This window comes from Argiope bruennichi, chromosome 8 (assembly GCF_947563725.1).
Source record: "Argiope bruennichi chromosome 8, qqArgBrue1.1, whole genome shotgun sequence".
Classification (NCBI taxonomy): Eukaryota; Metazoa; Arthropoda; class Arachnida; order Araneae; family Araneidae; genus Argiope; species Argiope bruennichi.
This window is the reverse complement of record NC_079158.1, coordinates 65662446-65734534: the sequence shown is the minus strand read 5'-3', so window position 1 is coordinate 65734534 and position 72089 is coordinate 65662446. Positions and strand designations below refer to the sequence as shown.

The 72089-nt window shown below is 28.0% G+C and overlaps 2 protein-coding genes across 2 annotated transcripts; one reads left to right on the top strand and one right to left on the bottom strand.

Annotated features, from left to right (window-relative positions):
* Positions 1–14336: 14336 nt before the first annotated feature.
* On the top strand, positions 14337–16098 carry LOC129981176 (uncharacterized). The gene has a single exon (XM_056091893.1). The coding sequence runs from the start codon at positions 14453–14455 to the stop codon at positions 15350–15352; it is 900 nt and encodes a 299-aa protein (XP_055947868.1). The 5' UTR covers positions 14337–14452; the 3' UTR covers positions 15353–16098.
* An 8923-nt stretch (positions 16099–25021) lies between these two features.
* LOC129981881 (formimidoyltransferase-cyclodeaminase-like) lies at positions 25022–42872 on the bottom strand. The gene is made up of 13 exons (XM_056092920.1): positions 42361–42872; positions 41294–41477; positions 39908–40036; positions 39735–39823; positions 36803–36982; positions 35984–36103; positions 35213–35362; positions 34920–35108; positions 32523–32684; positions 31969–32012; positions 31715–31853; positions 29884–29979; positions 25022–27311 (listed from the first exon to the last, which is right to left on the bottom strand). The coding sequence occupies exons 1-13, from the start codon at positions 42415–42417 to the stop codon at positions 27225–27227; spliced, it is 1626 nt and encodes a 541-aa protein (XP_055948895.1). The 5' UTR covers positions 42418–42872; the 3' UTR covers positions 25022–27224.
* Positions 42873–72089: the final 29217 nt, after the last annotated feature.

The following is a 72089-nucleotide window of genomic DNA, read 5'->3' as shown; positions in this document are numbered from 1 at the left end:
ATATATTATATTCTAGTGCAAGTGTGCAAATATTAATATAAGGTAAGCAGATTTACAGTCACTTATTTCACTTACTAGGTAATAGCGTATAGTATAGCATATATTAATTTGATAATTCATTTTATAAACTGCTTAACACTGTTAGATATAGCCATGTTCAGGCCAATAAAAGATCGCCCTGGGTGTCAAAAAAAGAAAAGTTTGAGAAAAGAAAAAAGAAGAAAAGCTTAACTTTACAAGAAGTCACAAGTAGATCAGTTTTCTTGGCTTCGAAGTAATTCTGGAAAAGAAATATTGCTTCAATTTCAGACATTACAATTGAAACTTCAAATGGGGAAGAAATTTCTACCCCAACTACACAATCTTGAAATGAAAATATTGAAACGGTGAAATTTGTTGAAGAACCGTGTGTTTATACAAATATGACCGAATCAGAAAATAGTGACGGAAATAACAAAAACAAATACGATCAAGAGAGTATAAATGATCCTGGTTTGTGGCCAAGTATTATAACTGATAAATTTAGAATTTTTTTGTATTAAAACAGACCTGTACAACACAAGGGCTTTTTTGCTAAAAATGCTAAAGGTAAATCTACTTCCTACTTAAAAAAAATGCCAAATGCCAACTTCGCATATGGTCAAAAACGCAAGACTCCGTGTTTTGTTTTTGTTGTATACTGTTTTCCAAACGAAGAGATGACCAAACTGCACGATTTATAGGTGGCTATAATAATGGAGAAAGCTGTCAATTGTAATCCAAGATCATGAGCGTTCTAGTTGTCATTTTAATTCGTTTATTGCTTGGGAAGAATTACTAAAACGACTAAATTTACTTTCAACTATTGGTAAAACAAATCAAGTTAAATTATTCTAATTTTCTACTTCGAGGAAATCGCGAAATAAAAAAATAGCCTAATAATGGATTTTTTTTTTTTTTTTTTTTTTTTTTTAATGTTTGATCGAATTATTAAGTAAATCTGACCCGGTGCTAACGGATCATAAAAACAAAATCATAAATTCGAAAAATAGAATTGTGCATCATTTAGCACATAGTTCAAAAGAACAAATTATCTCTGCATTAGGAAATGAAGTTCTCAACAAAATTAAAAATGATATAACAGCAGCTCTATTCAAAGGGATTGTACTCCTGATATTTCTCATAAGGAATAAACTTCAATCATTATTAGGTATGTAAAATTTGAAGAGAAAAGGTAAACTATAAAGGAGTCATTTAGAGGATTTATTGAAGTAACTGATGTGACTGGAGAAGGACTAACAAAAACTCTATTGGAAAGATTTACTGAGCTTGATTTAGATATTATGAATTGTAGAGGGCAAGCATGTGACAACGGTAGTAATATGAAAGGGAAATATAAAGGAGTGCAATTTAGAATACTTTCTGTAATTCGCATGCGATTTATGTTTCTTGCCTAACACATTCCTTTAATTTATTAATTTGTGATGCCGCTTCCAGCAGTATATATAGTAAAAAAAAACTTTTTAGGATATTACGATGTTTATATTGCTTATTTTCTGCAATGGGAAAAAGATGGGAAATTCTGCAAAGCATTTAAACATTACTCTTAAACCATTATGTGACACTCGTTGGGATGCCAAAATAGATTAGGTGAAAGCAGTGCATAACACAGTTTGAAGGAACTTGTAATGCCCTAGAAGAATTTATTGATGTTTAAATGATGTAAGTAACAATACAGCGGTATCCAAACCTAAAAGTTTATTACGTGCAAGAAATGTCATTTATTTTATATTTAATATTTTCTAAAATAACATTACCAATAAACTATTTGAAGCGGAAGCAATTGTTCTTGACTAAATTTTCAATTTAGTCAATAAAATTAAAATTGAAATCCAAAATTTAAGAAAAAACACATTTTTTGACGAAGCAAAAGTGCTAGCACATAATTTGAACATTTTTCTGAAAAACGAATTCGAAAAAGGAAAAGATTATGTTCCGAAGCTATATATATATATATAAACTTTGTAAAGCTTTATAACACAGATGTAAATGAAAACCTAATCCAAGAAACTTCTTCGTTACTGGATTTGATTTTGAATGAAAGAGATGTAAATAACGCACGACATATTGCAATGCATGCTAAATAATAATTATAATGAGTTATTTCTAGATGTATTAACTGTGTTAAAACGTTTCTCTACGTTGCCAGTTACTACGGCAAGTGCTGTTCGCTCTTTCAGCAAATTAAAATTAATAATTATCTTCGCTCAAGAATGTGTTCAGGACGCTTATACAGTGTTTCACAAAAGTGATGGGACACTTGTACTTTACAAAAGGAAACTGTAATAAAATAAATTAAAAAAACAATTACAAATTTTTTGTGGGTGTGTTTCATACTTAAATTTAGTAACAATTATTATATAACATACATTTTGTCAAAAAATTAAAATATTAATTTAATAAAAATACAGTTGTTTAGAACGGAGCAAAAAATAGCTCACATAAGTGATGGGACACCATTAGATATGCAACAAAAATCGTCTGAAATAAGCAATAAAAATATTTTTGGTGGTTTTATTTTTACTCAAAAGCAATTGGTAATAATTTATAAAATCGTCTGCAGTATTTCTCTCCAGTTTGTTTTGGAATTTTTGTGTTTTTTTAGCTCTGTGCAGCCATGAATCCTAAACGAAAAGAAACTTCGCCTGAAATTCGAAAATTAGTTATTAATTTGCATATTGAACGTGGAAAATCTATTAGAAAAACTGCTGAAACAGTTAACTTGAGTCATTCAACAGTTTTCAATATCATTAAACGATATAAAAAGAATCATATTATTCAGGATAAAAGAAGACCTGGCCGACCATCAAAGCTATCCAATGGAATAAAGCGAATAATCGTTCGAAATATTAAAAAAAAATCCACGAAAGAGTGCTCCTAAAGTTCCTGCTGATTTACAAGCATTATATAGAATAATTGTTAATCCTAAGACTATTAAAAGGGTAATTCGATCTGCTGGATATCACGGTAGAGAAGCCAGGAAAAAATTCTTCGTAAGTGAAAAGAATAGAAAACTCAGACTAGCTTTCGCAAAATCTAACATAAATAAGAATTCTGATTACTGAAATAAAGTTATATTTGATGATGAGAGCAAATTTAATAGTATATTTGGTTCTGACGGTAGAATCTTGGTGTGGAGAAACCCAGGGAAGAATTTCGCAAACAGAGCTTGGTGCCAACAGTAAAACATGGTGGTGGAGGAGTTATGGTATGGGGGTGTATGTCGTCCGCTGAAGTTGGTAATCTTGTTTTTATTGACAGTATAATGGATCAGTACAAGTATATTGACATTTTAAAGCAAAATTTGAAATCTTCAGCACGAAAATTGAACCTTCATAACGATTTTAAATTCTACCAGGACAATGACCCCAAGCACACTGCTTTGAACGTTAGATTCTGGCTGCTGTATAACTGTCCTGAAATAATAAAAACACCACCACAATCTCCAGACTTAAATCCCATAGAGAATATTTGGCAAGAATTGGAATCAAGAATTCGCAAACACACCATTTCTTTAAAACAACAAATAAAATCTGTGCTTCAAGAAGAATGGAGTAAAATCACTCCAGAAATCACAAAAAAATTAGTCGAATCCATCCCAAGAAGATTAAATCATGTTTTAAAAGTAAAAGGAAATCCGACAAAATATTAAAGCCTTTTAAAAAGTAAAATTTTTGGATAAATATTTGATGGAAAAGTAAGTGTCCCATCACTTATGTGAGCTATTTTTTGCTCCGTTCTGAACAATTGTATTTTTTATTAAATTAATATTTTAATATTTTGACAAAATGTATGTTATGTAATAATTGTTACTAACTTTAAATATGAAACACACCCAAAAAAATTTTATACATGTTTATTTATTTATTTTATTACAGTTTCCTTTTGTAAAGCACAAGTGCCCCATCACTTTTGTGAGACACTGTATGTACTTGCTGTATTAAGCATCGAAAAAGAAATTGCAAAAAATTTTAAATTTTCTGAAGTAATTGATTCATTAACAAAAAAAATAATCACACATTAAATAAATATGCATTATTAATATGCGCTCAGATTGGATTTCTTTTTTTTATTTTTATTTATTTATTTATTTTTTCCCCTTTACAAAAAATTAGAGCCCCAAATGGCTTCTTGCACCCAGGCCCCTTTGAAGAGAAGGCCGATTCTGACCATAAGGCCTTTAATCTACTTTGTCATAACCGGCTATAAATATATGGCGATGAATTATGTTATGAATTTGTAAATTTTTGTCGCTATAATTTTTCAAATTCAAGTCATTATAAGATTCCTCCATCAGATTTATGATTGTTAACGCTACTGATTTTCTGTAAATGTGAGCTCTACAACAATTCTTTTCCAAATACATATTTTAAATTCTTTTTTGTTTTTTAGGATAAAAAATATGTAATTCTTACGTGTATCTAAAAAACATTGCAGCTGTTGCTACCGTAAATACACGTTCTGCATGTTCTTATTTGATGCTTGTAATGAAATTTTGGGGCATTAGTACGCAAAATCAAAAATTAAGTGTGTAGTTTTGTCAAATTAAATAAAAAGTTCATTATTTGTTTCATACTTGAGTAGCCTCTTAGCCGCTGCAGTTCCAAAGAACTGCACCGTTGCCCAGGGAACACCACGTGGAGGTGGGCTACTTTTGTTCCCCGCCCACCCACCCTCCATTTCTGCATCCGAAGACAGTTCTGGTCTGAAAACTGCATCGGGCAGCCGACGACAGTTTTGATGTTAAACTGCGTCCTTCTGCGATCGGTATCTCACTGGAATATCCAAGGCTAAGCAGAACTGGTAGATCGCAAAGGATTCTACAACTGGCACTCCGACAGGAGCCATCCGTGCAGGCAAACCCAGAGCAGAACACAGCTTGTAGACCGTATAGGATTCTACAACAGGGATATCTAACTTCTGGGTTGCAGATGGAGCCAGTTTCGCTGGAAGTTCTAAAGCCTGGCAAATCCTAAATACCGTGTAGGAGCGAACCGCTGGGACGGATTCTACTCTAGTCGCAGGTGGATCAGATGGTGTTTCAACATCTTGATCCATATCGGGATCGAAAAACAGATCTCCGATTGAGGGTAAGTGAGGGAACATGTAATATTTCAACAGTTCCAAGATCGTCCATAGGACGATCCATCCAATGATGGCCGTAGCCTCATTGAAATGTTCACAAAACACACCAAGCATAGCTCAGCAAAAAAAAAAGTCACACAACGATCAGTTGCAAAAAGAGAAATGATTCTTAACAGAGTAGCAAAAGGTCGATTCATTGTTTCACCTATTATATTGTTTATATTTTATGCGTTTGTTTAACATTAAACAGTAATATTTCTGCTAACAACAACAAATAAGAGTGATTGTTGAAACCTTCTGCATCCAGTAACAATTGAAGTTTAACCAATGATTATTACTAAGTTAACAATGGAATAAATCTAGTAATCAAGCATAGAATACTAGAGGGGGGTAAAGAAGGGATTTAATATTTAATTAAATTATTTGGGTTTTAATTTATATATTTTTTCGAATATTAATTAGATTTTTTCATTAGGGACTTAAAACGAACACTATCGATCAAGATTAAAATTTGTAAAAAAGGTGTTGAGTAAAATTTGAGAACAAATTTCCTTTTCACTTAATATGTTAAGAAATAAGTTTCTGCCCTGTGCTGTATTTGAGGCAAATTGCCATGTCATATTAGTGTAGTAATTAGTTAAACAAAGGAGGTGGAAAGTAGATGAAAAAGAGAAGAAACGAGCAAAAATGTGCTGAAAGATAAAATTCACGCAATACTAATGCAGAAAAAAAACATCAAGTCAAGTAGTACGAAGTTCTACTTAACGAAGCAAAAAGCCTGGCAACGAAGGGTGCCTGGTTCGACGAAGCAAAAAGGCAAGCACTTAATTTTAACATTTTCCTGAAAAACGAATTCGAAAAAGGAAAAGATTATGTTCCGAAGCTATAAAAAAAACCAGTAGAGGAATTTAGCTGTTATTTTTTTAAAACTGTAATTGGTACCGTTATTATACAAATAGAAGATGAGTTTAAAAGTACACCAAATAGTATTCCTGATTTCAAATTAATCACTGAAAAAACAACTTTAGAAAAATATGAATTAGAGAAATGTTCCAAAAACTTTTTAAAGTTTCATAGCAGAGATGTAGATGAAAACCTAATCCAAGAAATTTGTTTGTTACGGGATTTGATTTTGAATGAAAGAGATGTAAATAACGCACAAGACCTATTGCAATGCCTACTAAATAATAATTATAATGAGTTAAACTTTTCTTTACGTTGTCAGTTACTGCATCAAGGGCTGAGCGCTCTTTCAGCAGATTAAAATTAACAAAGAATTATCTTCGGTCAAGCATGTTTTCAGAACGCTTAAATGCACTTGCTGTATTAAGCATCGAAAAAGAAATTGTAATTTTTCTAAAGTAATTGATGTATTAGCAAAAAAAAAAAAGTCACGCATTAAATAAATATGCATTAATTTCTAGCTTACGGCCAGTACAACAGTTGTACCAGATTTTTTTTTACCTTTCCTTACGACTCGGTACAAATGCTGTACCATTAACGAGTTTGAATTTCGTTCCCCCACTTGAACTTTCCAGCTGAACCCTAATTGCCTCATAAAATCGCTTCTCTTTTGTGTCGCACCCCTTAGGGTCAGGAGATTTCGTCCAGCAGTTGTTATTATCATTTGTTGGCGCTAGTGAGTCTTGAGAACCCTGCTTTGGCAGCATTTGTTTAAGTAACATTCCTATGGTGTATGGAATGTGTTTGCCTAATTTCATTTGTGGGAAATACTCGTTATAAACTTTCGTCTTTCCCCCTGTTTCTTAATTTTTTAACTTTATAAATTCCTTAATATTTTAACTTAATATAATTTTGTAACTTTATAATAATATATGGTTATAGTTGGGCCCATCTATTTGTCTAAATATTTGAACCAAGAATTTACTTGAAAGAATTCACTATCATTTGAAAAAAAAGTATTTCTGACGGAATGGTATTCTGAAGGTAATCGGCACGCTCGACAAATTGTTACTTCTTTGCTCCCATTCGTCACAAATGATACAGAAAAACTAAATGGAACCACGGTTTTTTTTATCACTCTGTTATTATATTTTACATTGAAAAGTGACAAAACGCTGTTTTGTCTTCATGCTTACCCTTCCCCCTCTTACTTGGCATATATACTTCCCAGTCACTAATGTATAAGTCTAAGTATTAAGTCACAGTATTAAAACGACTTACAGTTTTTTCCAGCTTTAAATTTTAATACTTGAACTGGATATATTCCTGCTAAAAATACATTTTGGTTATGATTTTTAAGTAAGCTGTCGGTTTTACCATTAATTTTCATAATTTATGAAATCGATTGATTTAATAATTTATAATTAATCATTCATTAAAAGTTATAATTCTACTTTTAAAATATTGAAGGTGGTTGTTAAAATCCATCAAAAATAGTCGTTCTCCCATATCAGAAAAGAGATATTAAAATCTTTATACCTTCATTTCAATCCACTGAGAAGTTACTAGGCACTTAAATTATTTCAGGCATATTTGTATCAAAATAAAATAATGTAGCTGCATAGAAAAGTCAGGAATTCTAGATTTAATTTTAAGCATTTCTGAAAGATAATCTAAATCAGCTACCAGTAAAACTCGTATTTAATATAGTAGGACTTGTGCGGATTCGATTTGTACCCAAAATATTATTCAAATGTCTAAATAGATGTGAATCAAAATTTTTACCTTGATCTGTAGTTATAGTTACTGGACAACCGAAACGAGATATCCAATTATGAATTAGGGCTTTACATGTTGTTTCAGCAGTTATATCTGAAGTAGGAATAGCTTCCAGCCATCTGGTAAATCGGTCAACTATTGTCATACAATATTTATAACATCACATAGTGGGAGTGATCCTATGAAATCGATATTTATATGGGCAAATCGAGCATCTGGCAAAGCGAAAGTGCCTATAGGAGATTTTGTGTCTTTGAATTTTAGAACGTTGGCAATTATGACAAGATTGAACAGAATTTTTAATAAGTGAATTCATGTTTGGCCAAAAATAACGTTTAGTAATCAGCTTTCTTGTTGCTCGAACGCCAGGATGAGAAAGATTGTGAATATTTTCAAAAACTATTGAATGAAAAGAATTTGGAATGTACGGATGAAGTGAATTAGTAGATAAGTCACAATACAAGGCTACATCCTCTAAGGGAAAATATTGCTTTTCTATTTTACAATTTGAAGACATCAGATATTCTTTAAGTTCAAAATCATTTAACTGTGCAAGTGAGATGTCATGAAAATTTAAATTCTTTTTTGAAATTGAATTGATTTCAATGCGAGACAATGCATCTGCAACAATGTTCTGTGTTACCTTGACATAACGAATATCGGTAGAAAATTGGGATATGAAGTCTAAATGTCTCAGTTGACGAGGTGAGCATTTATCCGGCTTTTGCTTAAGGGCTTCAGTAAGGGGTCTTTTATCAGTATAGATTGAAAATTCCCTACTTTCAAGCATGTGTCGAAATTTTTTTTATGGAAGCATAAATAGCAAGAAGTTCTCTGTCGCATGTTAACCAATTAGTTTGACTTTTAGAAAGTTTTATTGAGAAAAATGCAATGGGTTCCCAAATTCCATTTGAAAGTTGATTTAAAGAGCTTCCAATATCAAATAAGGATGCATCAGTCCACAAACTTAAAGGAGCTCCAGGAATCGAATGTTTCAGTAGGGTAGCTTCGGCAAGAGCTTTTTTACCATTAGAAAATATCTTGTCAGCTTCCTCAGACCATTGCAGAGTAGTTTCAGATTTTTTTGCTGGCCGTTGTGATTTCTTTTTGTTAGTATGGCCTTCAAGAAATTTAATCAAAGGTGATAATATGTGAGCTGTCTTGGAAAGAAATCTGCGGTAAAAATTAAACATACCCAAACATCTACGAAGTTGAGTAAGGGTAGTGGGTCGTGGGAATTGCACTAACTCGATCAGGAATGGAGAAATACCTTCTTTGGAAACTTTAAATCCTAAAAAATCTAGGGTAGGAACACCAAATGTACACTTAGAAGATATAATTGTACGTCCATAATAGTCTAATTTTGAAAAGAGAGCTCTGAGATGTTGTCTATGCTCTTGGATTGATTTTGAAGCAATTAACTAATCGTCAATAAAAGCATACACACCATCTAAATCTCTAGTAACTTCATCAATAAATCTCTGAAAGGTACTTGATGCATTGCACAAACCAAACTGCATCCGAGTGCTCTCGAAGAGTCCGAACGGCGTACAAATAGCTGTTTTATGAACGTCCTCGGGAGCAATTGAAATTTGATGAAAAGCTTTAACTAAATCAATGAGAAAAATTTGTGGTTCCATGAAGTTCGCAAGTAAAATACAAAACACTGAGAATAGGATATTTGTCCTTTTTGGTCTGAGCATTAAGAGCTCTAAAATCACCAACAGGATGCCAGTCGCCACTTCCTTTTTTCGGAACCATATGTAGAGGAGAGGCATAATTGCTGTTGGATGGCCGCATATGGCCTAAATCCAACATATGTTGAAATTCCATTTTAGCGATTTTTAAGTGATCGGGTGCTTGCCTACGAGGTTTTGCATAAACAGGAGAATTAAAAGTTTCAATATGATGCATAACAGAATGTTTTACAGTTTGGTTTGCATATGGAGCAATATTAGGAAAATCATTCAATATCTTTGAAAAATCATCATTACAAAATACAGATTTTACAGAATGAACATGAGTATTATTAAGAATAGCATGAGCATTTATATGTGTACACATATAATTTAAACGACGATTTCTGAAATCAGGTTGCAAGTTAAAATGATGTAGAAAATCTGCGTCAGTAATTGCAGTTTTAATATCACAAGCATAAAAAGGATAAACAAATTGTTTTCTTAAACCTAAATCTAAAGATAATAACTTTTGTTTATAAACATTTATGATAGAACCATTTGAAGCAAAGAATTTTTGAATCGGAATACATAGTTTATCATTTCTAGTCGCAAGAATCAAACTACAATCACTGCGAGTGTCAACGAGAAAATTTACATTTGATTTTCTATCGCGAACAAAAAGGCGACGAGAACTACTGGGCGAGGCTTATGTCGCCGCTACTCCTTGCCATTGTGGTTTGGCTGATAATTGCAAGGCGGAATGCATTTATGCGCTTTGGAGTCGTACTTCTGATGATACCAACAAACACCATTCGACTGAGAGGAGCTACGCTGTCGAAAGCGAAAGTCAGTTCGTTTACGAGAATTATTTCTCGGTCTAAGACTGGCACTTCTTGATCGGCGTAAAGAAGCAACTTCTTCGCGAAGTGCTTTAATTTATCCAAGAAGTTCTGACTGAGAGGTATTATTTACATTTGCACAGGAATTAGAGCTTGAAATGTTGCTTACCTCGGGTGGCGTAACTTCCATGATTCTATCCGCAATTTCCGCAGCTTTAGTGGCATTTAGAGGAATAATTGCTAGAAGTATAGACTGGACGGTTTTGGGCAGTTGTAAAAATAACTCCAGAAGAAGAGTATCCGAAATTTGATGATTTTAGGCACGCCTTTCTATGGAAGACGGATATTTTACGAGCGGTTATTACGTAACCAATATCAAAAAGTCACAAATACAAGTAATCAATACTTTTCAAAGAGGGGTGTGATTCAAATCCTTGATACGATCTTACTGGTGATATTTCGATTACAGGTTTTGGATCACGATAGAAACTAACAATCGATACGATATTACTGAAATTTGCCGGAGCGGTGACTTCACTGGAAAGTAACAATCGATACGATCTGTCCAATGGAAGCTCTCGAACATAACAGAAAAGGAGAAATCTGTGAACGGATTGAAAATTGAACTGACCGGTTATTGGAATCATCGTGTCACTGAATTGCATATCACTGAAATTTATCGGAGCGGTGACTTCACTGGAAAGTGAGAAGTCGCCGCTCCACTTCATGAGAGTAACCGGTCTCTCATGAAGTTGTGTATGTGTGGATGCACTGTTCCATACAAATCGTTCTTAATTGCTTCTGATTTGACTTTGCATATATTCCATTTACTGCTGGCGCCATCTATTGGTAGAATATAGAACTAAAGTAAACAATTTAAAGAAATGACATATATGTTTAATTCAAATTTTTCAGAAAATGGTTTACTCCGTTAAAGAAATTAAATAAATAGTTTTGAAAAAAAAATCAAATTTAAGAAGTAAGCTGAAATAGATAAATTAATTCAATCACACGTTACTTAAATTAATTACAGTTACTTAAATATTAATTACAATTAATAAATTTTATATTTAATATTAAATAATAATTTTAAATTAATAATATGATTGAAATAACAGATATTTGGAACAAATATTTAAAAATAACAATAGCAAAATTATTTGTTATTCAAAAAATCGTGGATTATGCGTCTTTACGCCTTTGCATTACTCGTAGTAAATCAGTCGGCTTTCGGTCACCTAACTGTTCGCCGGCAAGAAGACATCTAATTTCTTGTGATTTCGATTCACCGCATCTTTTTACAAATTCCTCTTTCAATTGTTTGTAAGAATCGTCTTTGTCAGGACAAGTGATGACATCTCGAACTATAGCTGCTGCTTCAGGAGAAAGGTTAGCTACACAATAGTTGTACTTGGTTGCACTGGCAGTTATCGGTTTCGGAACTGCAAGCTGAAATGTTGCCTCTGCCATTTTAAACCAAAGTTCAGGGTCTCCAAAATTAAATGGAGGCATCTTCACGGCAGAATTCTTTTCTATGTTGGAGAACTTGAAACAGAAACAGCTCAGAACAGCAATGGCAGGCGTTGAAAGTTTTAAAGTTTACTTATACGTGATCTCTTTTCCGGGTCACCATTGTGGTGATGTTCATGTAGAGTGTTGTATAAAGCACTTCATCGCTATTAGAAAAATAAACTCTTTATTTCACTAACAACTATCGGAACATCACTGCTTAGCGCACGTATACATAGAACGGGGATTCTCTGAGGATATTAACATAGATTGTATTTGGGGAAGTAGATAGGTAGCGCTTTAGAATAACATGAATGAAAGATGGCTCTACGATCACTAAAATAGATTAAGTAAAAATGCTAAATTCATGCGAAAGAATATTTCGTCACTATTTTACATCAAGACTATTCAAGTCATCCTCAGGAAAAACTTCTTTATTTCAGAGTATGCGACAATGTTTTGAAAAAACCACTCCCGCTGGTTAAGTATATTTAACAACAACGTTTTCTTTATTATGAGTGAAACAGAAATCTTTTCCCAGTTTTATCAAAGATTTGATCATTTCCATTATTGAAAACTAAAGGATCTTGTTTACTATCTATGTAGTTTACAGAATGAAAGAGGAAGAATGAAAAGGTAAAGTTACAATACTGCTAAATTTAAAAGGCAGATGAACCTAACCTAATAGCACTATATGATATCATGGAACTGGTCTCTATTAGAAAAGTTCGTAAATACAACGAAAAGAACATATGTAATCTTTTGTGACTGACGGTTGACGGAATCATGAGCCATTATCTAAACGATTTATTTGAAAAAGAGATGCACAATCCACGATTTTTTGAATAACAAATAATATTGCTATTGTTATTTTTAAATATGCGCTCCAAATAAATATGCGCTCCAATCATGTCACGAGCAATTAAAAATTATCTGTATGGAATAGTGCATCATCAAATACGAATATCGGTCACTCCCGTAAAGTGGAGCGGTGACTTCGCACTTTCCAGTGAAGCCTCGCCCTTTCCGGTGAAATCACCGCTCCGATAAATTTCAGTGATATGCAATTCAATGATACGATACAATAATTCCAATAACCGGTCCGTTCACTTTTCAATCCAATCACAGATTTCTTTCAAGAGCTTCCATTGGACAGATCGTATCGATGGTTACTTTCCAGTAAAGTCACCACTCCGGCAAATTTCAGTGATATCGTATCGATTGTTACTTTCTATCGTGATCCAAAACCTGTAACCGAAATATCATCAGTAAGATCGTATCAAGGATTTGAATCACACCCCTCTTTGAAAAGTATTGATCACTTGTATTTGTGACTTTTTGATATTGGTTACGTAATAACCGCTCTGAAAATATTCGTCATCCCTAATTTGAAATTCAATGTGACCAATATTTGCAGCTAACCAGTTGGTCGCCAAAGTCGACTAGTAAAAAATAAAAGTATGGAATATATAACAGTAATCTGTGAATGTTTTTTAGAATATGATTTCGATGTGATTTTTCGTTGGTCTTTTCTTTCATTTTAAAACTGTCCAATCTACAATGTCTTAAAATTCACGTCATGCCGGAACTAGGGATGAAGATACGATATCACTGAAATTTGCCGGAGCGGTGACTTCACTGGAAAGTAACCATCGATACGATCTGTCCAATGGAAGCTCTCGAAAGAAATCTGTGATTGGATTGAAAAGTGAACGGACAGGTTATTGGAATTATCGTATCGTATCATTGAATTGCATATCACTGAAATTTATCGGAGCAGTGATTTCACCGGAAAGTGCGAGGCTTCACTGGAAAGTGCGAAGTCACCGCTCCACCTTACGGGAGTGACTGATATTCGTATTTGATGATGCATTATTCCATACAGATCATTTTTAATTGCTCGTAACGTGATTGACTTTGATTACATGTACTCTGTTTACTGCTGGCGACGTCTATTGGTAGAATATAGGACTAAAGTAAACATTTTAAAGAAATGACATACATTTTTAACTCATCTTTTCCAGAAAATGGTTCCCTCTAATAAATAAATTAAATAAATAGTTTTGAGAAAAAAAAAATTTAAGAAGTAAACTGAAACAGATAAATTAATTCAATCACACGTTAATTAAATTAGTAAATTAAGTATTAATTACAATTAATAAATTTTATATTTAATATTAAGTAATAATTTTTAATTAATAATATGATTGAAATAACAGATATTTGAAGCGCATATTTAAAAATAACAATAGCAATATTATTTGTTATTCAAAAAATCGTGGATTATGCTTCTCTAGCCGGAACTCCTTACCATCCACAAATTTACAACATTTCAAGTGAAAATTACATATATCCAACGTTATCTCCTATTTTCTACGGTTTGATTCTCTTGAATATAAATATTTAGGTAAAATATGTTTCGTTATAAAATTTCATTAAATTTTTTGCTTTAAAAAATGTATCAACTCAATTGTCGTCGCATCTAGTTTAATCGTATCGCAATTGTTATCACGCCGGTCGAAACCGAAAACGTAAACAATATTCTCAATAAAAGACGTGTGCGAGAAATTTTATATATTTAACAGGTGTGCTGTTAAACTTGTAGCATTGTTGGGAATAATGCGGTTATTTACCACGCTGCTTTATTTCTGCATTTTTGGAACTGGAATAATTCTTAGTGAAGAAACAGTTGATGAAGTTAAGGAGTTCAACAAAATATTAGCAGAAGAGGATGGTATCGTAGTGTTGTTTACACAGCCATGTTGTGCTTGCACCGATTGTGTGGAAGCTGAAGTATTAACTGGAGGAATGAGTCAACAATTAGAAGACCACTTAGGCCTCACTGTTGTAAGAATAAAAGATCCAAAATTGAAGGCTCGCTATGGAATTAAAAAGGTACCAGCTTTAGCATACATTCGGAATAACAAAACAGCTTTATATGATGGTGAATTTGAATATGATACTCTGTATTTATGGCTCCAAGAGAACAGACAACCATCCACTGTTGATTTGGATGACACATCTTTTGAGCATTTAACACAAGCTGCTACTGGGGCTACAACTGGAGATTGGCTCGTTATTTTTCACAATGGAGTTTGTTGCAAAAAGAGAGAATTGATACATCTAGAAAATGTTGGTATAAAGCTCAGAAACAAGGTAAATGTAGCGAGTGTAAATACAGATAAAGCTCCTGAAACTGCAGACCGTTTCAAAATAACAACCTGCCCTGAAATAATATTTTTTCGACATCAAAAAATGTATCACTTTACTTTACCTGAGGTTAATGTCAAAACTTTGAGGAATTTTGCTGAAGGTTTTTACAAAAATTCAAAAGTGGAACGTGTTCCTCAGCCTCTTTCAGCTTTTGATAAGTATGTTGAGAGAACACGTGATTTTTTTTCTGCAGATTCATATCGGCTAATAATATCACTGTATGTCATATTTATTTCAATTGCTATATTGACAATTATTGTTGTATTGAAGATGTTTGCAGCTCCAACCAAACCAAAATCGCAGTAAAAAAGCAAAGCAGCTGTTGAGAACTGTTTTTATGGATTCTTGATCATAAAATGATCAAAATCATTATGAACTTTTATATATGTACAATATTGCTATTATCTTTACTGAAACATTCCTTTCATGATTTTGTACTTAATATTTTTTAGATTAATGGTGCTGAATTTATTTTATAAATATGTTTACATATTTTTATGTAAATTTATCTTATGGTTATCTTATATAGAAAAAAAAATGTCTTAATGATTTTGATTTATTAGAGAAATATAGTTGAAGCCTGTTTGGTTAATTTATATATAATTATCTTTTCTAAAATGTATTCTGGTTTAAGATTTATAAGTCGTTAGCAGGACTTTTGTCATTTTGATATGATTTATTGAAATTGATCGAATTATTGAAAATTTGACAGTCCCTTTCTCTTTTATTTTGATGGACAAAAAAATTTTGCATCAGTAATAACTAATTTGATCATGCCTTTATATATGACTTGCAAGTTACATAAAAATTAAAAACTATAAAACTTTTGTATATTGGACTTTTTTTGTTATATTTTTAAATTGAAAGCAAATACCCGTTGTTAACAAGAATAATAATAATAATAAAATTGCCTAACTAATTTTTGATAAATATCTAAGATATTTATCAAATGTTAGGTCTGTTATAAAAAAAAAAGGTTAAAATAAAAGATTCTTATAATTGGATACAGTTTGTATTGATTATCATGATTTCTAGCATATTTATTAAATTTCCTAATATGTTAAAAAGATAATTTTTCAGCGAGTTTTTATCCCTTGTATGAATATTAAAAATATTTTTTTTTTTTTTTTTTTTTATCATTTACAGCTTTTTTTAAATGTAATTATTCAAAATAAAAACTTCATTGTGTGTTGGTGGTCATTGTTTTTGTCATTTATTAGTCTTATAAATATATCAAGATTTGGGACTAAGTTTATTTAATTTGCACATCTTTAATTATGCTGTTTAAAAATAAGATAATTTGTATTTCTCATGTATTTTTTTTTTTTTTATCACCATAATCAATATTTTCAATAAACATCTTAGAGCAGTTTTACCATTTTAAGTTGAATATAAAAATTTTACTGTTTATTTTATTTTTATTCTTTTATGGTAGCAATAAATTATTTGACATCAATTTTATATCTAATAAATATATAAAATGTATCTTTTAAATTCAGCAATTAAAAATTAGTATATTTTTTTTTTCCTTAAAGTTTGAAGAATAAATGTATCTGTCCGCAATATATAAAAAATCTTTTATATGCTAATAATTCATTTTTTTAAAATAATTATTAATTAAAAGAGCAATCAACAACAAATGGGAAATTTTGCAATCGTATTGTATTGTACCATTATTTATTTCCAAATTTTTGAAAATATGAATAATTATCTTGTTTTTAATTAATTAATTATCTTGTTATAATTTAAGCTTTCATGTAAACTGAACGAAAAAATTACTTTCAAATGTGGAATGAATATCCCACATTTATGAAACTATATACAAAAGTATTAAATAATGAAAAACAAAAACTTCATATTTGTATATTAACTGCCTTTTATAAGCTAACATAATCAAATTTTAGCTATGACTATTTTAATATTTGGTAATTAATCACTAGTTGCAATAAACTTTTTAGCTACTAATCATTGGCATAGAATTAAAACATAAGTTAAAAAAAAAGGCCATGTTTTTTTGTTTTTTTTTAATGTTAGTTACTTATGAAAATACTTGAATAATTTAAAAAATATTTACCAACATTTTAAATTTAATGAAAAGTGTAAAACTTTAAATGCACAAATGAAATAGACAAAATATATATTCACAGATGGCAAATATCATATGCATGAATGGTTTATTTTTTACTTCACCAGTAATTTTTTGAAATTTCTAAAATGTCTTTAATCACTGCAATACTAAGAAAAATAATATATTTTAGAAACCTAAACTTTTAAGCGTTATTTTAAAGAAAATGTAATGAGCCATGAGTTATATATATATTTGTGCAGATACATGATAATTTGTATCATGTTTTTTTTTGGGGGGGGGGGCTAAAATAAGTTATGCAATTAAAAGCAAAACATATGTAACATTCATTTTCAATTTAAAGAACAACTCTTTTGTTTAAACAGGCTTAAAATGAAAATTTTCCTGTTCAGAAAATATTTCTTGCAGTTACAAAAAAAAAAAAAAAAAAAAAGACATTTGGTAGATATTTATTACAAAAAATTGTAATTTGGGAATTTCTTGGCTAGTATATATAATGTTATGGAAAATTCTCGAAGCAAAATTAATAAGTTCGGCATAGCGGATGTATGGTAAAATAATCCGTCTTAAAAAAATGTTTACTTGACATGAGCACACAAGAACAGCGCTTTCAATATAAAGCCGTACACAAACACCAAATCAATCAATATAAAGAAAGAATCCACAGGAAGAGAGACAACACGATTATTTACATCCCTCAAACGTCTCCAGTCTCCGCTGTCTACTCGCTTTAGCTGATCTTTACTGCCGTCTCATTAATGATTCGATTATACGACTGTTCAATACTTCACTACAAGATTCTATCATACGACTCATTAATCACTTGAGCTCAATTCAACTGACTCATCCCGGTATTTTATAGTTTCTGAATCAGGAAACAAAAACTTTTTGAAGGATCGGCGTAGTTCGCGTCCTAATGGTCATATCGCCAAAATTTCGGTTTATCCTGGAATCATCCATTTTGTAGACAGTATCGGGATTCATTGATTCAGCATGCAGAACGACTAACTATAAGACTTCTTTTATTATTAAAAGACTTACTGCGTTGAGTAGCAACATAATAAATTCTTAACAATGCAGCCCTGATTGACATTCCGTTAGTCTCGCAAGATAAAATTATAATCAATGGCCGGTATGGGTTAATCTATCAACTGCCGGTTAATCGATGTAAACAACTTTGATCGACTTCTGCAGATGACATCGTTCACTTTCCTGACAGCAGTAAACTTGTTGCAAATTTGGGCTTCGACGTTTCCAGGTCCATCCAGATTTGATCACTCTTTAAAATATATGGAGTCCAAGGAGCCAAATATCGAATCGCGACAATCCCATCAAGTTGGTAGATAGGCCGCTTTTAACTTCTTCCACCTTAATATCAAGACCCTCCAACAGTACCTTCTGAACTTCACTTGAAAAACATGGAATCTACCGCTACCGTCGCCAAAGCTTTCAAGAAAATATAACGGTCCATTCCTGGCTGCTTCTCGGTACTCGGTTCGTATAAAAAGCCTTTGCATGAAAGGTTCGCTGGCGACGGTGTGAACTCTTTGGAAACATAGAATGTTTTTCATCTATTGTTCTCATCACATTCTTCTTTAGATCCACAGCAAGGCCAAGGCAATTCAAGCTGACAACTCGGGAATAAGCGATTCAAGTCGCGCAGATTCCACCAGTAATAATCTGCAAGAAAATATCAAGCGACTTATAAACAGGCTTTCCCTTCAACTTCTGGACCAAATCACGATGCATTAGTTCCGGTGTCTACCTCATCGAATACGGGATGCCACAATCAGAAACAGACAAATAGCGTCAATTTTTTCCATCATTAAGTGCAGTTGATGATCTTGCACTTAGTTCTCACATCTCAATCCTTCATCAATCGGAAAGCACAGCCTTTGCACAACAAGATGGCTGTAAGTTGACTTTTATACAAACGACACTCTCTCGGTACATGTCTCTCTTTATTGCATTCTAGTTCACTAACTCCCTTTTCGATGATGGTGATCACTCTTTGAACTTCGTTTTTACTTCTTGGACTTGGCTCTTATCGTTTACTTCCTCAATCTCTCCTGCCGTAACTTGACCGCATTTTTTCACTCTTCAGACATCTTTATCTCTTACATCTGTTATTTCCTCTAGTCCAAACAGAATTATCTCGAGCATTTTTTCTTGTTCAACCCGAATTTCCTACAGCATTTTCTCTTGTCCTTTCTTTAAGTCAAGTAGAAACAAAATCAGATCAACGTTCTCAGATATCTTCGCCTGAAATCTTGTCAACACTATACACTTCAAAACCACTATCCTACATCTGACAACAAATGCTACAGTAAATTCCGGAAATCCGTAAAATCGACGGGTTGGTGCAGTGGGTGTATGGCGAAATAATCCAATAGTCTCAATAACAAAGAAAAACGTTTATTCACCATGTAAACATAGCACATGAATAGAAAAACACATCCGAATGTGCACAAAAACTGCACTTACAATATACAGCAGCACACACACAGCATATCGATCAGCACAAAGAACTCCACTGGAGGAGAGATCTCATACGATTATCTGTCTCCCAAATGTCTGCGAATCTCCACCGTCTACTCGCTTTAGCTGATCTTGACTTTCGTCAATTCATTCATTTATATGTATGTATTCAATCATTTTATTAAAATTAATAATTAGCTGATCAAATGTTATCACATAATAAAAACAACATAAAACTGAATTTTAACAAACTCTTGAGGGGGAAAAAAAAAAACAACAATTAATTGCAATATACATAAAATTGTTTCTTAATGTTAAAGAATTTTTTTTGTGTGTGTGAACAATATCTAAATTTATTTGGATAAAACAAAATATCTTTATTATATCCTTAAAAAATGATTCAGAAAATTTTTTATTATACATTTTCCATTTTTTTCCTCCTTTGTCACAAAAATAGAATACACAAATATTCATGATTCATATACATTATATATATCATGATTCATGAATATATCAAATATATATCTGCAGTTATAAATGATTGTCAATGATTCAAAAGAAGCATTTCATCATAATATTTTTTAAATATAGATTTTTGATAAGGATCACAATTTGTAATTTTAGACTATTTCAAACAGTTATCTCTTAATGTTTTTTTTTAATGGAATGTAATATTTTCATTTAATCATATAAAAAACAATATCTTCCAATAATCTATATAATATACATTTAAACTTGAATCATAAAGTTAGGGCCTCATCTCCACTATTTAGAATCATATTAAAATTAATACAATACCGAATATTTTTTAAAAATTTTTAGAGCAGTCATTATAGGAAAATTATTGTTTTATTTCATTATAATATTTTTTTAAATTAATTTTGATATAGATCATTGATTTATATGAAAGTGCATACACATAAAATGAGAATTTAATATGGTTTTCTTTCAAACTATATTCAAACAAAATATGAAATTGAATAAAAAGTTTTTTTAAAGCTAAATATGGATATTACATGTATCGAATTTCAGCATTAAAAATATGTAAAAAAAAAAATCGGAATTGACTTTTTAAAAATTTTTTCAAGAATTTGGTTTAAATAATTAGCATATACAGTTTGAAATTTCAGTAATTTTATTAATAAAATCACAGGTAATTATAAATGATGACTAGCAATAACAAATGTTACCTGCAAAAATACATTTAAAAATGCTTTTAATGTTGTTCAAAATTATTGTCAAGAAAAGTTAATTCCATTTGATTCAATTCACAATAAATTCAATCTAATACATTTATTTTCATATTGTTTATTTAGTTTCATTACATATTTAAACAAAAACATTAAACACTAAGTAAAATTATAGTTCAGAGTAATTTCAATCAATGATTTACAGATAAATGCAGAAATTATTATTGCTTTTATTCTACATAATTCCAATATTGCATATAAACAGTTTCTCAAGTTAAAAAAAAAAATCATGGTAGTATAAAAGAACAATAAATTTATATGTGCAAATAATTAGCTCTAATATAAGATTCAACAGCTGCCTACAAAAAGAGCCCACTGACCTATTAAGAGTTCAGTAAAAACTATTGCTATTATGCACAACGGAATAAATTACAATGGTATGGGAGTCTGCTTAAAATAGGCACAATACTTGAAATTTGAAAGAAATATCATGGAAGACTATTCACATACAAGTTAATGGAGTCAATTCAATTGAGAAATAAAGCTATTTTAAAATATTCACAACTGTCATCTAACATTTTACAAAATGCTTTGTCTCTGCTTTAACACTTTTAGTGAAAAAATTGTTTGGTTCTTGCAACGTAAATGCAAACTTGATTGTTATACAATGATAGTTTATAAGTTTTTATCAAATAATCTTGCATTATAATGTATTCTTTTAAAAATGAACAGGTTGTTCTAAAAAAAAAGAAAAAAACAGATTGTGTACCTGTTTATTAAGTTAAAAAAAATCTTTAAAACTGAAGTATAACTAACTAAATATACTATGCATTCAGTAAATATCATGAAGATTTGGATTAGAATAATAATTCATATAATATTAACACATATAAAAACATTAAAATTAATTATTAATTAATAAAACAACAACAAAAAGAAATCAATTCTCAGGGCAGAGGTTTCCAAACTATGGTTTACATACACTGAGAGTGCATGACAGACCAATTTGAGGTGCAAATAAAGAGACAGAAGAACCTGGTATTGAAGAAGAAAACATTCAATACCTTTCAGGAACACAGAACTCGTCGAATGAATATTTTTATCTTTTCTATATATTCAAAAGAAATAATTTTTTTGTTTGAACAAATTGATACATAGGATTGGTGGACGATATTCAAAAAGACTAATCAAGAGATAAAAGAGGAAATAATGGTGGGAAGTGACTACCCTAAGAAATAATATAATTCTTGTTCTTATAATAAGAAAACACAAAGAAAAAGATTTTTTTAATTATTATTATTAAGATTTCAAGCTGCAGCTACATTATAAAATTCAGTTGGCAATGTGAACAATGTATATCACACAAACTTGAATTGACTCCACTCCATTTATAAAGACTAAATATGGAACTACGAATTTTTTTCACTTGTGTGATTTGGAATATTTTTAAGTAAAACATTAAAGAAAGCTTTAATGCTATCTCTATAAAACCTGAAAATTCTTATATTTGGGAAGGGAAGGCACTTATACACATATTCTATGTAATGGACCTGTTCTAAGTTGAGCACATACAACATTGTGACTATCAAGTTAAAATTCTATGGAAAGCGACAGCCATTACTCATGATTGACAAGCGATATTATATATTTTGATTCTTAAGTGAATGTCGAGATAATGGCAGTCCTAGAAATAAAAACGGTTTCACTGAACTATAAAACATATACAGTATAAAAATTAGAACAAAATAAGTCACATAGATTAGGAATCATATTGAAATTCCTAAAATTTCTTTTCTAATGTTAAAATCTAATAATTGAGATTAAGAAGTTTGTGCAGTGTACTTAATGTGTTCAATGTGAACTTAATATTTAAATGGGAAATGAGCTGTGATTGGCAGGATGTCATTATACTAAACAGCATAGTAAAACTTAGAACAGATTGTGCTTCCAATAAAGAATGAATGAGCATTTCCAAACAGGTGGAAATGAGTAACAAACAAAAAATGATATAGAAACATATTTATACATATTATTAAAATAACTAATTGACAAATCAGTGCATTGTTGAGATTGAAGATTATCTGAAATTCCGATAAATTACAGATACTATACCATTTTTCTAAACACATTTTTTTTAACAAAACTTGATATAAATTTCAACAGTTTCAATATTTCTCCTATTGGAATAAAGAAAGTAGTTATTTGAACTCCCTATCATCAGCTATTGTTACTTACAAAAAATTATTAAAGAAAACTTCAATCACAAATTAGAAAAGAATTGTTTTAAAATAATTAGTGGATATTTTTTTTTTGGAAAAAAACATCAATCTATTGCTTATTATGTCATACCTGTATGTGTAGTCCTATTATATACTCACAGTCCTACTATAAAATAAAAATGGCCAAAAATAATTTTGTATCTGCCTGTATTTTTTTCTTTTGGCCATATTGCTGAGTATTTACAGTTGGCATGCGAATAAATACTGCATATAACAGTGAGTTTACTGTAGTTAGAATACTGTTTCTGCCGGAAAACATAATTCTATATACAGAATTACATTTGAAAAGTATATTTCATAATCTCCAATTCTCTTGTTAATAAGTTGCCACTAAAAAAATAAATTAATAAGAAAACCTAAATTTTTGATTGTCAAAAAATGAAAAAAAAAGAAAAGAAAAGAGAGAAATATTGGCCACTGTTTTTGTTAACTTCAGATTTAAATAAACATCAAATACACATCAGATTTAAATAAAAATCAAAATTTTATGTTTTTATTGCTAAAAAAAAGATGCAGTAAAACACAAATTATTTTATAACACTTTTTATCAATGCTAAATTTCCAATCATATAAGTGGATTAAAAAATATAATTATTGGAATTTCTTTTATTTTCGACAATGAAATTAAAGCACACAAGATTTTTTGAAACTAGCTCAAAACGTCCTTCATTTCAGCTTAAGTTTTGAATAAACTAATTTTTGAGTTAAAGAATAACAATTAAACAAATTTCTTTCAAGAAAATGAATTAATTTTCATCTTAACTTTTATGTTCGACTATTTTTACAAATTGCTCTAAAAATTTGTAAATGGTAATTTATTTATAGGCAAAAAAATACAAATTTTTTTTTCTTTTCTTTTCTTCTTTTTTGCATAAAAGATTTGCTCTGGTAAATTGTACATTTGATACTACTTATTACCTTTCATAAAATAATCAATAATTTATAAGAAAAAGGTATAAGTTTCAATACCAGATATAGAAAAGTTTCAATATTTATAGATCAGAGTCAACCTAATACCAGTATCTCAAAAAAATTGTTAATCATTAGAAATTTATTGTAAACACATATAAGCTAGCTGATTTCTATTATAATTAATTTTATCACATAATAACTACTATTTTATGATTTATAACTGAATATTTTAAAAATCTTGTTCGCATAAAGAAACGGTTAAAACTTTAATTGATAACTGAGCACTGCAATCTACAGTAAAGCATCATTTATACATCAATTATATTTTTCAAAGCTCCAACTCATCCTAATACATAACCATTGTACAAGTAAAGTACATCATTGTTGGCATTGAAGAAGACATGAGTGGCCTGAAAGCAAAAGTCATTTTCAATGATTTGATACCACTTCTGAATTATTTACAATCGATAAATTAAAAGAGATAAATTAATCGATGCTAACTTAAGTGATAATAAAGAATTTCTTCCACTTTTCTTTAATGATTCTATGGACTTCTTCAAAAACAACAAACTTTGTTTGCTAAAATTTTCATGAATTTAAAAAAATTTAATGAAATTAATTCAATTTACTGTTTTGTATTTAATTCTCACTGACAAACACAATATCAGATAATGATTGATAATTCTTTATAATTAACTGCTTATCTGCATGCATATAAATTGAATAATATATATATAATTAATACTTATTACATACAATGACTGTATGATCTGTTATGATAAATGTTTAATTACTATTTCCAATAATAGTACTAAAATATAATAATAATATACTAGAACTAAAAAACTTTAAAATTATTGTTTTTAAATGAATTGATACTATAATAGAATTAGATTTAAAATTATCAACATTATTTATTAAAATTTCGATTATATGTCCCATGATATATATATAAACATTGCTTTATTATATATCATAAGAATATTTTCTGAATAAATGTAGTACAAATCTACATACTGTAAACCATTTATTTAAAATTTTACAAATTGTATTTATATCTGTGATGTAACCTAGAAATATCTTAATAATTAAGTAGTGAGAACTATATCTATAATTGTTGAGATAGATCAACTATATCTGAGAAAAAAGCTAAGATAATTACTTCTACAGCTAATTTGTAGCTCAAATTTTCCAAAGCAAACTGTTTTTTTCCCTCATTCTTTCTTTTCCCTCAAATTGTTAAAAATATAATGTTATAAATCATAAATGAATTCTGAGAATGAGAATGCAAGGAAGAAGTTATAAAAATGATAATTTGTAAAAATAAGCAAGTATTTAAGGCTTATTTTAGCAAAATATATAAAAACTATAAAGCATTTTTAAAACAAACCATATGCTTTAAAAATGAAAATCGATATAAATAATATTAATATTTTAAAAAGATTATTATTTCTAAAAATTCATGCCATATTCATAAAACAATAAAGTAATTTAAAACAGTTTTCAAAACTACCATTAATACTTGTTGTTGAAGTGAATAATCTCAGATATAAAAAGTTTGAGTATCACACATGGTGAAATTTTCTGCTTGAATAGCATAACAAATTTTTGAGCATCAATGTGAAATAAATTGAGCGTAGTGTGTGATTATTATTTTGCAAAAATGTTGCAGTTAGGTTGTTTTCAGTGCCACTAGATGGATACTCTTCTTCTTATAAATTGTATAGAACATACAAAACATAAAGCAAATGATGCTATACCTAAAAAAATTATGAATGAAATAAGCTCTCTTATCAGAAAGGTTTTCAAATAATATTGTTACCTTTCTGATATTTCTATATAAAAAAAAAGTACTTTGTCTAGGCAAATCACAAAACATTCCCAAAAGAGATCATTCCTTTATATTCTACAGTGATTAAGGAACTATTACATTCAATCTTTATTAAAAATTTTAATTAATAAATACAGAACTTTTAATCAAAAAATAAAGAAAATATTTGATTGAATGAATAATATATAACATCATTTTTTACATTCTTGTAAAAAAATTCATTAATATAATGGAAAATCATAAAAAAAAGTATTACTTTTAGAAAATTAGTGAAATAATTTTTTGTACTTATGATAATTTTTTAATCCCCTAAATAGTTGCTTTACACTGATTTTATTTCATTCATTACTTGCCGTTTGCTATAAATAAAAATTTTCCTTACATTTTATTCTTTTTTCTTCATGAAAGCAAGGTAAATTATAATTGAAAAGTTTAACTGATTTAATGATTAAATAAAAGGAAACACTCACAATGTAGAAAATGATGTTGAAAAGCTAATTAAAAAATATTTAATAAAAAATCCATCTAAAGTTAAATGGGCTGAAATAATTTAGGCTTTAGTTCAAAATATAAACACAATTTTGTAAATAACAGTATATATAAAAATCTGGTATTTTTTTAATGATATTATTTCATCTCATAACTTAAAAGACAATTGAAAAAAAAAAAAATAGTCTTTCCAATAAAATTCAAAATGCAGCATTTTAGAAATGAGTTGCTTTAATATTGCATTGTTAGACATATGATTCTCATGAAAATTCCCCAAACTGTTTTATTATGAAAACTCAGAAATTTTTCAACAAAAAAAAAATTATTTTACGAAAATAAATTTACTTCTTCTGTTCAACATTAGTAACATTATTTCTCTATTCACATAGAGGAAAAACAATTCATATAGTTAAAATAAATGCATAATTTTTTCTAGCAAAAATTGTCTGAGTTGACATTGGGAGAATTATGCATCATCTAAGTCAAAACAGAAAAATAAAAATTTTTTACAATGGTATTGGAAGCATTCAGGGATTATATTACTCAATATAAACCCTTCAGATATATTATTGGCACATGAACACTTTCTTGTGCTAGTTTAACCGAAGCAAGGCATTTGATTTTAATTACAAAATTATATTTATGTAAAAAAAAAAAAAAAGAGGTAATTAATTTCAAATTTTGAAATTTTAAAAGATCAATATTGATATTAAAATATAAAATTAATGACGATATATTTACAATGATAAAATAATTATAAGAGCAAAAAAAAAAAAAAAAAAGTAAAATATTTAAAATTACAACCTTAGATTACAAAACATTTTAAAATATAAACATGAAAACAAAATATATACTCTTAAAATATAACTTCAATATAAATGATGTGCATGGTTATTTGAATAATCAGTCATATTCATGCTCTTCTTTCTTGTAAAATCAACAAAGTTTCTTGACAGCCTTTTTCAGCCAAAGTGCGATACTCTTCTATTTCATTTAAAATCTGTAAAAAATATAAGAAAGGCATGATGTTATAATTCTATAGTTTTCTTAATTAATTTGAAATTAAATCATAAAAAAACAAATTTTAGAAATTTTTAAATAAGCCATAATACAGAAAATTTGCAATAAGTTTTTAGCTGAAATATACATTCTGATTGATTCATTGAGATTATTTAAAAATATACATTTAGGTGATAATTCTTAACAATATTTTTACATATAATTTAAAGCAGAAATAAGGAATTAATTAAAAAAATAAACAAAGCATGCAGGCTAATAGAGATTTTTTTTGTAAAAACAGATTCTTATAAATAATTATTTTCAAAAATATTATGAATAATTTTAACTACTATGATAAACTTTCTAAAAAACAGCACTGTAAATTTTTAGCATTGAAAATCCTTTTTTCCCAATTGAAAAATTTTCAAAATCCCAAAAGCAAAAAATAACTAAAAAAATTAAATATTATTTAATAATTAAAAGAAAACAGAAGTTAAAATAACCATTAATCCAATTTTAATAAGCTCTTTTCTGACAATTTTTTAGAATAGTGTTAAGAGAAGGGAAAAGGCTCTATGGTTACTTTAATATATACATATATATAAAGATTTAAATTTTTAAATAATATGAAATTTATTTTTATGCAATATTTAATACTTTTGGAAGTTATCCAGGAAAACACCAAAATTCTGTCTAATTTTTAAATAATTAATTTTCTAGTAAAATTTTTTTTAAAGCTTGCTCTAAGAAACACCTTGCAAAATTTATGTATGGCTAATTTCATAGTTGTAATCAAATGGTCTGGCCTGTAGACTGTCAATGCACACACACATACATTAATTTTTATTAGTAGTAGAGAAAATCTACACATTATATATTAGTCGTTTTTAACAACCATCTGGTTCACCTAAGTTATTAGTTATATTTAATTTCATTTCAATCATTTAAGACTTCATATCAATAAAATGCCATGTTTGCTAAATAGTCTGATATTAAAACTGAGTTTGTTAAAAAAATTTTTTATGATTTATTCATTGTATGAAACTTTCTAATGGAGACAAGTTCCATGACATCATAGAGCTATTAAAAATGTGGTTCATCTGTCTTATAATTTTTGCAGTATTATAATTTCACATTGTTACTCATCTTGTAAACAACACATATATTAAACAAAATCTTTTTTCTTTAGCTTTCGGCAATTCAAAAATGTAATATATTGTTGGAAATTAGAAAAAAAAAAAAAAAAAAAAAATTAATTGCCAAAATCTTTTTAAAAAATTGTACATATTAAAAATTAGTATTGAAAAGATAATTTTTAACTTTAAAATGATGCAAAAATAATTTTTGTGCTGCAATATTTTTATGTTATTTTAGAAAAACATTAAAAAATTTCAATTAATTTTTTATTAATTAAGAGTTTAAAAAATGGCTCAAAGGTATACATTCCCACACCTTCAAGTATATATATATATATATATACACACACAGATGTAAACATATTTTAGCAGTAGCGTGGCCAAATAGAAGAAACTTTTGAAATTTTAACTTTGATCACAGGATTTCATCATAGGAGGCATATTATGTACAAGGAAGAAACGATAAGATTCAGCAGTCTACATCGCGATACAAGAGCAAAACAGCCAGACGGTAAGTATAGTTAGAAAAGAGACGATGATAAAACTGATACCAGTTTACATCGTGATACAAGTGCAAAAGAGACCAAAATTTTTCCTTCAATCATTTTACTATGGCATTTTGATAGGGATTTCGTTGACACATGTACTCTTAGGAAAGGGAAATCTAGGTATCTTTAAAAGAATGTGTTATATATTAAGGACTTTTATCCCTTCGCTCTGAGAGAGACAACCTACTAAAATGAGCAATTTTATGGACTGCATGTAAAATTTATTAAATAAAAAAGTGAGAATTGGATCAGAAATTAAGAGAACCTTTTAGAATGAAATTAATATGTGCTAAATTAAGATAAAAATTAGGAAATTAATTAAGACGTAAATTAGATTAAGAAATAACAATACATACATACATATTATATATATATATGCCAAGTTGGATAACTTTAAGTCAAACAATATGACTTGTAGAACACTAACACACACACAATCATCTTTATTATTACTAGTGACAGAGTATTATGTTGTCAAAGCTTGGAGTAAAGTTAACATTGATGGTTGGCAATCATGGAAGATTTCAGTAATGATTTGCTAACTAATATTTTTTTTTCTTTGAAATTAACTAGCTAAAGTTTAAAATATGCATGCAAAATAAACTCATGAGCCATATAATGGCACAATTATTCTAAATGAAATCTTCATAGCCGGTTTTGTACTTTTTATTAATCCACAAACCCTTCTAGAATTTTTTTTTACCCAAAACCATATTCTTGAGCATGACCTTCCTAAAATATTAATCTGTATTTGTCTCTGCAGGAAAACAAGAAAGTGAAATATTTCTGCAAGTTTTGTATGTTCAAATCTTTTTTATGTTAAAATCAAATTTTACAAAAAACACCGGAATTGATTACAATAATTTTTCTTTAGTAAATAAAAACTTACTCCATTTTTATATTTTTCATCTTTAATACCTTCAGCATTAATAATGACATTATAATAGGCACCTAAAACTCCAGTTTCTAAGCACTTTACACCAACCTAAAAAAACAAAATGACTTAAAAACTTACATGATTTACAATAATCTACAATGCATTTCATACAATATGATCTCTATAAAGTGTCTCACAACAACTTTACAGATCTTTAAATAATATCTACAAAGTAGAGAAAAAAAAATCAACTTTTATAATAGAATTAAAACATTTGACTACATAAAAAAAGAAGAAGAAAAAAAACATGGACAACTTAAACCTATAAGTCTATCAATCACAATCAATGAAAAAGTTAATAGAAAAGAACATCAAAATTGGAAAAATAAATTAATGATTTTACTTCTAACAATATTCATTAATCTAAAGTCAGTACCAAATGAGATTCAATAATCACAATAAATAAAAATAGCAATAAAAGCTTATCATCAACCAGTAAAATTCAAATTATTAAGGAAGTCCTAAAATTAAATGTATTCAAGCCATACTTTGTAAACTGTGAGTCAAGTCACATTAAAAAAAAGAACTTAGGTCACAATTCTTCAATATTTACAAAAAAAAAGGGGGGGGGGAGAGAACAGCAAGAAACATCCTACCTCAAAAAAACATCAAAATTTTCTAAATTGAATTATTTTTAGTTTTAATTAATGTTTCATTTTTTATATCTCAACTTTGGGGTTATAAGAAGAATTTTCTGATTAAAAAAAAAGGGGGGGGGGGACCATGAATTTTTTTTTTTGTTGTTGTTCTTTAGCAATGCCATACAAGTACACCAATTAAAAAATACTTGATTAAAAGGAAACTGCTGGTTTGTTTAACAGACAATAAATGTAAATGTATGGTATTAAAAAAATCTAAAATCTCTTAATAAGTAGCAAAAACATATTTAAAATTAGGAAAGTTTATGTCCCAAATTCATGCTTTTGTTTTATGAAAGCAAAAATTTACATATAAGATGATGGAATAGGAATGGAAAGTTTTAGAATTACAAACAATTTGTGATATTTAGACCTGTAATTCAATCTTATAAAAGCAACATATTCTTTTCCAAAACATATACATGAGCTTAAATATAATAATTTATGCAAATAGAAGATATTATTTCTTGCAAGAAAAAAGATATTCACTTTCAACAAAACTTCAATAAAATTTGTATATGAACTTTTTTTTTTTTTTTTTTTTTTTCCCCTGACAGCAAAGTTAGAAATTATCATACAAAACAACTTCAAAAATTTTGGAGAATGAAATTCCATATGAAGAATTTGAAATGAACTTTCCATAATATTGATACTGTTTTTAAAAAAAGAAAGAAGAAAATAAGTTTTTCAGTCACATCATAACATATTTATAACTGCATTTTGAATATAATAATTTTTTAATTTATAGTAGTTATATATAATAAATACACACAACACAGCAATATGAAAGGAAGAACACAGCAATATTTAAATAGCAGAATATGAAAGAATTACAGTTGTGTAATTTCATTTTTAAAACTTGAGAATAAATATCTTTAAGAGATAAAAATATTCATAAAAGAGGAGAAAAAAAAAACTGCTTCTCAAATAGAAAAATATTAAAATAGCATGAGAACAAAATACAAAAAAGTTATTCTAAATAAATAAATAAATTTATTACAAGAATTTTCAAAAATGTGTAAAATATATATACTAAAAGGTGATTTGTGTATACGCTTCTCAAATATTTATTATAGTAATACTAAAAAATAACATGAAAACTGAAAAAAAAAAACCCTATATGATATATAAACAATAATACATACCTGTAGGTCAGACTTTGTTCCAAAATTAGCTATTGTAGCCAATTCTTTTAAAGAATCCCACAATTTGCTCACAGCTTTAGCAACAGACATTGGCACCGATATAGCTTTTTTCAGACCAGCTTCCAATGCTGTTTCTCTCCTATGAAATGTAAGAAAAAAACAGAGAAATTGAAGTACAAATCTCAAAAAGGACTAATTTCCACAAAGGATCATGAATGATATATTTCAATTAGTAGTTGCATAATTTAACTTACATTACAATATCTTCTGGAGTTTCCTTTGGTAGTTTCAAAGCAGCCTAAAAAGATTTAAACTAAATGAAAAATAGATAAGCTATAATACACTAAACAAAAACATTTGATAAAAAACATTTCAAATGCAAAATTTAACAGATATTTGAATTTTATCAAATACTAAATAGTTAAAAAACAGATTTACTATTTTAATGATATAAAATCATTTATAACAAACCAATGTTCAACATAACTATCTAAACACAGAACAAAATGATCTAAAAAACTATTGTTTTTTTATTGTGTCATTCATTTTTTTTTTTGTTCGCAAAAGCTAAACAAAAAGAAGGGAGGTGGATAGGAAATCAAAATTTTCCTGCAAGTTTTTTCCATTCTAGCATTTTCCAATTATCTTTTAATCCTTTTGTGAATGATATGAAACTGAATTTAAAACTCGATTTTTCCAATGACCATGAAGTTTCACAAAGTTATTAAACAAAATGTAGATTAAGTTTATTAATTAAAGAAAATTTGATAATTGTAAATATATTACAGAGAGTACTGTGATTTCTTACCATGTAATCATTAAATGCATTTGTGTCTGCATCAATGACAGAAAGCAATTCCTTCATAGCCTCATGCATAACAGGAATGATTCTTCGCATCTGTGAATCATACCTTTCCCACTGACGTTTTCCATAAGTCATTTGTCCCACCATGCAGGATAAAGCAGAACCCTACAATAACAACAAAAAGACAAAACCTAATAAGAACTCTATAAAAAGCCATGGCCATAATCATCACATTAGGAAATTGGGGGGAAAAACCCCAGCTAAGTGAATAATGTCTTATATTTCAATACAAAGAGCCATTAAATCCTGTTGAAGATTTAAAAAAAAAATTAAATCGCTAAATATTTTTATAAAACAAATGGCACACAAAAGTTTTTATTGACAATTGCTCATTTCAAAATATTTCAGAATTGAAATCAAAGATTAAAATAAATTTTAAACAATATTATAATTATAATATTCTTCACAAAAAAATGGATATACTATTATTATTTGTACATATTTATTTATTAATTTTGGAACAATGTTTTTCAATGCTGAGAGTTTAGACCGATATAGATAAATTGCAAATTATTTTAAGATAAAGTATAGTTTATCAAATATCACAAACTGGAGGGATAAATTTGTGTTTTATGCTTTGCCACAAGGAAATTCATTTCTTAAATATTTGGAATTTATGTCTAATAAAAATAAATGAAGAATTTGGGGGAAAGATCACATTATTTGCAGAAAATACTGCTGTCTTTGAAATAATAGCTAAATTTATAATTATTTACATTACAATAATAAAAACAATGGCCATTATAAAAATATGACTATTAAGAATATAAAGAAAAACATTAAATGAAAAGAAATTTTCACATATATACTTGGTCTCAGTAACATAACTATATTTAAAAACATAATAATAATAAAAATTAGTGAATAATTTTTGTGTGCCTTATTGATGTAATTAAACACAGAAATGACTATTGTTATAGATTTACAAATAACAGCTTTTTTTTTGGAAATTTATTAAATATAAATGTAATAAAAATTTTTAAATATTACACTTTAAAACATTTACTCTGTCTCATTATTTAATTTAGCTATTTAAATAAGTAATTCGAAGTTAAAAAAACTATATAAATATCTGAATTTTCTTTTTAATTTCCTTTATCAGTTAAAAAAAAAAAAGGAAAAAAATCTTCATTTGCTTCATATCCAGAAATGCTGCAATCTGCATTTCTGGATATATTATACATGTGAGGTGTCCAGAAACTAAGTTCCGTTTTTAATTTCTGCCACATGAGCATGACTCTCAAGATATCATACATTCATTTGCGTTTTTTTTTTTTTTTAACTTGCTGGCAAATAGTAGAAGTTATTTTTAGATCCTAGAGCAATTAAATAAATTGCATGTTCAGAATTTCAAATGTTCAAAAAAAATTGAATATCCTGCCACATGCAAGTTAAGTTCTGTCATCTGCTTTTTTAATGCTAGGAACACAAAACCAATTCCCATTCACAGACAAATTTGTGAAGTTAATCATCAGAAAGCAATGAGTGATTTGTTAGGGTATGAGTGATTTGCTAGGGGTATCCAGGAAACTTAGTTCCTGGATACCCCTAGTGTGTGTGTGTGTGTGTGTGTGTGTGTGTGTGTGTGTGTGTGTGTGTGTGTGTGTGTGTGTGTGTGTGTGTGTATATATATATGTTATCATTAAAATATGAAATTTGTTATCGTATAGAATAACTAGTGAAATTATTCAGTTTAGTAAGGGAATAATCAGGCACTTCATAAAATAACTGATAAATCATCATCAATCATTTCATAAAATACCTATTTATTCTATGACATAAAGAATTTCATACTTTAATAATATCATATATAACATTTTTTTAAATGAATTTAGAAGCAGATGTTTAGTTCTTTAATAACAATGTTTTTCTTTATTATATTATAGAAAAAATTCAAATTTTATCCATTATTAAATTTTTTGTAAGATCTATCAGTAGAAAACAATAATCTAAATAAGAAAACATAAACAAAAAAAGAGGCAGTGAGAAGGAGTTTAACCATATATATTTTTAGAAGGAAATATGCAGATACAATATTTTGAGTGTGTCATGCTTTTAAAATTTAATAGGGAAATAAAAACTCGTGCAACTCAGAAGTTAAAGTTATGTTTGATTTCAAGTGTTTAGAAAATAATTACTTCCAGAACACAGATAAATTAAAATTACAGGTATGTATATGTAATTACACGTAGATATATACAATTCAAAATAAGTTAATAGTATAATTAATGAAATTTTACTAGAATAATTTCATTAATTACATCCAGTTAAATGATTTTTAAATCAATTTTTTTTCAAACAGATATTGGCAATATCAAAATCTAGATTAAAATAAATTACCATAGCAGCTACAGCAGCAGCTACAGAACCTCCACCAGGAGCAGGTGTTCTAGCTGCCACAGTTTTCACAAAATCTTGAACACTCTTGTTTACCAGGGAGCCACTATCATCATCAGGAAGCATATATTCAATAATTCGTTCTTTAGGGTTGAAAGGTCCCAATGAATTCAAACCCAATCTGTTGATTGCCTGTATTGTTTAAAATTAATTGATGATTTATTTATATACATAAAGAATTATAAAATTGTATTATAACATATAACAAAAAGTTATATAATTATACATTAACATACCAAATGTATCTTTTGGTCTTCCTCTAACACGAAGAGATTTTCCTTGTTTATATAGAAATCAGCAACTTGTAGGATTGCCCTCAATGGAACAATGCCAACAATTTGAGACCCAGTCACAGCCAATTTAAGGTCTTTAGCACCTTTACAAACCTTAAAAAAAATTCGTTTTAATAAAAACATATAATAGCCTTGAAAAAAACTTTTTTTTCTAACAATGGTTTTTAATTATAAGTAAAACATGCAAAGTAAAGAAATTGCAGAACAATAAAATACTGAATATTTCAAGAAAAAAGAAAGAAACTAATCTTTCACAATAAATAACAAAACTATGAGGTCCTCATTATAAGGAGGTTGTGAAAGATGAATAATCAATACTTTAGATAAATTTTGCAATGTCGGTAAAAGAAAGCAATTGAGCAATTTATAATGCTTGATTGCTTAAAAAAATTTATTATAAACATAACCAATGTTATTCTTTCCATCTTCTTATCATTAATAAAAGATTCATTTTTCTGTTTTGTTTTAAAGGAAAGGAAAAAAAAAATCTTTCTTAGATGGTATCTAAATTTAATTAATGAGTGAAAACAGTTTAAAAAGCTTAGTTCGAAGGCACATTATACTTCAATGCATAGCAAAGCAATGTTTTTTTCTCTCACACTATAATTATACAAATATAGAGCCATTGGCATGGCTAAAATTTTAAGTACAATTCTTTTAGGCTGCTAATTCAGAATAAACTCAAAACCTTTTTCTTTATGCCTGGAGTCTTACCTCCTCATAAGCAATATGTATAGGAGTCACATCATGATCTGTAAGATTAATAGAAACTTGTGCAATATTCGCTTCATCCAACCACCATCCAATTGCTTGGCATTTTTTTAGCTTTCCTGGCTGTAGGGAAACAAAAATAAGCCTTAAAGCAATCAATATTATTTAAACAATTTCATCAGAAAAATTTACAAAAATAATAAACAAAATACATTGCTATTACAGTTTAACTAACAGAAATAAAAATAATATTCATAATGAGAATTTAGGCACAAATTTATATAGTAGTTATAAAATTAAATTGTATAATTACATAATTTAGATGTACATATTCATATTTATCACAAATATCTAATATTTATTATCAGTAGCTTTGCATTACCTTCAAACTTTTCACAATTATAGCATCTAAATCACTATGAATTAAAAAATAATATTTTTTATTACAACTCAATTCAATTTATACCTGCTAATTAATGTGATGCAATATTTTCAAAGTAGAAAGAATTGTAATTTTGTAACTTGATTTTATATTTATCAGTTTTCTGATCATTAAATTATTATCATATTAATAATATGCTTAAAAAAGCAGGTGAAATAAATGCTTATTCATTTATAATTTAATTTTAAAAATTAGAGTTAACAAATGTTAAGTAATTAAAAAAATGCTGAATACTCAAACATAGTTGAGAATGCTTGATTATGTTCTACTAATACAAAATCAACATTATTCAAATATTTGCTCAATGTATCAAAAAGAAAATAAACCACTAAAATAATAAATCTAATAGAATTTTATACAAAACTTTCTCTCAATGATACCTCTTCTTTGCTTCGTCCTTGTTCTCGAATGTCCAATGCAATCCGATGTGCTTGTTCTTTTGTACCAAGTACATTTACATTATAAGCTATTAGAAACTTCCTAGCACCAGCCATTGTTGCACCCCAGTTGGGAACAAATTCAGCAGGTCCGAAGTCTGGATGCCATTCTGGTTTCACAATCTAAAATGTGTAATACAATGTATTATATATTTCAATGAATACACTTTGAATACAAAACCGTTGAATATTAAAGTGAGCTGACATTAGTAAATAAAATCACTTAAAACTGTTCATGAATAACATTTCATGTGCAGAGACAAATTTTTTTCTTCATAATTCTATGAAAGTGTTTAACATTAACCTTTCAAAAACATCAAATAATTCTTTGAAGCTATACATGCTGAAGAAAATAATAAAAAGAATTATAAGTATACTAATCTTCCTACAATATATGATTCTATTCAGGAAAAATAGAGGTAATTGAAAAACTATTTTATTGATTAGAGTTTGGAGATAGCACAACTAAAACCAAGATATTATTATTACATCTTGCAGATGAAATGATAAAAAATTACTGCACTTTTCTATAACAAATTTAATATTTTTTTACGAGCTGAGCAGTTCCAGTGAGTTCTCAATAGACCAAGCAGGAAAAAGTGCAATTTTTTTTAACTAATTTTGTATTCTATTAGTTGTTATAAATGAGGAACATAGTTTCATTTCATTTATTGTGCTAAAAAAAAAAGTATTATTTCACACCAGCATTTATACTTTAAAATTCTGACAAAGAAAGCATAATTACATGTTTGTATCCTCAGAAGAAAGCATAATTACATATTTGTATCCTCAGAAGAAAGCATAATTTTATTCTAGTATACAGAATAATTTTTTTAATCGATGAATTCAAGAATATAGAGCATGGAATGGCTGAACATATATCAAACTTTTAACACAGATGTTTAAAATTCATGAATGGTGTTGTCTTGTTGACTTTGAAAATTATAGACAAATATTAAATATTGATTCTTTCATTGAACAGATTCACTTAATTAATATATTTGAATGAATTTAAAAAAGAATTAGATATAAAAACACAAAATTTGATAAATTGCAATAAAACAATAATACTCAAAATGTGATAATAATAATATTTAAAATGATTTCTCTTCACAATTAGTATCAATCAAATATCAATTAGCAATAAGATTCTTCTTTGATGTCATTTCTATATGCCAAATAAAATACTGCATTTGGTAAAATGTCTTTTTACTTGTAAACGCTTTATTGCAATTTTTTTTTATAATACTAATAAAAATACATTAGAATTGGTAAATTTTTAACAAAAAAAAAATGTATTCTATATTATTAGAGAGGGAAAAATATGGCCCACAAATAAATGTATTTAAAATGATATCATGAATAAGTTCTGAACAAATAGCAATTCCTTTAATGTCAAACATAAGAATTTTAAATTCCATTCATGCTAACTAGAATTCTTCCAAACAGCAAATAATTAAATTTATATGCAATGAAAATTACAATTTATACCACAAGAATATATATATACTTTTACATCAACTGTATGCCAGCAATTAATCAACAAAAAAAATAATCAAAAATGTCATAATTATTGTAACCAATAATTAATCAGCAAAGATGTTGTGTTAATCATTTGACTATGTTTGCTAATGACTTGCAATTGAGCCTAAAATTCGGCAATGCCATGCATTTAAGCTGAAAGTTCACTAATGGCATGCATATGGTTAAACGAAAGTAACAAAAAATATTTTATCTTTTTTTATCATTTATAAAAGTAAAAGAAAGGTTCAAGAATTAAAAAAAGGAGAGCTGTTTTTCATAAATGAAATGATCAGATTTTGTATTTAAAAAACAAACCAGGTTCTCATTCCTCAAATCTAATTTCAAAAAGATGAAATTCTGAACATTATTATAACAAATCTGTAATCAAAAGGATTGAAACAGCAAGAGAAAAAAAAAAATTCAAAAGAAAAGTGCAACAACTATTTAAACAGTTAAAAAGTTCAGATTGTTTACAATCATTTGACATTAAAAAAAAAAAAACATTTTAATTTAGACCTTTTCAATAGATTTTTAAAATCTTAAGCAAATTATTTAAACACTAAATAATTGAAAAATAGTTTCAAACAAATATATAAATTCCTTATTACCACACAACTACTTTCCTATTTTGTATTTTTTGCCACATTGACTTTCATTAAAATAAAAAATAGTTACATTTAGTGACAGCTAAATGTGAAGCTATTATAGGTTATAAATATTTTTTACAAATGCAGAAGTATTTATAAATTTGTATACACTATTTTTTTTAATTCGAATTTTACTTTTTTTTTTTTGTTGCTCATTTTGATAAATTTTACTGCTTAAATAAGTAAAAAAAATTATGTTGGTAATGAAATTTCAAATAAAGCATTAAGGATAGAAAAACAAAACTTGCTGTTGAGATATTTCAATAGAATGGGTTTTCAAAAATTATAACCCAAAAGTTCACTCAAGATCATGCAGAAAAATATTAGAAGGAAAAAATTTCTTAAGGAGCTGTAGTTCTTTTCTTCATTCGTCAACATTTAAAATAAAAAAAAATCATTGAAAAAAAATTCTTAACTTAAAAGGCATTAGCAATTTTTTAAATAACTATTTTCTATTGGATTTGATTAATTATCTTTGATTAACATTTCATATCCTTATTTATTTTCCATTTTGAGTTTGTAGCATTTTTTAAAGACAAAAAATTAGATTTAAAAAAAGTTTAAGTAGCATTGATATATAATAAACATCAATCAATAAAGTGATGTCAAAATATTTGATATGTACAAAAATATATGATTAATGAAAAAAAACAACAGAGGGATACTTAACAGCCTTGTGAAAACTACAATACTCACTGAAATACCTTTTCAAGAATTCCTTCATATTCCCCAGCTCGTATCTGAGGAACTGTTTTTCTATATTCTTGTTCTGATGCAAAACCATATAAATAGACTAAAATGAATAAAAATACAATTTATGAAAAATATGTTTTATAACTGTCTTTTGTATTTATAAAAAATAAGCAATTTTATATACCTGGAACTTTTAATTCTGCAGATAATTTTTCTGCAAACTTTCTAGCACAAAAAATGCATTCTTCCATTTCTACATTCTGAACTGGAATAAATGGGCATACATCCAAAGCTCCTAACCGAGGATGCTCTCCTAAAATTTGCAGAAATATTATTTAAAAATTTAATAATTGTCATTCTTTTATCCTTTAAATAATAAGTATATTTATTATTAAAAGTAAAGAACATCTTTTTTTTTCCCTTTGAATGATTTAAAATCCCAAAATATATTCTATTATGAATATTATTAAACTGTTTTTTGTAATATAAAATGATGTCAATATGCTTAAAAGGATTTTTTTACACAATTTCTAAATGGAAATATATGATTTGAGAAAGAGACTTATGTGGTCATGTGAATCACAGCAAAAAATTATAAATGAAGATGTCTAATATCAATAACAATACACTTTTAAAATATATACACTGATAATATCTTAGAAATTATTTTAAAATTGTTTAATTAAAAAAGGCCACACAAAATCTCTAAGGAAGAAAAAGATTTGAAAAATTACAATAATTTTTAAAGCCTCAAAATTATATTTTATGCAATAAAGATATGATAGTCATTAAATTATTTTGAATTTCTGGAATCCTCCAAAAATATAATAATATCCCTAAGATTTTTCTACAAACATATTGCCTACATATTTTATTTATAAGTTAAAATAAGAAGTAAATAATAAGTTAAAATAAGAAGTGAATAAGAAGTGCAACTTCATGACCAAATACTACATGTCAATCAATGTTTTATTCATCAAAATTATGTCTTTTGTAATATGAATTTTTCTATAATTCTTAGAATTACCAACAAAAGGCAAATATAATAATCCAATATCATACTTTTTTCACTCAAGTATTTGATGCATTGAATTATTCATTCCAAGTACTAATTAATTAAATTCATAATTAAAAAAGGATAAGAAACAGTGACCTTTTTTTCCAAATACATTATGAGTGTCTGGTCATTTATAAATATTTATTTACTGATTTTTTAATAGCATATTCATTTTGTTTTTATAATATCTTATAGTGAGATTTTTGTAATGATGAGATTTATTTTCTAACTTGCTTTTTCTCTTCATTGTGTATTCACTATTTCCTCATAAAAGTCTAAAATCTAATTTGATTTTTTTTTCTTTTGCATTCAATATGTAAGAAAAATAATATAGATTACCTAGAAAATACCAAAATTTTCTTAGAGAATGCTAAAAATTTTTAAATTAAATATTAAGTTTTAATATGTATTCATTAACAGTATGACCAGATTATTTACTTAAATAAGCTTTATACCAAAAATATATATAATAAATAATAATAATAAATGTATTTATATTAAAAAAACTGAAACCTTTATGCTTGGCCATGTCAATAAGTTTAAATGCAACTCGAGCAGCATTTAATGCACCTTCAATTACTGCATCAGGGTTTCCAACAAAGGTATAAACTGTTCTATTAGTGGAAGGCCCAGGATCAACATCAAGTAAAGAAACTCCATTTGTAGAACGAATAGCTGCTGATATGGCATCTATGATCTTAGAGAGAAAAATATACCAATTTTATTTAAAATAAAGGTAGAATTAATTCAGAAATTGTATTAAAGAAAATTACAGATGAAATATTCATTATTTTTTCAGATAAGAAAAGGAAATGCATAATAAATAATCCCTTTATTCAATAAATTTCTGACATTGTATAGTTTTAAATTCTGTATAGCAAATTATTACTTTATTATTAAAGTAAGATTATATCAAAAAATCATACAAATTTTTGGAATAGGTTTACATCAGATAAAACCACATCAGTATTTTATCTCCTCAATACAAATAAAGCAACAGACTATACAAATTAGCTCCTTTAATGCTTCACTTGCAGCATTCATTTAATCATATATTATTAAAGATATAATTTGCTATAATATAAATTTCTCAAGCATAAAAAATTGCCCAAATTATATGTAACTTTAAAAAAAAGGAAATAAAACTGTCCATTCACATTTAATAACCAGTCTTGAAATAAATGTTCAAAAAATTCTTGATTATTTTACCATATGCAAGATAAATTTTAAACAGTTGCATAATTTGATAAATTATATAAGTATTTATTTTTTATATTGAAAGCCCGAATACTTTCTAAACAAGAAATTAATGTTGTTATGATAAATTGCTTATTTTTTTTATATTTCCTATTTTAATAAAGAACACATGATTATCAATACAATTTCCAATATTTTTTTCAATTAACATATCAGACTCAAAAAAAAAAAAATCAACTGAGATTCATGCAAAATACATTCTTTTTAATTCTATTTCTTACACTTATTTCAGATACAAGTATTTCAGAATTACTAATGTAATTATGTACATTAATTAATGTACATAAAAACTTAATTGCAACATTAATGACACAAAATCTTACTTCTTGATTTTGGCCCTCAGAGAAATTTGGCACACATTCAACAATTTTTGACTTCATGATGTTAAATTATTTTTTGAATGCTTTAAATTAATTTTTCAAGAATACTAGGGACGAATCATAGATCCAGCAATTTGAAGCTTTGTCACTACTCTGCTTCCAAGATGCACAACTTATACGAAATGCTGAAAGTTATATGGCAAGGTCAAGAAAATGATTGCGCTGATATGTTTTCGGAAGATAGTAACTGAGTAAACAACAGTATAGAATGGCACATGTTTCCAATTTAATGGTATTTGATATCATTCGGTTTGGTAAGATATATTTCTCGAATTGATTGTTAAGATATGATTGCGCGGATTATTCCCACGGGTTCTTCAGATTTTTAAAAAAGATTTGGGATAAGATTTTCTATTAATTTCTTCACATATTTGCTTTTAAAAGGCAATATAAGTTATTTCATCTTTCATTTCTAAATAAAATTTATAGTCATAATTCCGCTGTCACGAATCACGCTAAATCGCCAAAAGAACCGCTTTGGCGAGTTTAATTTCTGATTTTCAATCGTCACATGACCTTCTACACCAATCAGAACAATTCAAGATCTTCTCTTTATCGGTTCTGTACTTTGATGGCGGCGCGTATTGATGTTGAAATGTTGGTTTGATTTTTGTTTGCTGTCTGGAATAGTACGATTAAATTCGAAAATGCTAGATATATACTACTTTCTATTTAATGATGAATCTTAATTTATTAAAACCTAATTATTACTATTACCTTACATTTTAGGATATGTAATTCAATTTCACATTAATGCAATATGTTTTTTCAAAATCTGAATTTGAAATTGTATTAATGAAACAAATTCAAAAATCATAAAATACTGACAGTTTTTCGTACTTTTCAGCTGACACTATGGAACAGTGTCTACTGAATCTCAGAGGGGGGGGATTCGTAAATTTGAACATATATATATATATATATATATATATATATATATAATAGCTCAATGAAGTTGATACCGTCTTAAGAGGCTCTTGAAAATGACTGGGCAATTTTTTTATTGATGTGTTAGTGAAAATAATATTTAATATTTTTATTTATTTTATAGAGGAATTCATATAAAAATCTTTTCTCTCTTTCGAAATTGGAAGATAGCAGGTTAAACAGCCGATTTTGCCAAACATATGTCATATATGAGAGTTTGGTAATTAATTTATCGCCATCGAAGTTCTCATACTGGTGTGAGATGGATTTTGGATTGTAAGATTACGGCTCATCTGACACAAACACTTCAGATGTACGAGGTCCATCTAAAATAGCCTCCATCAGTGGCATACCTATATAAAATAGCGCTCAAGGTAAATACCAAAACAGCGTTTCACTTATCTTTCATTTTTTTTTTAATTGCCATTCTTATATTCCCCCAATTTTGTGCCATGGAGGTGGAATATAAAGCAAGCCTAAAAAATTATACATAAAGCATTGTTGTATTAATATGATGTATAGCAGTTGATTAAACCCTCTTATTTAATCACATTGATCTAATAAATTTAATTGAACTAGAAATTATTTCCAAATATGATCTGCAAAAATAGTTTTCACTGTTGAAACTTAAGTCAAATACTTTTTTCATTGTTCCGTCATGTTCTTAAAGAATTTTTCTTCTACTAAAAAAGATAAATCCGTTTCAATAACTTTTTAATAAAGAATTTTAATTTACATTAAAGCAATGAAAAGGTAGCTAATAATGTTATAATTTGCAAATATTAGGTTTTCTTTTTTTTCGCATAAATTAATTTTTGTTTCAGGTCTAAATCTGTTGTAATATTTATTAAGTAAAAATTTTTTTTATTTAAAAGTTTTTTTTTTTTTTTTTTTTTTTTTTTTTTTTGCAAATTTTAAAACTTACAGATATTTTTTACTGGGTGTTTTATAAGCAAATAATAATTCTTCTTATTATAAAAGTTAAGGCATCTGTATCTATTAATCTATTATTTATTTATGCGATGCAAAAAATGTATAATTTGTAATCATTTAATAAACACAATTATTATAAAAATTACAAAATCACTTGTGACTTTAATAGCTAAAATAATAATTTTAATAGTTTTAAAGCTAGATCATTATATATCTCAGACTGATTTATTTGCAAGGATTTAACATTTTTAGATATTATATAATTTATGGTTTTAGCGGACCTCTTCTTGTGCTTCTTGTCATGATGGCAAAATAAATTAATACCAGAAGTACATTTGGCATGCATTTCTTATATAGCTTACAAACTTAAATGGCTACCATGACTATTCTTTTTCTCCATTTTTATATACATTTAATTGTGCATTTTTTAAGATGGTAATTTTACTCATGTTTAGAGTAAAAGCATCCCCAACAATTAATATTCTTCAATTTCAGCGTTTTGCAATTCTGAGTTTTGTATTTATAACAATTATAATACTTTATTTTATTCTTTGATATAAGCATTATGCAATTTTAATCACAAAAATTGTAATCTATTTTTGCCCATTGGATGCTGTTGTTTTGGCATAATTTTATATTTTAATCTCGTAATCCACAGTCAATGTAATAGCTCTTGCTAAAAAAAAAAAAAAAAAAAAAAAATGCCTGCACCAACCAACCATTTAATAAATAACGAATTAAGTATCTAAGTAATGGAGAATTATTTAAATCAGCTTCATGCATGACCAAAATGATAAATAATCTCAGTAAAATTGTATATATTTTTTTTGAAAGTCATTCAGCTTAGCATCTTTTCAAAGATTAAATATAAGGACCTAAATCTTCAACTCCATTTGCTGCAAAACATTCATTTTCATTTCATTTATACATCAAAATTTAATTCTAATTGTAATACATTGTTGTTTTTGTTATTAATATTGTGCTTTGAAATCAGAGGGAAGGATTTTTCCAAAACTTTCTCGCATATTATCTAACAAACTTGTCAGAACAGATTTTACTCAAAATTTCTTATAAATCTTCACATTTGGTGCAAAGACCGTATACCAAATTTCATACGTCTAGCTCAAAATGCCTTTGGACTTATCTTTGTCATAGACAGACAAACGGACATCTCCCAAAAACGTGTTTTTCAAATTGAAGAGGGGGGGGGGGCTTCAAAGCGGGGAGATTCGTCAAAATTTCGAGTTCGAATTTTTTGAAAATTATTAGACTTTTACTATACTTCATATACTATACTTCAGAAGTAACTATACTTCAGAACTATACTTCAGAAAGTAACAATTACTGCTTTCAGCATAGCAAAAATTAAATAAGTTCAGTTACTAATTTACAATAGGTTGACAGTTCGAAATCGATACAATTAACTTGATAGATGAATAAGCTATAATTTTAAATAAATATTTGCTTATAAATAACTAAATAAGGATTATAATTTAATTATAAATATATTAGTGCAAAATTTCAACAGTTTATTTTCATTTTAATAAATGCGGAGCTTTATTTTTTTTTTCTTTTTTTGTAATTTGCCTGGATTTATTCATTTTTTATGAACGAATATCAAATACAGGAAAAGGTAATTAGTGAACAATATTTCTTGCACGATATAAGAATTCAAGGCACTTTTCATAAAAATGTTAGCGTCATATCGCATTTTTCCAGGATAAAAATTGAAAGGTATGAATTCAGTACCAGATATTAAATCAACTTTTAAAAAATCTTTTTAATAAAACACAAAATATAAATCTTTGATTATAATTTTGAAAATAAAAATATATAGAATTATAGAATGTTAACATGTAGTTCAAGAACACATTTTAAAAATAATTGACAATTTTTTTTTATCAAATCAGGATCAGAAATTGGCAATTTAAAACTTGAAGTGTATATTGTTTCTGAATTCTTTCTACTTTAACCCTTTCTAAGGCCATGGGAAGTATGCTTCCCACCAAATTTATCAATCTTTGTATGAAATTGTGTAGGGTGGCATCAGTTCTGACAAATCTTTTTAGAAAGACAGAAACGTAGATGCTTCAGTTCTTTATTTCACACAAAATGATGTGTCTTTATTTGTACTTAGTTATTAATTAACCAAATTAATTAATTAATTAAATTTATCTAATAAGCTAAATGAATCCCTTTTCTTATTTTAATTTCCAGCCTAAAAATATTTAAACATAATATGACTAGAAAAAAAAATAGCCCTTTAAAGGGTTAAGATGATTGCGTACATTCGGGGTCATTTTTTTAAATACTATTTTTTAAGTTTCGTTTACTGATTTCAAATTTAAAAAAATAAAATAAAATAGGATATATATAAAAAACAAATTTCTATATATGTCCTATTTTTTAACTGGCTGATTTGTTGTAAATTTTGACAAAATTTTACCAAAACGGTTAACTACACTAGGGCAATCTTAATTACCTTTACACACTAGGTACTGAACATATTTATCTTCAAAATGAATTAAAATCTAAAAGACTGATTTAGATATAAAAATGTTATGAAGGCTTATATGTTACAATATAGACGTTTTGCCAAATTTTCTAATTATTTTCTAAGAAAAGAGGTTATAAAATATTTAATGTATATCAAAATTTCTACATTGTATGCAAATGCTATATATATAGTATACCTATCTACAATAGTATACAAAACATTCCCAGAAAATTTTATAATTTAAAAAAAATATTATTGGAGATATTATGTTAATGGTTGATAATTTACTTCGAAAAATTAATTTTGAGGAAATGCGTTTAAAATTTGTAGCAACTATAAAAATGTATTTCCTTCGTAGAAAATAGTCTAAAATTTTCTCCATTTATAAGTGAAACCTGTCCCCCTCCCCCCTGCATACATTGAATATTCTTTTATTTCGTTGAGCTCGCATTTTTATTTGGAGAAATTTTGCATGTGATACTGTGTGTCTCTTTGATCTACAAATATGTTCATGATCAAAAAATGTCAGACTTTCTTGCGTATAACTGCCAGCATTCATTAGCAATTTACTCAATACACTCAATATGCCAGTTCCACCTTCATAAACTGAAAAACAGCTAAACGAAATATTGTTTCGAAACTATATTTCAGAGCAAAAAAAGATTTCAGCGACATTTTGTGGGCTGTGGTGGCTTTGTGATAAAGTCTCGGTTTCACGACTGGTGGATTCGAGATTTGAAACCCGATTTCACCGAAGAATTGCAGTGTACGTGGGTCTGATGCATGCCTAATTTGCTGGAGTCAAATTTCCTCCTGCTGATGTGGTGCGGCAGTTTGGAAGTTGGATGTCATTTCAGGTATCGTCCTTGTCATCTAAACGCAGGTCCATTCCAATATAGCCCTAATATTACTATAAAATGGAATGCTAATATGACTAAACACTTAATATCTTGTGTTATTTCATGTAAGGGTTTTTTTAGCAACTTTTGATCATAAAGCTTCATACATTTTAGCTTTATAATATTTAGGATATTTTCAGAAACGTTCAAGAAATACTTTTCCTTGTACCTTTGCCAGTTGATACTTGCTCTAGCTTTTGTCTATTGCTGGACGTTGTCCACGCATCAAATGTTTAATGCGTGAATAATAGTAACAAAAAGTTATAACGACGCCAGATTGTATATTTTTTAGATTATACCAGTTTTTATCGTTGAAATTATCTGTCAACTAAACCTTTTCTATTAATTCCTTTGTTGATTTTGCTCAATTTTCGAAAAAAAAAAAATTCATATAAAATTGAAATGAAGCCTACATTGTGAACAAATGTTCAAGAAAGATGAGACTCTCAATTAATATCCAGAAACTAAGAAAATAGGTTCAAAAATATATTGCTGGGCACAAGCAACATCATAAATATGTTACTCTTAGGTTAAAATTAAGAAATATGGTAAAAAATAAGTTAAAAACTGCATTTTACAGCGACTTTTAGTTGTACACTGAGACATCCAATTAACAGTAGACAGCAATTTTTTTTTTTAATTATCTATATCACGGCTTCTAGATGGCATAAAATGAAAAGAAAAACGATTTTAGAAAGAAAAAATATATGATTGAATTAAAAAATTTTTACAAAATTTTTTTTGGCTTACATAATAAAAAAATACCATTTTCAACTTACGCAATCACTTTAAAACAGAATCAAAGATTTGACTGGGTAAGTTTTCTCAGAAATATTTGCGATACATTGTTTTCTAAACTAATTTAAAGATGAAGGTGTATTTATTGCCTGTGTTGGCGCTTTAAATATAAGCTACCAAATTCAAATTTGGCACATGTGTACCTCTGAGCTCAGAATGTGTCCCTCCGAATGATTTTTAAAAAATTCTAATTCTAATTTTAATTAATTAAAAATTAAGCTGAATGTTGACGTTTTTCACGCGATAACTCCAGAAAATATTATTGCAAAAAAATAGATTTTGCACCATTTCAATTTAAAAAAAATACATATATGTTTTTTGTTATATAAATTTAATAACCGTGCGAATTTTTGCAATTGTTTTAAAAAATATTCTTTTGTCTGATTTTTACTAATAGATTATTGCTTTGAAGATCAAACCGCTTTCATTGTTTCATCAGTTATCTGATCGTGGGATTTTTTTGCATTGCTAAAAGTTAATGAACAAGGTTATTTAATATCTGTATAGTTTAAGAGACGTATAAAGCAATGAAGTTACAATATCTCAACAATTAAAAAATAGACAAAGCGGATATTTACGTTTTTAATAGCGCCTTAATAGCATTTCTAATTGAGGTCACGGGATTGACCTCCATTAGAAAGGTTAATGTACACAATAAAAAGAACATTTGTAAGAGAAAATTAAAATTACACGATTTAAATGTCTGATAATTTGGTGGTATCATGGACATAAAATTATATCCACATGATTTTTAAAAAATTGAAAGATAACCAATATCTCCAACGTGCCAATTTGCCGCCGAATAGTTTTAAATAAAAAGGAAGATCCACCTATTGCGACTAAAACTGAGTGAGTTATGAAAAATTCAATATTATTATCTTTAAAAAAAATCGCGCGATTTTACACTTTATCAACCGTCTCAAAGAAGATACGTCTATCAGCAATTCAAGTTTCCCCTCGGCTGATTAGGGGAAGATTATGAAAATGCTGATTGTTCTAAAATTTTAATATTCAAAACTTCTTACTTTGATCAGATTTGATAGCAGAAAATAAAAACTTTTTTTTTTTATTTAAAAGTTGTAATGTTAAGAATATTTTGCAGAATATGATTCTTTAGAATCAAAAGACAGTATAAAATTTAGACTTCATAAATTTTTAAGTATACTTTCCGAAACAAAATAAAATATTATTGACGTCATTTAAATCCTTTTGAAAGTAAAATTAAAAACTGAATTTTATGATGAATCAAAGAAATTTTTACTGAATAATTGTTTGAGGTATTAAATAAATTTTGAAAATTATACTGCAGTGCACACAAGACTGCGATGCCGAACAATTCTGTTTTCTATACTCAAATTTTTAAAAAGGCATGCTTAGTTTCAACAAAAAATGTTTTTCTATCTGTTGAAGTTAATCATTTTCACTTTAATTTAATTTTCAAATTTTAAAGCTGATATTGAAACTTGGAGATACATAGTACAATGAAGAGAACGGTTTAAGGCTTCTATGATAGCATAAGTTATATGACTAGCAAAACTTGAAGCTTAAAAATATTTTGCTGAAGAAGCTAATAATAGAACAAATTACATAAAATGTTTGATTTAAAATTTTGACGAGCATTAATGCTGGCAAACCAACTGGTCGCCAAAGGCGGCCAGTATGTAATACATATATTTTTTAAAATCATAGTCTCTTTCTTTTTGTACTTATCTTTCTCGAAAATATCATGTTTCATGTTTATTTCATTTTTTATTGAGTCGTGCTAAAAATCATACGTTTCTAATTTTCTAAGTTTAATTTGCTGTAAGAGTTAACATTATCTTTGAGTTTTTGTTAACGTGACAGAAATACGTTGATAAAAACTAATTTTCCCCATGTATATGTAACATGCTTGTGCAAGTTAAATTTTACTTTTAATTTTTGTGAAATAAATTGTTGGAAAAAAAATATATATTTCTAAAAATATCTTTTGAAAAATGATTAAAAATAGAAACTTAAATTTATAAGTTGAAAAACTGATATCATTGAAAAGATGATTAAACGATGTAAAAATCATTTTTATATAGTAATATTTTCGAATGTTACCACGGGAAAATACCAAATCATTTTTAATTCCTTTTAGTTCATCTTTAATCAAATAAAATTTTCCACCAAAAAAAAACTATTCCGAGATGCACAATCTCTCTTTCCAAAGTATATATGTACAAAGCTTGATACATATAAACTTCGTTAAACATATATTTGTGTCGAACCAGCTGGTCGTCAAAGGCTGCTAGTAAAATAAATAAATAATTTTAAAAGTTCATATATTCCTTTTTTTTTTTTTTTTTCATAGAATGAAATCTAAGAAAATAATTCAGCAGTCGATGTCGAAATTATTAAAAATATTTTTAAAAAAATGGAAATAGAATGACGATTACACCTCTTATTTTTCATGCTAAATAATGAAAAAACTTACTGAGTTTAAAATAATTTATATAAATTTCAAAAATACTACTCCAATATTAAATAAAGGCAAGACTAAAATGCTTCCTTTTGTTTAAAACAAAAATAAGATTTCGCCACTCAATTTCAGAATATAAAAATATTTTGAGTTGAAATTTATACCATTTATTTTATCTTAGAATTCAGTAAGCTTATATAATTTTCAGTCCTATCCACGTGAAACTATGTAATAGGGTAAGTTCATTTCTCATCAGTTTCAGACAACATGGATACTGTAATCATTTGAAAAGTAATTCAATATTTTGTAATCCAGCTAACAAAAATAATCTTTTCGGTTGTCGAAATAATTCGTAATTTGGGGTTTATTATTCGTTAAAGGGTGGCTTTTGCTTTCATTTTAAAGAAAAAAAAAAGTAGAAAAAAGAGATTAAAAGAAAAATTAGATAAATAGCGAAATTCGCTAAATAGGAATTCGTTAAATCGGCGCCTGACTGAACTTTTTCACACTTATAGCAAAGAAAAGATTGAAATATTTTGAAATTGTTGTATACGATTTCGGAATATCTTTTCTTTATTCTATTCAGGAAGAAAAGAAAAAATAAATGCAAATAAATTTTCTCTGAACACATATATTTGTGTCACTTAGATTTCCTTCCTTTTTAAATTAAATTTTTAAAAATCCAATAATCAATCAATAAAAGTATTTATTTATTATATAAGTGATTAGATTATTTAGTTTAGTTACATTTACATCTCATTTTTAAACAACTCGAAGGTTACTTTGGAACGGACCTTGTAATTTTCAACTATGAGAGCAGAAGACGAGGACAGTACCTGAGGCGGGATTACCTTCTCCGAGCTTCCGCTCCACGTCATCGAGAGGACATTTGGCTGAGATTGACTGAAAGTGCACCTGACCAGCTTACGTGGTGGTTCTTTAATGAAACTGCGTATCAAACCTGGAATTTTCTGGTTCTTAACATCTGACTGCGGGCCCAGAAGCTTGATTCGACGCTAGAGAATTTTTAATAAAGAAATACTCTAAATGAAATTCTTAGTATTAATTAAAACATTTAATTTAAAATTAATCCTTTAAAAATATTCTCAGAAATGTTTTTGCGCTCATTTACTCGTACATCGATTTACACAACAGCTACTGAAAAAAAAAAATATATTAAGGGAAATTTAACCCCTTAACTAGTTTGCTCTTACGCATCGATGTATAATATTTCTGTAGCAATTTGAACGGCAATTAAGCCATTTATTATTATCATAATTCAGCACAATAATTGAGTGATATAAAAGAATATCTCAAATATTCAATGGATTCTCATTTGAAATAAAGGGAAGAAAATTCTTAAAACAGATGTCATTTGAATAAATGATAGAGAATATAAATCAGTTAAGGGTTAAACCTCAACTCTCGAATATCGTAGTTTAGTAACATATTAGGAATGATTCGTCTTTCTTTATATTATTCTTAAAAAATTATTTTTAATTATCGCATTGATAAAGCGCACGCCCACGCACGCACACACACACAAACGCGCGCGCGCAAATATATTAAATATCTTTGCAAAACACTCGTGTGTATAAACGTACTTATAAAAGCAATGAAGTGTATCTTGTGAAATCCGCTTAAAATATTTTTAAATATTTGTTAAAATTAAAGCAAAATTGTAAAAAAATAAGTATCAAAGCTAAGCTTAATATTTTCCATTGAAGCTGACGAAAAAAACTTAATTTTCAATTAATTTTTGTTAAAAAATGTTATTAGAATTTGAAAGAGTCTTCCTTAATAAACGTCTGTTACCCAAAAAATCTCACTTTTGTAGCTCTAAATGCAAAACGGTTGAGTGTTTTGTACGATTTTTAATCTTGTATTTCGCAATTTCAAATTACAGATAGAAAGCTAGATAATAAATAATATCATATTAAGGAAAAGGTTGTGAATAATTAGATTAAATACTTCTAATCAAGAATGACATTCCTTAAATCTGTTACACCTATTTTTGTTGTTGCTGTTATTAAATTTTTGTCAGACAAGAAGGAAAAAAAGTCAACTCGCAATACTAAAAATAATGAATGTAAAAAAAAAAAAAATTATAAATAAACAAAAAAAAAAAAAAATCAATTAAAATATTTTAGAAATTTTAAATAGCTAATTTAAGGGTCGATTTTTTTTTTTTTTTTTTTTTTTTCTATTTCTTTTCCTCCGAATATTAAGGAATCTAAAAGAAAGTCCCCATGTGTGTTTCCGCTATCTAATAATTTTTTTTTTTTTTTTACTTGACTCCACAGTCTAAGAAGCCCAATTAAAAAAACTGCTGTCGTCTTCCTGGAATGCAGATTGATGTTTATCGAACATTGTCAAATGCTTTTTAAACCCAGTTTCAAATGAGTGCGAGGAAAAAAAAAAATTATCTCTTTACCTGATTTTTTTTTTTTTTTTTTTTTTTTTTGTAATGCTACCAACAAACAATTAGAAACGCGGCAAGAATTTATTCATAATTAATTTTGAGAATTTCATAAAAAAATAAATTCATATCAACGAGCAGGAAAAAAATAGATAAATTCTGCGTGGGAAAGAAATTTAATAAGAATGAACAAAGAAAAAAAAATCTCCCAACTCCATTATTTCTATCTCTAATTTCAAAAATGTCATATGAGGATGAGGGTGAATTCTTCTAATAAGATTTTTTCGTCTAACTGATACATGCTTGATTTAAAAAGCAGGACGACTAGGACGGAACGTTCTAGGAGTCCCTGAGCACTCAGCCCACAACCTCATACACTAGGAACTAAATTTTTATATTTCTTTCATGTTATTTATTATAATCACTAAGAGAATTTATTTTGCCATTTAAATTTCAAGGTTCATAGTGTTAAGGTGCTTTTATTATTGAGTAGTAGAAAAAAATAAAGGGGGGGGGGAAACCCTGCAAAAAAAAAAGGTTTGACATATTTTATTTACTACTAATAACTGATTTATCTAACTGGGATTCTATTGCCGCCATTTCTTCTACGATGCCGTCATGCCAGGGTGGACTCAGTTTAAAAAGCAGGGGGAGGGGGGTTAAAAATTGAAACTCGGATCCCATTCCTGAATTCTAAGAGATTATAGTCTCATAGAAATTTAGGTCTCCCACCATAATTTGTAAGAAGTTGCAGCTATTAAGAAAGTTTAAATATTAAAGTTCTTCGTTAAAAAAAGTGTTATAATTCTTCTAATTTGAATTATTTATATTAATTATCATGTGATTTCGAATTCTAAAGACCAAAATTGAAAAAAGCAGAATTTTCTAGAAGTAGGAAAGGTGGTTGAATGAAGGTTGAATGAGGTTACCACTGCAATAAGTAAAATTTTTTTTTTTTTTTTTTAATGATGACTCTTACCTAAAACGACAACATTTAGGAAGGCAAGAAAAAATGACATGTAAAACGCAGAAAAGGGTAAAAGCACAGATCGATTACCAGACTTTCCGGGACCTCCCAAGAAGACACCTTTAAAGAATGTAATTGCACTGACCACAAGCTTTAAGAAGATCCCACTTCCTGTAAGATTACGCCAGCTACAAGGATCAAACATCTTAATTTATTCTTTTAGCCTTAAAAAAGGAAGATCTGACAATGAATGAAACACATCTGGGGTCATCTCATTGGTCCAGAAAAAACGTTTAAGATTTCGGGGGCTCTCTAATAGTATGACTAATATTACTTTGTGTCTTCGCTAAAGATGTAACACCTTCAATTGTCCTTTTAGTTTTCAGTAAAGGAAAGTATTCCGTTGAATGCCAGAACTTCTAAACCCACTCTAGGCATCTACCATGAAACTCAAGGTGTCCTGTGATCACAGGGAGGAAGGTTTGCCCCTAGATGACCGCTTCCCTTGTAACAAAAGGAGAGGAGTTCTCATGAATCTTTCGTGACAGGTGGTTCCATGCTTGTTAGTATGTACTTTCTGAACTATTGTGGTTTTTACAACTTTCTTTGTAGTAAAAGAGGGGACAAATTATTGATTGATAGGTTGATGGACACGCTCCATTTCTTACTTGTGAGAATGTTTGTTGGGTCTTTTTTTCCCATTTTGTGGTCTTGCATCTTATCTTTGCCTTAAAATTTGTTTAAATGGGACTCTATTGTACAGAGAGTGAGTTAGTAATTGATTTTTTTGTGGGATATTGTTGAATTTTATTCTGATTTTTAATTCATTTGGTTGATTTGAGAAAGTAACATTCTGCTGTCGGTAATAATATGGGCTTCTTTACTAAGTGAAGCTGAAAATTTACTGTAGCATACTTAAATTGATAATGCTTTATTTATCTATTAACTTTTCGCTTGTGATTTTTATTAATAAATACTATATACTGGTTATCCTTTCTAGTTGTGACCCAGAAGCTTTATTCTAAAAAGTACGAATTAGGCACATATTTCCAGTTGGAAAAACGCTTCAAATGAATTAAAGAATTGCATTTTACGTTGTTTTAGTTAATAAACGCACTGCTTAAAAATTAAGGAATCTCAATTTTAATAGTACATCCCATCTTGCAGAATATTGTAATTAAGATTAATTAAGGCTCTTGGTATAGAATTTTACTGGGCACTCACACATATCGATTTATCATGTTTTAAAAAGAGTTCAATTTCGAATACTTTTATTCATTACTAAGGAGTTTTATTTACAATAACGAACGCGAAAAACATTGTCAGGAGAAATTACAGATTCTTTGCAAGAAAAAAAAAAGATGTAACTGTCCTTTACCAGCAAAATTACTTTGTGAATAGCTTTGAATAAATGGCAATTATTTTTTCTACATAATACTTAATAAGTTATAACGTTAAAAATAATTCAGTATTAAATATTGAAATATAATAATAAAAGATAAATGATAAAATAAGATAAAAAAAGAAGAAGAAGAAAAAAAAAAACTTTGCTTCGGGGCGTTTTTTTATTCTATGCCCCCTCCCCCTCTCACGACCTCTAAGTCTATCCCTAAGTTCACCCCTGATCTCCTTGTCCTAATAGTTATGTAAGTAAAATTTTGTTGATACTCTAAAATTTTGTGCAAAATTGTCCCAAATGTTGATATGGTGTCGAAGTTTGGGAAGGAAAGAATCACCCCAATTTGTCAACGTCATTTAAACGCCATTAAACGTCATTAAAATTATAATGTTTGTCCAAAAATAGCCCTCGTGTAGTTTTAAAAAGCGACTTTAATCTAAGTAAATTAAACATATTAGTCATTATGCACTAAAACATGAGCAAGATTCCCCCCCCCCTAACTCCCAACCTGCACAACGGAGATCCTTCAGTCGAAAACAAAGAAAAAGATAGCTGAACGCAATCGTATTTATTTCTTTGAAAAAAGACACCAGAAGGTTACGATCAGTTTTCAGAATCACTTTTCGAAACAACTCACTTTTGCAGAGGCGTCCTACTTATGCTCAAATAGCAAATTAGGTTTTAAAAAATGACAAAAAAGAAAAGCTAAACGCACTCAAAAGAATTGCACAAGCTGAAAATACTGTAATAGGTGATGTTGTTGATTTATAAAGAGACGTAGAAGTCATTGAAAGAATTTTTTTTTAAAAATCTTGTTTATAAGTTTTCATAGCTTGTAGAAATAAATAAACAGCTTTCGACTTAACATTACTTTGTAACAGCTCCTCAACAAGAACAGTATTATCATAACTTCTGCATAGTTAATGTCATTACATATCAAACTCTATTCTACTAGAGAAGTGGCAGTTTCGTCGGGCGGATCGTGGATTTCGCGCACCCCGTATGATTTCGTTTTCATAAAATAAATTTAAAAAAAATATATCAAAAAACAAAAATGAAAATATTTTGCGAAAATTTTTTACAATTTTTCTACCAACTATTAATTAATAAAATTTTAAAAAAAATCATTCATCTGTTTTTATTATTCTATTTATCTTGCCAGGTGTGTAACAAAAGAAAAGTACAAGCGCAGAACAATTTTGAAAATAATAATATAAATCACGAGAGGGGGGTGCTATTTCTTGTTTTTTAATTAAAGCTTTACGATTTTAAAATCGACTCCTTTTCTAAATAGGCCTTTGTTAGGCAGTTTTTGTAATGTAAGTAATTTGTATCACAAAACATAAGATTTACTCATTGTTCACCTCTATGTCAATATTTTTGAACCGATATTTAGGTATATTTAATATTTTTAAAATCGATTGCTGTCTACTTGCAAGCTCAAATCATATTTTTAATTTTAATACACTTAAAATTATAATTAAATACTTTTTTCCGACTCAAAATTAAATCAGTCGAATAACAATTTAGATGTCCTGTATCAATCAATGGTGCTCTTATGCCATAGTTCAATTGACTCATCGGATAAGATGATCCTTGGTACGGCCGGCACCGATATCATTCTCGTCATTTGTTCGTGTTTCAGAATTAGGGAAACTTCTCCTAAAATGGTTCTCATACACCTTTAAAATGGGATATTAATCTAATTAAACAAATTGGGAAGATTAGATTTTCTAAAATAATAATTTCTGTAACAACGTAACTATTTTGATATTTTTTAAAGCCATTCATAACGATTATAATATTCATTTTATACTTAAAACGTTCATAATTATGTTTTTGGGAATCGATTAGATTGCTAACTAGTGGGAGTGGATTGCTGAAACTTTCTTTCATGCTCCCTGATGCAAATGTTACTCTCCTGCCCTTACATAAAAATTGTGGACTTTGAGCCAAAAAAAAAATTAAAAAAAATATGCTGCATAGAAGTTGAAGTTATTCCTAAGTAATTATATGTAAAACATAACTGAACTGACATGACTCAGAAGTTTGTCGATATATCCTAATTATTCAAATAAATGGATTAAACTATTTATAAAACTAAGTCAATATAGCAGTTATTATTAACAAAGATATAGTTACATTATATAAAAGTATTTAAAATTGTATTTTAAAATGTAATGACTGACATATCGCCATTTGCATTAATTGTGATTATTTTAAAGGGGGGTATATTATTTAAAGGGGGGTTTGATATTATTTAAAAATATCAACTGTAAGGGCCCTCCGCAAGTTTGTTCCGGTTCTGACCAATAGAATGCATATCGTTTTTTTTATATTTTTAATATAGCAAAATTTTCCCATAAATATATGTTTAAATTTCTTATTTAAATTATTTTTAATGGTTTAAACTATTAATAATATATAAAATATTTCCTGAAAAATAATAGCAAAATTTCATTAAAAACATTCAAAACGATTTTAAATTTTGAAAAACATTTTTTATGATATATTATTACAATGTCTTTTAATAAAAGCTGTATTTAATTTCAGTATACAGTTCTATGTATTAATACCAAACAAGAAATGTGCCTTGCCTGTCTGTCCATTGCTGCATTTACAGGTCAAACCATTAAAGTTAAAGTTACCAAACTTGAGACTAATATATTTTGGAAGAAGCAATTTTTCTAAATTTGATTTAGTTTTAATTAATAAAAAAATAAAGCTAAATTGTGTTGGTAGTGATAACTTTTAAAAATATTATCTTACACAAAGATAATTATCAAATACCTTATATCTCAAAATTTAAAATTTCAACTCGTATTTTTTCAATGTTATATTTAGCTGTGTAATTTTCCTCCAAGGTTTTTTTTTTTTTTTTTTTTTTTTAATTTTTGCGTGTGATTTATAACAGTAGTTTCATTAGTTAAAATTTAACTCAGGCCTATTTCCCTGCTTCATCAAATCTTTAAAGCATTTTTTCCCCCGTCTATTGACAAAGTCTATTGTATCTTAGCTAAATTAATTTAAATCAAGAATTTTATTTTTCCCTTAAGCAACGGAAAGGTAGTAATAACTTACGAATAATAGATTCTCTCTCATCATAAGTATAAGGAAACTTTTATTTTCAGATTAGATTTTCCATGTCATATATATTAAGTGCATATAAATTATCTAGGATTGTTCAAATCTTCTAAAGTTACAGATAATCTAAATTATGCATGCGCAATATTTGTCTTAAAATAGCTCACCAAACAACTCAACTACAATTACATAATTCTATTCAACTCCAGAAAAGCTATAAATTTCTTAAAAATTCAAAATATTTTCATTTATTAAAGTTTAATACTGAATTCTTAGTTTTATTTTTTAATACAGTGTATTAATTAATTATCTTTATTTAATTTCAAAGCAATATCTTTGAATTTTTAAAGACGTTTTTAAGTGCAGGTAATTTTTTATAAAAGTAAACATTTTAACCAATATTCTTTATTTTTTTATATTTTCAATTATTGAGATATTGAATACTGACTTATTTTCTTCAATTTAACTCGATGAAAAATAATTAAGAGAATATTTGAAGAATATATATATATATATATATATATATATATATATATATATATATATATATATATATATATATATATATATATATATATAAACCCTACGTATCTTAAAGGCTATTTTGAAAAACCGCAAAGCTAATATTATGAGAGATTTAGTTATATTAACGTCCCGTTTTAAAGCAACGATAGGGCTATTTTGGGAGAGGACCTCGTAATTTTGAACTGAGATCAGATGGCAAAGACGACAACTGAATTGCACCCCTTCTCTCCAAACTTTCGCACCACACCAACGGGAGGACGTTTGGCCCCGACTGATTTAACGTGCACCCGATCCGCTTACACGGTAGTTCTTGGGTGGAATCGGGTCTCGAAATCAAGACTTTACTACCAGGCTACCGCAGCCTTAAATATCATGAGGGAGGAAAATATCAAAGTTTCTTTTTTCGGTTGTGATATAAATTTATAAATTCAAATCAATAAATTTTATTTATAAATTAATGAATTTATAAAGAAATTCATTCCAACTCAAAATATAACCGGCGTCTTCTCCGCAGATACACATTCACTACCCTATTTCATGTATGGAGAAATATCGAGCAACATCATTGGTTCGCACCGCCGCCCACGCGCTGTTTTGACGAGATGTGACGTCATTATAGATGAACTTCGAAATAGTTTTGGTTCGTATTGCTAGTACTGATTGTATCGTTATTTCTGAACAAAAATTAGAATGGAAAATTTGACTAAAATAGAATTTTCTGAGCAAATTCGTATGAATATCACAACCGAGAATTTGCCTTCGAATTTCGAAAACGAAATTGTCGAAAACTATGAAACCATTTCCATTAGGTGCAATTTGAAATCAATGGGTGATATCAACGAATGGGTGAAAGAATTTGGAAATTCTACGAATACTAAATGGAATGTTAGAAAATCATGTCCGTCAGGAAAAAGATTTGTTTGCTGGTAAGTGGGTTTCGAAATTAATTTTTGCTTCAAATTTTAACCAAGATATATTTTATACCTCATGGTGGACTCTTATAAAGTGCTTGCTTTTTATTGGCTTTATTGCAGGAAAAATTTTGTTTGTCAGCATAGCTCCTTCAATAAAGTGCCAGCTATCAATAATAAGAAAGGTATTTCAAAAAATGCGGAATGCCTTGCTTCTATTATGGTAAAAATAAAACTGAATACTACACGAATGAGAAAGGAAGATGATTTTCTAAGAGTAAGTTAAAATTAATTTATGATTAAAAATTTATACTTTTCAGAAATTAAGTTTATTAAATTCATATTTGCAATAAATTCAGTTGGTTAAATTATTTATACTGAATTATTTTAAGTTATTTTAATCTGTATTATAAAAATAGTTGGTGACATTGTTTATTATCTTTTATTTATATCTCATGATAAAATATTTGTTTCCAACATTTGGCAGTGTTATCAAATTATTTCTACTGGTGTGTGAAATGTTAATTTATATATTTATTATAAAAAATTGTGTATTTAATTGTGTAATTGTGCATAAAATAATATTCTTGATAAATTCAGTATTTTGATTAAAACTAATTATTTAGGCCAGACCTTCGTAATGAAGATAAACTAGAGTTAATATTTATTCAAATCTTATATTGAATTTGCTCAGATCTTGCATTGAATTATTTAAACAATTATTTTTTTAAAATTATTAGAATTTAATCTATAAATCTACTATCTGCTTCGAATCATCTTCATTTATTTGATAGAAGTGTATCAGTTTTCAATTTTAAATCTTTTCAGAGGGGATTAACTGGAATAGTCACTATTATTCCATTTCATAAACACAGTCTTACGTCTGCTGAAATTTTAAGATTTCTTCCTGCTGAAGACTGCAGAGAACAGTTTGAAGATTATTTTGGTGATGGTATGAGACCTGCAGAAGCAGCCAAATATCACAAAGGAATTCTAGAGATGAAATCAGATTTCCAGTTAAGTGATCTTGCAAATAGTAGGATTAATCCTCTTCTAAGAACTATTGAATATTGGTATGAAAAATGGAGACTTCTTCATCTGGGATCTAGAAATGGGCTTAACATGATTGAAGTAAGTTACAAATTCTAAATTTAAGAACTAGGTGGACCATTATTTTAATGATTTATATTATTTATTTCTATTTATTCTTACATTATTTATCTTCTAAAGCTACAGATAATCTGAATATTATGCATGCGTAATATTCATAATGTTCATATTCAATAATGTCATAAAATAGCTCACCAAACAACTCAGCTACAATTACATAATTCTATTCAACTCCAGAAAAGCTATGAATTTCTTAAAAATTCAAAATATTTTCATTTATTAAATTTTAATATTGAATTCTTAGTTTTATTTTTTTAATACAGTGTATTAATTAATTATCTTTATTTAATTTCAAAGCAATATCTTTGAATTTTTAAAAACGTTTTTAAATGCAGGTAATTTTTTAGGCAGGTAAAATTTTAGCCAATATTCTTTATTTTTTATATATTTTCAATTATTGTGATATTGAATACTGAGTTATTTCCTTCAATTTTACTCGATGAAAAATAATTAAGAGAATATTTGAAGAATATATATATATATATATATATATATATATATATATATATATATATATATATATATATATATATATATATATATATATATATATATATATAAACCCTACGCATCTTAAAGGCTATTTTGAAAAACCGCAAAGCTAATATTATGAGAGATTTAGTTATATTAACGTCCCGTTTTAAAGCAACACTAGGGCTATTTTGGGACGGGCCTCATAATTTTGAACTGAGGTCAGATGGCAAAGACGACAACTGAATTGCACCCCTTCTCTCCAAACTTTCGCACCACACCAACGGGAGGATGTTTGGCCCCGACGGATTTAACGTGCACCCGATCCGCTTACACGATAGTTCTTTGGTGGAATCGGGTCACGAAATCGAGACTTTCCTACCAGGCTACAGCAGCCTTAAATATTATGAGGGTGGAAAATATCAAAGTTTCTTTTTTCGGTTGTGATATAAATTTATAACGAAATAAATTCATTCCAACTCAAAATGTAGCCGGTGTCCTGACCTAGGGGTAGAGAGTCTTCCCCATGATATGGGCGTCCCGGGTTAGAGTCCTAGTTCGGCCCTGTGTTCTATCTGTGAGGTGTGTGAAAGAGTCCCCCCCCCTTCCCTGTAAAACGGGGTTGTGCAAGCGAGTGTGTGGATCTCATCTTCATATGAGCTAGAAGTCAGACTTCTGCCCTCAGGTGCTCAGGGGTCTTCACCCTCAGAAGCTACTGTACCCCTCTTTCCGTGGTAGAACGGACAAGACATCATCATCAACAACTCAAAATTTAGCAAAAATATGCAATTAATTGTTCTTTTCTCTGACCACTTCTCATCCATCATTGAAAAGTAGTTTTTTTTTCGTATAATTTTCATGCATGGCATTTTTGTTATTAATGAAATTTATTACCGATTCTTCTTACTGAACTTAATTTATAGCGATTTTAAACAATTTATGAGGTACTTCATAATACTGATCTTTTTTTTTTTGTTAATTGATAAGAAATTTTGTGAACAGAAATATGGGTTTCCCGAGTTTTAATGAGCCATATTTCACAAACAGATTATCAAACATTATTTGCAGAGTTCACTTAAATTATAGAAATATACTTGTTTTTTATTACTAAAAAAATATCTTCCAATTTTCATGACTCGTTTGTTTATATCAGAAGCGATGTTTGCGTACGGAACTTAAACAATAACTTGAACCTGAAAAATAATTAAATAACTTAATAAAACGAAGTATTAAAATGAGTTCGTTTTTAAGAAGTTTTATTTTAGACCAGGGGAATATGGATTAAAAGAAATACTCTTTATTAAAGTCAAATAATTGTTCCACAATTTTTCACTTCTTAGTAATGACCCCCAGGGCATTGTCATGCCTGCTCTTTCCTAGTCACGCCACTGCATTTTAGATATTTTCTCATCAATTGACCGAAACCAAAGTTTGACAAAGAAGTACACATACCAAATTTCATTTATCTAACATAAGTCCTAATATTTTGTTATCGCATTTATATGCATGAAAATTTTCAAATTCTACTGACAGATTTTATTTAAATTTTATTCGGTATTTGTACTTTCGATATTAAAACTGTGTACAGAGTTGTATTTATATAGCTTTTTGCCTTTTATAGTTATTGCGTTCACTTACTCGAAGAAACAGATCGGGAAGCTTCTCATTCATGGATTTCATTCAAAATTTGATAGAAATTTGTAAATTGGTGTAAAAATCACAAATTTCATCTATCAAGCGGAAAGTGTTCTTGAGCTATCATATATACAAATAAACAAACATAATTCTATTTTTTTCCCCTATTGAGGGATGTTTGAAGTGTGAAGATTCATCAAAATCCTGAGGTCCGAGAGCGAATATTTTGGTGATTACAGTACTTTTTCTGTGTATATTTCATATATGAGAAAGTAAGAATGAAAAAAAAAAAAAAAAAAAACCATTTTTACACAGCGATATATCTCAATGATACATCTTGTGGAAAGGATTATTTTTTTTATAATAGCACCTTATAGTAGCAAGAACTATATGCATTCATGCGATATAATATTTTATAATTATTTTACAAATTTAACTCTTAATAATTTAATATTTTTTTTTTCATTCGATAGTATTTCCACGTGTTGTATTAAAAAGCAATTAGTCAAAACTAGTGTTTGAAACTAACTAGTTCGTTTTTATGCAATAATCCATGATAAAGTGTTTTTCGACATGGAAGACTTATTTTGAAAAATTAAGCTATGTAATACCGTCCGAAATCAGAATGACGAATTTATTTTTCAGTCCAATTCGTAGAATAAGAGACCGGAAAACATAATCCATTTGTCAGCTGAGATGAAATCAAAAGTTTTGCATGAAAACACTTATTTATTTTTTTAATTTTCAGTCTTTATGTCCACATACAAATTACCTATTTTTAGATGAAATTTTACTGTATTTACCCGAAAAGCACGGATCTCCACTACCGATACTAATGGAAAATGCGCGCGCGCGCGTGTGTGTGTGAGCGTTCGTGTTCTGCTGGCCAGATTGTTTGATCCAGTTTCCATATATCCTTTGAAGGTATAAATGTGCATCTTCGAGCGATTTTTTTAAAATAATTAATTAATTAATTAATTTTAAAAAAATCGCTGAGAGATAGTTCGATGGTTTTTCACGATAATGTCTGAAAATACTATTGTGTAAAAATAATTTCTACGCCGGTTTAAAATTCAAAAATTATTCGCCAATTTAAAGGAGGTTTAATTTTTTCGTGAGTTTTATGCATTTTTAAAATAAATTTTTCCATAATTTTCATCAATAGTTTTCAATTGTTACAATCGAATTCAACTCGGTTTTTACTTTCAACTAATATTTAATCGTGAGATTTTTTTTTAATGTTAAAATATAAGAAAGGAAAACTCTTCTTTTCTCACACAGTTTGCATAAATAATAAATTTAATAAAAATGGATTACCACAAAAACCAATGAACAATTTAAAATAGATTATTACCAGGTATCTAAGGCATGGCACTGTGTTGTCATCGAATTCGATTCCATTCCGAAGGTTCAAGTGCATAAAAAGCAAAACAGGAGAAAAGATATTAAAATATCACCGCTTTATATCTATCGTAATTTGATGCTTTAAAATACTTGTTGAAGGAACCACTTATAAAGTATGCAAAAGACATTCAATTGAAATCAAGTATTGCCAATATTTCTGACAAACCAGTTGGTCGCCAAAGGCAGCTAGTAGAAAATAATCGCTTCCATGCTTTTTCAAGGTGATTACTATTTAAATACTACCATTTAGATTTGCTGAGTAACGCTAAGAAATGGATGCATTTAGTGAAGCTGTTGCAATCAATGACTGGTATTTTAAATTATAAAGCGTAACGAATAGGATGAAATTCGATACTTACTCTTACACTTAAATTGAAGTTTTCTATCAAATTTTGGGCGAAATCCTTTGACGGGGAAATGAATGAATTCTAGAAAGAAATTAAGATCATACAAACTGATAAAGATATTTTTTTTTATTTTCATTTGCTGAAGTTAAATTGCATTTAATTTACAGATTCAAATAAAATTTCATTTGCATCTGTACTAAAAAAAAAGAGAGAGAAAGCACTTGTGTTTGTGTATATATGTGTCTCAGGATAAATTTATAGCACTTAAACTATGAAATTTGACACACAAATAACCGTAATGGTGATTCAGTGCACCTCGAAGTCCAAATTTTACTGTAGAAAATTGTTTTGTTTAATTTTTTGTATTATTTTGGATGATTTTTCGCATGTACGGTGGCTCAAAAATTGAGAGTACACCTTATTTTTACTTGATAAATCCGACTTTCAATATAAATAACACATTACCGGGAAGTGCAAATATGTTTTTATTTTTTACACATAACAAATGGTTTAATTTAGTGTAAAAATAAAGAAAAATAAACGAAAAACATCTAAATTGAAAAGTTTCAGAAGCATTTTAAATAAACATACGCAGAATTTTGCCTCAAAAAAATTGGGAATTCTTGTAATATCTCGCATAGAAAGAACGTGTCAGTATTTAGTTGCATGTCTTTTGGCTTTTGTAATGGCCTCAAAACATCGTGGTACCGATTCGAACAATTTTTGGTGGTATTTGAAGATATTTTACCCCATTCTTCTTGCAACACTTGTTTTAATTGGGTTTTGTTTCTAATTTTATGTTTTTGGACCATTGCTTCGACTATGGCCCACAGATATTCAATGGTATTGATGTCGGGGTAGTGTGGTGGTGTGTGTAATTGCTGTTTATAATGAAAAAGACACCATATTTTGACGCTACTTGCATTGTGTTTGGGGTAGTTGTCCAAATTTCCATCTAAACCCAAATTTTTAGCACTTTCCTTTAGATTGCTGCGAAGTATATCCAAGTAAATCATATCGTTTATAATGCCATCTATAAAAATTAAATTTCTTACGCCGGATGAAGCCATGCAACCTCACATCATGACGGAGTCACCATCATGTTTAACTGTAGGACATAAATTAAGAGAATGCGACTTTTATATTCAGCTTGTCTAGTGGCATTTCGCACAATTTCAGCACTTACACTTCTGCCTATCATTTGAAAAGTTTCTGCAACAAGTTGGATGAAGCATATGGTCGCAGCAATCTAACGGAAAGTGTTAAAAATTTGGGTTTAGATGGAAATTCCATTTTTCGGGTGGAAAACGACCCCAAACAGAATGCACGTAACGTCAAAATATGGTGTCTTTTTTATTGTAAACAGCAGTTACACACATCACTACATTACCCCGACATCAATGCCATTGAATATTCGTGGGCCGTATTCGAAAAAGTGGTTCAAAAACACAAAATTAGAAACAAAACCCATTTGAAACAAGTGTTGCAAGAAGAATGAGGTAAAATGTCTTCAGATACCACCAAAAATTGGTCGAATCGGTACCATGATGTTTAGAGGCCATTATAGGAGCCAAAAGATATGCAACTTAATAGTGACACTTCGTTTCTATGCGTGATATTGCAAAAATTTCATTGGTGTATTCTCAATTTTTTGAGGCAAAATTCTGCGTATGTTTATTTAGAATGCTTCTGAAACTTTTCAATTTAGAAGTTTTTCGTTGATTTTTTTATATATTTACTCTAAATTAAACCATTTGTTATGTGTAAAAATAAAAACATGTTTGCACTTCCCGGTAATGTGTTATTTATATTGAAAGTCGAATTTATCAAATAAAAGTAAGGTGTACTCTCAATTTTTTGAGTCACTGTATATGTCCATAATATTATTTCTAACGATTTTAAGGGGAAAAAAGTCCCCTCGAAGAGTCATTGTCATTTTTTTAAAAAAATGTTTTGCGCCTCTGGTTTAATTTACCGACTTTTGAGAAATGCTTTAAAAATTAATCATTTTTCCTGAAATATTTTAAGAATCGATACTAAAATTCCTGTTTCAATATTCTAATTCCATAATCTTTTTCAAATTTTTAAAGTTATAATTCTAACATATTTCTCTAATTCAGAACAAGAAAGATCAAAATACCGTTTTTCATTGATTTTAATTCCATTATTTTTCTGATGAGTTCAAAGATTTCCTTCGCCGTTACGTGGATAAACAATCCACTGGAGGAAGTTATGTTTCTTCGCTGATTTTGGCAAGGAGCCAAATTAGAATCCAAGTAAAAAGTACATAAAAATCTACCTCCAATGGCAAACAAATTTGATTTGTTGAATTAAGCACTCAATTGATGATGTCATATACAGCACCCACATTGCACAAGACTCAAATGCAACAGGAAATTGTCTCGAGTCCCGGTGTTCATATTTAATCATGATATTGAAATTCGCTTTACCTTCAGATTTTAAACATATTTTTATTATCAAAGATTTTTTTTTTTTACTAATGCATGATATTATTGTGCAGAAAAGAAAAAAAAAAAAGGAAAAAACCCAACTTTGCAAAATCAATAATATTTTTTTTAAAAATCGTTTTGAAAACTTTAATTAATGTTATTGTGTTTTGATTCTTTGACATTCAACATATCACGTGCTTCCCATGAAAATTCATATTCTGTGAAGAAAGCAAAACTTTAAAAAATATTACTAAATGTTTGCAGTCTTATAAAATAAATTATAACATTTTAATCTTTAATTTTACTGGATTGTTGTAAACATAATCTCCGTAAATTCAATATATTTATTTATTATTCAAAAGAATAATCTTTAATAAGATTTAATCAATGTGCTCTGCTCATTTGTTACTTTTAAATGACTGGAACACCAGATTGGTTAATTATTACCTTTAATTAATTCAATAAAAATAATTACATTTTAGGAAGGTTAAGTTCGGAAAATATATGTTCTTTCCTCTCTCCAACAACAATGGCGTCGTTATTTTTTTAAATGAAGTTTTCTGTATGTTGTAGATGAAATTAAAATCAAAAATTAAATTTAATGTAATTTAAACCAAAGGAAAGATTTCTAAAGTCAATCAGTAAAAAAAAAAAAAAAAAAAAAAAAGTTCAGCCCAAAATGATAACATTGTCTTATTCTTATGCTATTAATACTCTATGAAAAAAATTAGGGGTAATGAAAACAAAGGCAGGTCAAATGCATTCTGATGGTTCCATTTTCCATGGTTTTTAACATTTTGATATAATTTTTTTTCTTCAGTTTTATGAATGTCACCGACGTCTATAACAATTAAAGATAATCGTTTATTTTTTTTCTTTTGTCATTTTGCTTTTCAGAAATTTTTTGGAACATTGATTATTATTTCTCTTTTTCATATAGGCAAGTCAATTTCATTCTTAAAACTCATTCTTTTTACTATTAAAACTGTGACTTGCAATGTTTTCGAGGGGAAAAGAATGAGCTATTAGTTCTATATATTGAAACAGATTTGTTTTCTTTTGGGGAGAAGAGAATCGATTCTAATAAAAATGTGTGATATTCGTAATTAAAAAAAAATTGTTTTTAGAAAGCTTTTTTTTTAATTGGATATCGGTACACAAATAAAACAATTTATCAATATCAATTCAATACAAACAACTCAACTTTTCAATCTGTAAAATTAATTTTTAACCTTCGAAAAGTTTTAAATTCATCCGCGCAAATATACCTCAAACGGCTTCTTCATTATCATCATATATTAAAAATTTCTAATCTAATTTTAAAAAATGAAAGAAAGAAAACCGCTACACTATAAAAAGCGTCGAAACGTCAGTCACAAATAATGCTCTTGCTACATTATTAAAACAAAATGTTAATGCCGTGTAAAAATGCCACCCAAACATCTTCTAATTTCATTTTTTTCCCTCATTTTTTTTTTAACTACTCTTATCTTTCTATCTATGGTGGATCATTTTCTTTACAATTAGAATAGCTTTATTATACTTTATTTAAAATAAAATTTCCTTGATATCCCTTTGGTATTTGTTATTATATACCATTTCTGATTTCTCTTTAATTTTTTCCAAGTTAAAAAGATCGTGGTATCTAAAAATAATTGACATCATACAAACAATAAAAAGAAATGTAATATAAGGTAAAATGCTTACTAGCAAATTATGCAGTATACACAATTTTTACATTTTGATTACAAAAACTGCTGTTTTCTAATTGTTAAGAAAGCTCATTAAGCATTTTCAGATGATAAATTTTTGTCACTCTTTTATACTCGGTTGAGAGCAAGTCTAAATTATCAAGACTTTCCTGTTTCATACTGCTTCATAAATAGTGTTTTTGTTTTAAAAATATAATTCAGTTTTTGCTACAGTTGCAGGAACCATAAGCTATATTATGTATAATTGCGAAAACTCGATGAATGTGAACGATAACGATGTGAACGATTATCAACAATTCTACCAATCTTTTGAAGTTATTTTTTTTTCCTTCTTAAAATGATGCTTTAATCAAAGATAACTGGGATACCAATGTGATAATTATGGCCTTCTACATCGATAAAAAATTATTTTTCATTTTTTTTATTTGTCTTTACAGTTATAAAGATGTATTTTAGAATAAAAATCGAAGCTTTTCATTTTTTTTTTTTTCAGATTATAATAATTAGAATTAAACGTCATCGTTTTTAGTAAAGAACCAAACGATTTCATTCAAAAATTCGTTGTTCTAAGTTTTCAAACAGAAAATTCGACTTGGTTAAAAGAAAAACATAAAAGATTTAAATACAATCTGTTGGAGAATTTTAGTATATGTAACTAAAATCACACTCCTCTTTTTATTCGTTTGTTTTTAAGTTGCATATTTTTCTAGTCTTTCTTGCTTTCAATAAACTTAAGTGATAGATTCTTTAAAGGAAGCTACAGTTGAGAGCTCTATTTTGAATAGGTAAGCATTTTCTTGATAAAATTTTCCCATTTCTTCATTTATTAATTTAAAGTAATAAGTTTTTTTTAACCTTTAAAATGTTTTCCCTCTTTTTGCAACTAAAAAATATATTTTAATTCTTTGATTTATTTTAAAATTTATCTTAGTTCGTTTAGATGATTTGGAATTTAAGTATTATGGAACACTAAATATGGAATAGCGTTTTATTATTTAAAAATAAATCAGAAAAATTCACAATGAAAATTCTTTTTTCCACCTCTTCAAATAATTTTAATTTTATCACCATAAAAATACGACATAGTTATAGAAAGAAATAAAAAGAATTAGTATGGTCTGGTGATTTTTAGCTCTTTTATTAACATATTAATGACATTTTTAATATTCTTTTTCCCATCATTCAATTTAATTCTATTTTTAACGGCAAAAAATAAATAAATAAAAAATCGCATTCTAGTTAGAGAGATGAATTCAATCTTTTTATATATGTTATGATTATGCTTGCAGCTTTTTGTCGTTAGCTAATTTGTCGGGAATATTAGTTGCTTTTAAATTAAATATTTTATGCATAACTTATTGTTAATGAATCTCTCAGCAAAAGCTAAGTTTGATTAATGAAGTCTGACTTCATGACATAATAACGCCATTAATGAAGTCTAATTTCATGATATAATAACGCCATTAATGAAGTCTAATTTCATGATAAAATAATACCATTAAAAATTTAAGTGCCTGGGTAGTATATTTCAAACAGCACATTATCTACCTAATGTAATTTTTGTTTGTTTGTTTTGTTTTCTCATATAAATAGTGCAGAGAGTGAGTAAAGGTCGTCTTTCTTAGCTTTCAACATTGGAAGAAAATAAATATTTAATGGAACATTGATAATAGCTTGAATTTCATTACAATAGTGAATTCTATTTTTGAAAATTATGCAAAAATATTCCTAAAATTTTTTCAAAAACTCCGAAAAAAATTTGCACTAAAATTAAATTGGTATCATTAAAAAATTACCTTTAAAATGGTGCAAAAATTGAATTTACGCTGTAATCGTTTCAGAAGTTATGATAGAAAACGTCAAAATTTCACTTAATTTTTAATTAATTAAAATTTTAAAAAATCACTTTGACATTTTATTCTTCCCGAATTTGATAGCTCTTGGTCAAGAATGTTTGTAGAAAAGAACACATGCACATATATTTCCTTCGATAAGTATAGAAAAACAAACCAGAATATTACATACAGAAAATTCTTTATTTCAACCATTCTAACAGCTTTAATTTGAACACGATAAAAAGGAAACTTACTTATTTAAGGAAATAATAGGAATAAGCATACGGCCTGATGCTTTTTAGTATTTTTAATATTAATAACATGCTGATTATTCTTCTTTCGGTTCTTTTAACTAGTTTTATTTTTAATTACATAAAAATTCGATTTAGTCATTCAAAAGAAAGTATTATAGTCAATCAGGGATGAGTTCAATGTTCTTAAATACGATTATGTATCCTAGCATCGGTTCCTCTAGTAACAGAGAGCTAAAGAGACCATCTGCTCCTACAAGAGTAATTAAGTTCTGAAGTGATACTCTATAACACAAAGTTCTATTAAAATTTAAAAAGCAATTTTTATTATTATAAAAAATTATATATAGATTTAAAATAAAATTTCAGGGCCTTTAAAAACAAATAAGCAGACAAACAAATAAAAAAACATAAGAAAATAGGGCAAATTCCATCTGCTTCCAATTTTCTACATAATCGTCATTTTTAACATTTTGTTTAAAGTCTCGATCATCTTCAATCATTCAAATAATCAAGTATTATCATAAATTATTCATTTCAGATAATAATGGAAAATTATTTTTACTTGTGCTTTATAATCTTTTCTTTGATTTTG

Excerpts from the sequence above, each read along its gene's own strand:
- LOC129981176 (XM_056091893.1), top strand. The coding sequence starts at position 14,453 with ATGCGGTTATTTACCACGCTGCTTTATTTCTGCATTTTTGGAACTGGA.
- LOC129981881 (XM_056092920.1), bottom strand. The coding sequence starts at position 42,417 with ATGAAGTCAAAAATTGTTGAATGTGTGCCAAATTTCTCTGAGGGCCAA. Across the intron at positions 40,037-41,293 it reads TGACATGGCCAAGCATAAAG|GAGAGCATCCTCGGTTAGGA; the intron begins GTTTCAGTTTTT and ends TGCAAATTTTAG. Across the intron at positions 32,013-32,522 it reads ATGCATTTAATGATTACATG|GCTGCTTTGAAACTACCAAA; the intron begins GTAAGAAATCAC and ends AAATCTTTTTAG.